Source organism: Leopardus geoffroyi, chromosome D4 (genome assembly GCF_018350155.1).
Source record: "Leopardus geoffroyi isolate Oge1 chromosome D4, O.geoffroyi_Oge1_pat1.0, whole genome shotgun sequence".
Lineage (NCBI taxonomy): Eukaryota > Metazoa > Chordata > Mammalia > Carnivora > Felidae > Leopardus > Leopardus geoffroyi.
This window is the reverse complement of record NC_059342.1, coordinates 75,705,238-75,777,326: the sequence shown is the minus strand read 5'-3', so window position 1 is coordinate 75,777,326 and position 72,089 is coordinate 75,705,238.

Genomic DNA, 72,089 nt, shown 5'->3' with positions numbered 1-72,089 from the left:
ATTGCTTATCGTCAGTGCCCGGTTATATCTTACTTTGTTTATAATAGGATGATCTCTGGGTTTTTTTGCTATAACATTCACATTTAGTGCAACTACTGACATGGCTGAGTTTGAGTCTACCATGTTAGAATCTAATTTTTTAGTATTACCTTTTACCCCCCAGTATTGGCTACATCATATCACTCTATTTCCTTTACTCCTTGCTCTAGGGTTTACAATGAGTTTCTTCACCTTATCACAGTCTGCCACCCAATACTATTATGTTTATTCACGGTCTCTAATGTCCTTTTTCCCTCATTACCTGGCTGGTCCTCGTTTTCCTTAAAAACTCAGTTCAGTCACCATTTCTATCTGTCTCCTAGAATAATGTCGGCATTTCTCCTCATCTGATCCCCCGAAGCTTCTGTTGTACTCATCATCCTAGCTCCGTTATTTATGGGACATAACCTTGGGTAAACACTCGATCTCTACGTTCCTGATTCCTCTCACATCTTTAAAACAAGGACACATCCACCTGTTGGGGTCATTACAAGTATTAGATATTCCACTCTGTATATGTTGGCTATCATTATTCCACATTATTATAGCCTTTTTGGCATGTATTGGAATTCTACTTACTACTCTGTTTCCTACTTGACTGAGATGGCAGGTCCATGACTGACTGACTTTTCTTGTGTCCTTAATGCCAGATAGGTGGTGGGGATTTAGTACATCTTCACTGAATACTGCAAAGGGAAGGGTCTCCCTAGGGATCAGATCCAGCTTTGTAACTGACCTTCTATGGGATCTTAGATCACTTCCCTTTCTAGGAATGATAATATGGGAAGTGGTTAAGGCCCTCTCTAATCATAGGATTTTTTTTTAATGTTTATTTATTTTGAGACAGCATGAACAGGGGAGGAGCAGAGAGAGAGGGAGGGAGAATGAGAATCCCAAGCAGGCTCCACGCTGTTAGCACAGGACTCAAACTCACAAACTATGAGATCATGACCTGAGCCAAAATCAAGAGTCAGACACTCAACCGACTGAGCCACCCAGGCACCTCAATCGTATACTCATAAATCTCATAAATCTATCAAACTGTAAGGAGAAATGCTTTGGTGATCTTCATCTTTTCCTTCAAAGAATTTATTCCAGCCTAGGTCTGGTATCGACCAAGTATAGATGCTCAGAAGTCCCCTGGCAAATGCAGGCACCCCAACCACCGACAAGAGTGAATGTTACTTAAGTCGGTAACTTTGATGGCCTCAGTTCTGATTATTAAGCAGTGTGGCAGGTGGATATACACCATCCTTCTATTGCAGCAAGACCTGAGAGGCATGTTTATGATTTAGTGTGTCAAATCACAGAGAAGCTGTCACCTGTGTTGTCACATGTGAAGGTGACTATAAGTTGAGCTGACAGAATGAGTAAGGCCCCCTTTCTCACCCATTCTGTGTTCCATCTCCAGCAACCTGATTTTAAGTAAGACTTTTCTTAAAAAAAAATCAATAAAATAAAATAAAGTAAGACCTTTCTCAGACTAAGGCTGCTAAGACCTCGACAATTGCTGGCAGCAGTGTTTTCCAGAGGCAGAGGAAAAAAACGCAGCTGTCCCTTATGGAAATCCCAAGAACTTATACAGGAAATTTTGAGTCAAGCAGACCCAAATTCTGTGGGACTGAGCTCTGCCACTCAGTGGCAAATTTATGAGCATCTCTATGCCCTGGTTTCCACATCTGTAAAGTGGAGATAATATCTACATTGTATGATTACTGGAAGAATTAAATAGATATATACAAAAGCTCTTGGTCAATTATAAGTTGCCAATAAACATAAATTACAGTTAACTGAGAGAGTCAAACTTACATTTCCACATTTAGCATCTTTATAAACTGCATAATTCTAGTTTTTATTCATGGGCTGTGAAGTACATCAAAATAATGCAAATTTTGTTTACACGGTTTAGATTTTACAGGGCTTTGGGAATAATTTTGTGAATGGAAATTTTCACTGTCTTAGAGTGAAGAGAAGCAGTGGAAATTGGGCTTATTCTAATTTTGCTCTACAGTGTTTTCCAGAACTTGGGGAAGGGGTGGAGTCGTGTTGCTTACACACACACACACTTACACACACACACACACACACACACACACACACACAGTTCCATCCTTCATATGGATGTCCTGTTTTCCTAAACACGAAGGGCAGAAAAATCAAAGAAAGCAGTACACCTTGGTTGTAAAGCAGAGACACTCATACCAATCCCATATGGTCGCTGTGAGGAATAAATGAGCTAGATTTATGTGACTAGGGCTTCGCAGACAGTCACATCATACACAGAAGTGTGTGTCTAAGAGGCAGCCGTGGGGAGTGAGGAATCATCGAGGACTCTGAGGTCAGAGGCCCTGAGCTTGAGTTCGGCCTCTGTTTCTTTGCCCTGGCTTTCCGGCAAGATGAAGGACCTATCTCTCACAAGCTCACGGCCTCCACCTCCTGACATCCGCACCTGCCTCACGGGGCTGTCACAAGGAGGAAGCAAGATGCTGCACAGAACCCGTACCTGGCAGCATGTTCCACAAGTGTAAGGTAGAGAGTGGGTTCTATTGTAATTACAGAAAAGCAGAGGGGCCCCTGAGTTAGCCGGGCAATTATTCCTCCTGTCCACTGAAGTCTTGAGGAGCCCACGGCAGGGCTCAGCCACCAGAGACACAGAGGTGAAGCTCATTTCCCATGCAGTGGCAACAGCATTCACACCGTGTCTCCAAGAGTGCTGCAAACCTCAGCTTAATCATCTCATAAGTGCAGTCAGCCACGAAGAAGAAACAAGCGTCTGCTGCAGAGAAGAGTCCCTTTCCAAGAGGAATCCACCACCTTGGTCTAGTCTGGGTTAGGCACGGACACCATTCTCTCCCTGAGTCTCTGCTGTGTCAATTTGCACCAACGAAAGGGATTAATGAAACAAAATTTGTGCTCTGAGTCATCGGCCATCTCAGACACAAAGGAGACAAACTAAAGGAAGGATGTGACTAGCCTGGCCACTGGGAACGCGTTTTCCTTTAATATTCACATCGGTGACATTCATTGGCAATGAGTGCAGACACCCATTTTAACTGAATATTAGGAACAGAATGAGAACATTCAGAAACGTGACAATACAAACGATGTGCTAAGAACTCTGTTATATGTGTTATTTTCTGCCCCATTCATGGAAAATGACTTTAAGCCTCTGGCCTTTTGTTTCCATTTTCTGTGTTTACCAATACTTGATACCTTGGTTTTGCAGAATGAGCTCTTCAAAGACACAGGCAGTATCTCCTTCAATTCCTTATTGCCCTGCCTAACACAGGAATGGGTACTAAGAAATTACTTAGTGCATGGGGCGGAGGGGGAGCAGGGTGTTGCATGGGGGACCAGGCAGTTCTGGCCACCACGCTGGACATTGGATGCTGGAGTAGAAGGAGAAGGTCCTGGAAACTATGTCATGTGAGGAATCAATGAAAGAATGAAATAGGCTCTAAACTAGGAGAATGGGGGGGATGGGGAGGGGGAGGATGATGAGGCAGCATGAGACCTGATCAGCAAAACCCCTTGTGGCTTCAGAGACCAAACCTAGAGCACAGTCTCAGAAGGGAAAGATTCTGAAGACAGCCCTGGAAATGGATGATGGCATTCAGCACCTCTCGCCAACACTTCAAGGATTTTTACCAGCAGGGATTTTTAAATTTTGAGTCAGAAAGTCTGATCGACTCTTGATCATCACTCCAAGAAGTTCAGGGTCCTGAGTGAGGTCATTCAGCTTATCCGAGCATAAAAATACAAAACAGCAGCAAAACTTCATCTGGGTAGATGATTGTTGTTTTTTCCTCTGTGCCTACTGAGAATCACTGATTTTTCTTCTGAGGGGAGAGCATTTTTCTAGAACAGTGTGATGGCATCTCTTTTTCCCTAAAGTCCAACCTCAGAGCTTTCCAAAGAATACACATTCCAGACTCAGTCATCAGGGACCCCTCAGTGGACAGCCAATGTTTTGGTACAAAGGAACCCAAACAGAAGCAGTGGGGGAGAAGGTTCATTTGCTACCAAGCTTCACGAGAGGAGGGTGTTAGACGATCGAGAACGATAGCATGTTCAGCTCTGAGGGAATTTTAGACATGAGCAACCTGGGGCCCAAAGCAAAGTGACTTTCCTCATGTGACTTGAGAGTGACCGACCCAGGCAGCAGAAAGTGATGTCACCATGCCCATCCAGGGCCTGGACTCTGCCAGTATACATCAGCAGCCACTTGGCTTCCCCAAGAGTTGGAAGCAAAGCTGGGCCCTGAGTTCTGGGGAGGAGCCAAGGAGGAGAGAAAAGGTAAGGGACAGACACTCCAGATGCCCCTGCTCAATTCCCCAGAGCTTCCTCAAGTCAATGAGTGAGTTAACAGCAAGCTTCTGAGACAAGGGCAGTGCCCTCAGTGTCCCTTTGTTGTCTGTCATCTCCACAGTACCGATCACAAGGCTGGGCTCCCAGAAGGTGCACAGCCCAGCCCTTGCACCTGGCAAGGTCTCACCTTGCACCCAATAACCATTTGCTAACTGAGTAAATGTGAGATAAAAAGGAAAGTAACTTTGCCCCATTAACTTCCAGAAATCAGTCTGAGGATGGAAAAACCATAAAGGGGAAGGAATAGGAACCAGGTATCAATAATACTCTCTGAACTGACTGTAGGATCTTGTACATGGCAGACCAAACAGGCACGACCCCTGTCCTCATGGCATGTATATTCTCATGTTTCCTACTCGCTTTAATAGAGGAAATTATTCTTTACAACAACACCTTCCCTGTATTTCACCTTTCGCTGCACCCAAGACCAAATTCTACAATCTGGGGACCTAACAACGGGTAAGGCATTCCCCTGCCTGATTAGTACTTAGGAGATTTATGTTCAACACTGTAATTCCCGAGGCAGGTTATGCCTGGTCTCTAAGCCTCGGTGTCACCATCTGTAAAATGAACAGATTGGGAGAGATGTCCTCTGGAATTCCCAGGTGTGGAATCCCAGCGCCTCACCTGGGAGCTGGAAGGAGGCTGGCGGTACTTCACTTAAATCTGCAGCGCCACCTTGTGGTTATCAACAAGGAGCGCACCAAGAGCGACAAGGCAAGAAGGCTGAGTGATGGTCTGTTAAACACGGCAGCCAAGTCAGAAGATGACCCAGGGAAGGAAAGGGGAAACTCTTCCCTCCCAGGATCTGATGAACAGAATACGGAAGTTTTCTTTCAAGTCTGAGTCTGCAGCCCTTGGAAACATCATCCTGCTCAGAAACACCAAGACTGTCCTCTCACAACATAATGGGGGCTACAAGCAGAGGCTCAGAAAACATGTCCGCCCCCATCACTCCGCCCTTACATGCCTTTCCTTCAGTCTACTGGACAATGACGGATGGAAGGAGGCTGGGGCAAGACGCAGGAACCAGAGACAAAACAGAGACAAGCCAGTTTTCTAGGCCAAACTCCTCTCGCTCAGGCTATGGGAAAAGTATGTCGTTGCTTGCAGGGTCTGGGAGGTCCGAACATTTTCAAGCTTCTGATTCCAGTTATTTCCTTTTATAACTTATATAGCCTTTTATAACCATTTTTTTTCTTTTGGATATGTTATTAAAAGGAATCGGTCCTATCCCCGAGAGGCCATATACCAGGTCCCTGACCCCAGTTACACAGCAGTCAGCCTTAAAGCTGTGATACCCTCATTCCAAACACCAGGCTGCGGGTTAGAATTCACCACCCATGGAGCCCACCACAGGGAGACCTCTTAAGTATAATTTGCAGTCTGATGGCGAAGAGAGGAAGCTTGCAGGAAAGGTGAGGGCCAGTCTGAAAATACGTGGTTCCCGAAAGCATCAAGAACTCTGAACGGTCATTACTTCGGACGCGAAGCGATGCAGCATGACAGAACAACATGACAAAAGTTATCAGCTGTCACAAGCGTCACTCTGTACTAAGCACGGGGCTAAACGTTTAACATGCACTATTGCACTTAATCCCTATAACGACATCATGAAGTAATTGGTTTTATTATTCTAATTGCTATAGTAGAAAAAAACAAACACAAAAAAAACCAAGCCTCTGTAAAGAGAAAATAACTCACCCACAGTCTCCCAGCGAGGAAGCGGTGTCACCAGGGTCTGAAGACAAGGAATCTGTTCTGACTCGGTCACCTGGAAGGCTTGGACCAGTACTCAACACCTCCAACTTCTGGTTTCCCTAGCTCCAGAAAAGATGATACAGCAATTTCAGATTAAGGGCAGAACTCTGGGTCAGATCATGCTGTCAACTTCTTCCTAAAATCTTGTATTATGTTCTGCAATACGTTTGTGGGGACTGAAGCAGAGGCTCATAAACCAGCACCCTAAAAGGGAGTTCAGGTCACTAGTTTGTTTTGTTTGGTCTGAAATCTGTTAAATATTTGAATTTAAAAGACTGACCCTCTGTTTCATCCTGGCTCCTGTCTCTCCGTATTGTCTTTTGCCAGCTTGGTTGCCTGCCTGAACGTGGTGGACATGTGGGTCTGAGACTCTTGGTTCAAGTGAAATCTAAGCACAATCAGACATGCTGGTCATCAGAGTGCAGGCCACTGTAGAGGCTAACCTCCCTGCCAAGCTGCCTCTAGTAGCATTTATTATTGTTATTATTATTATTATTAATTATTATTAAAGCATGAGTATCCCAAGCTCTATTTTCTGCTCTGAGTAGCTTATGAGCAACTTGGACTAAGGTTATAATATTGCTGAAAATATGCTGACCTGGATTTCAGAAGACCTGAATTCTACTCTTAGTTGTGTGATTCTGGGCAAACTTAGAAACCTCCTGAGCTTCAACTTTCCCATCCGCGAGAGGTTTAGTGCAAACCGTGTAACGTACTGTGTCCCTGAACCACAGACTCTTTCATTCTGATTGGTTAAAGCTGTAGTTTTCTATCCGAGCTGCACAGCCAGGCTGCAGTTCATGTACCTAGGTCCCACACACGGGCATTTAATTGACTTACGCATCCATATAGATTTTTTAAAAACTCCCCAGGAGATTCTAAGATCTGCAGCTAAGATCAAGAATCACTGCAGTATAGGGTGAGTTTTGAAATTTTATGCATCTCATAAAGGATACAGAGAAGTTAAAAATAAAACTGTTCAAACTTAAAAAATTAAACTATATATTCAAAATTAAACCTAGGACTGTCTCAGATACCAGGGTCTTTCCCATTATATTCAACGTGGCATGGTACTTAAAAGAACACAGTCCCTCTTTCCTTAGAATACTTAAAATGCTATCTATCCATCTATCATTTTTAAGTAGGCTTCATACCCAGCACAAAGCTCAACACAGGGCTTGAACTCACCACCCTGAGATCATGACCTGAGCTGAGATCAAGAGTCAGATGCTTGGGGCGCCTGGGTGGCGCAGTCGGTTAAGCGTCCGACTTCAGCCAGGTCACGATCTCGCTGTCCGTGAGTTCGAGCCCCGCGTCGGGCTCTGGGCTGATGGCTCAGAGCCTGGAGCCTGTTTCCGATTCTGTGTCTCCCTCTCTCTCTGCCCCTCCCCCGTTCATGCTCTGTCTCTCTCTGTCCCAAAAATAAATAAACGTTGAAAAAAAAAATTAAAAAAAAAAAAAGAGTCAGATGCTCAACTGACTGAGCCACTCAGGTGCCCCTAAAAAGCTTTTTAAAGTGCTCAACAAAATTAAAAATGTGTAGCTTGCAAAGCAAGGTGTGGGTGTGCTCTGGCTTTTCCTGGGTTCTCCAGTTCCCAGCAAAAGTATAGGTAATATCCTCCAGGTGAGTCTTCTAATCCCTCAGATTAGGTCTTGTGACCTTATTTCCAACCTGTTAGTCCTCAGAGTGAAGAGAGAAGCTAGAAAAAGGTGGGAAGAGTGAAGGAAAAGCTTGCTGCTGTTGATTCTTATATACCACACACTGAAAAAACACGCAGCCCTTTTTAGATTTTCTAATCAGTTAAAAAGCCCAGATTAGCACCATCCAAGGAAAGAGAAATGTCTCCAAAGCTCAGTTTGTGCCGACACCTGCAGCTTTCAGCAACTCTATTTCCCGCTTCGGGCTCCAAATCTATCCGTCACGTCACGCCAGCCCATTCGCAAATGCAATCTGGCTTCACAAGGTCTCTTGTATTCATCACATTTATTAAGTTACAGAAAATGAGTGATAGTCGTTAGAGAATATAAAAATTATTCTCATTCAGGTGTCCAAATGAGTCTCTTTGGCTGGAACATGAAAAAGGAACCCTGGCTGACTTCTCTGTGTGCCCAACGGCTGTGCCAGGAGGTAGAAAGCGCTGGGCAGCCCTTTCTGGAAGATTAGCTCAGCACTTAACGCTAATTAAGCTTCTCTCCTTCAGGCTTACTTGCTGAGTGTCAACTATGCATCTGGCCCTGGGCTAGGGCGATGTGACTTTGGATCTGGTACTTAATCCCTGTGAGCCTCTTTTTCCTCATCTTTGAGATGGGTGGAATAACGTTACCACCAGAACGTTGTAAATGACACGATACTAAAGTTTTGTCAAATGTAAAACATTACAAAGTGCTTTTTATTCCTCTTTTTCCTCTAGAATTTTATTTAAGATGGGGTCATTTTTATGAAATGGACCATTTCCTATCCATTGTAATGTGAGGTTCCTAACTCACTTGTGAGGGGGCCTCAAATTTCCCCCATGCCATTGTGATTTGTGGGGGTTTTTTTTGTGTGTGTGGTCCTAATAAGGACAATTCAAAGTCTGCTTCTTGACTCAGTCCCTCAGAGTCCCTGCCCCTCTCTCCATCTCTTTATGTTAAATTTCAGCAACATCCATGAACCTTAGGGAAGTGGTTTGTGTTCCCATGGAATCCTACACCTTAGTCTTGGGTGACTCCTTGGAGTAACCTGGTCTAATTTTCCACCCACTCAAGAAGGAACTTGGACTATTCGGTGGGGAAAAGAAGCTCCAGAGAGTCTACTGCAACTATCTGCACACAGTTCCAATTTTGACATGGAAGAGAGGTCACATCCATTGCTTGTGATTAATGGATGGAAGACGAAGTAGCAGATTGCAATAATTACCATTACGACGCACTGGCATGGGGCTGTCTGGGAATTCAGTCTTCCACCTCTGCACATAATCAAGAAATAGCTATATTAAAGAACATTGGCTGGGGCGCCTGGGTGGCGCAGTCAGTTAAGCGTCCGACTTCAGCCAGGTCACGATCTCGCGGTCCGTGAGTTCGAGCCCCGCGTCAGGCTCTGGGCTGATGGCTCAGAGCCTGGAGCCTGTTTCCGATTCTGTGTCTCCCTCTCTCTCTGCCCCTCCCCTGTTCATGCTCTGTCTCTCTCTGTCCCAAAAATAAATAAACGTTGGAAAAAAATTTAAAAAAAAAAAAAAAAAAAAAGAACATTGGGTGTGCTCCACGCTGGGCTCCACCGTAACTCATAGCATACAAAATACAGGTGTGCCGGGTATCTCCCCTTTGTCCTTCCAAGATATATGTTCTACCCTTCTCCATCCTTCTCTGTGTCCAGAGTGTCTTATCCCTCTGGGTTTGTTTGCCTTCTAGCCCAGGTTAGCTTCATCTAGTGGCGAACATTCTCAGAAGGTGAGAGAGAAGGAGAAAGATTAAGTCAGCATACTCGTTCCACCGGCTCCCTCCCCTATAGGTTTGTCACGGGCTGGCTGTGCTAGGATGATGGCTACAGCTCCTTCCAGGAAGCCTCTCCTACTCTGTCTGGGTATATGTGTTCTGATGGCCCCCAAAGCAGTCCTTCCTTCCTCCTCTTCAGATGTGATGCAGGTGCCCTGCTGCACTTGACCTAGAGAGCTGCACTAGACCTTGCGGTTTCCCTATACCCTATCCTCACCTTTGTCGATAGTTCCTTTATCATCATCTCTTCACATTACTTACCCTTCTTTCTACTGGGACTCTGAATGATAAAGTGGGCTAAAAATAAATTTGAGAACACAGAATTTAAGGCATAAGTGGGGTGCCCGGGTGGCTTAGTCATTTAAGTGGCCAACTCTTGATTTTGGCTCAGGTCATGAGCCCAGTGTCATGGGATCAAGCCCCTCATCAGGCTCTACACTTAGTGTGGAGCCTGCTTAAGATTCTCTCCCTCTGCCGCTCTCCAACTCACTCTCTCTCCCTAATAAAAAATAAATAATTTTAAAAAAAGACATAAGAAGACCTCAGAAGGTTTCCCGTGTCATCTTAGTGTTTTCCCTAAACCCTGTATATTATAGGTAAGACCAGGTGAAGTGACACAGGAAATGAGTAGCAGGGATTAAGAATTCATAGTTCCTGACTCAAGAGCAGACACCTCAAACCTCTTCCCTGTTGCCTCTCTGAATACTACGGAAGAGCTACTCAACCTATAATTCTTTTCCAAACAGACAAACACTACGTAGGCCAGGTCATCGAAGTTAACATCCTCGGCGATCCATCATGCTGACAGCAGATACCCTTGATGTGATGTGATGAGAATGGCACTTCATCTTGGAGGTCTTCCTTCCCCAAACTTCAAGCCCCAATTTAACCATGAGAAAAACATCATACAAACCCACACTGAGGGAATTTTATAGAATGCCTGACTTGTACTCCTCAAAACTGTCAAGGTCATCAAAAACAAGGAAAGTCTGAGAAATTGTCACAGGACAGAGTCATCTAAAGAAACTTGCCAACTACATGTGATGAAGTATCCTAGTTGGAATTGACACAGGAAAAGGATGTTAAGTAAAACTGGTGAAATACAAATAAAGGGTGGCATTTAATTAGCAGTAACATACCAATATTAGCTCCTCAGTCCTGACATGTATCATAATGATGAAAAATGTTAATAACAGTAGAATATGGGTAAGGTATATACAGGAGCTATCTGTACAATCTTTGAAATTTTTATGTAAGTCTAAAATTATTCTAAAAGAAAAACATTTTAGGGTCGCCTGGGTGGCTCAGTCAGTTAGGGGTCTGACTTCGGCTCAGGTCATGATCTCATGGTTCGTGGGTTCGAGACCCGTGTCAGGTTCTGTGCTGACAGCTCAGAGCCTGGAGCCTGCTTCGGACTCTGTTTCTCTCTCTTTCCCTCCCCCCACTGATATTCTCTCTCTCTCTCTCTCTCTCAGAAATGAACATTAAAAAAATTAAAAAATAGGGGCGCCTGGGTGGCTCAGTCGGTTGGGTATCCAACTTCAGCTCAGGTCATGATCTCGCGGTCTGTGAGTTTGAGCCCCGCGTCGGGCTCTGTGCTGACAGCTCAGAGCCTGGAGCCTGTTTCAGATTCTGTGTCTCCCTCTCTCTCTCTGACCCTCCCCCATTCATGCTCTGTCTCTCTCTGTCTCAAAAATAAACGTTAAAAAAAATTTTTTTTAATTAAAAAATAAATAAAAACATTGTATATAAAAAAACGAGTTGCCACTGTCCTCAGAAATCAGATCCGAGTGTGAGGTGCATGAACACTTCCCTTCCCTGGCCAATCAGTAAAAGACTATGCAGAAGAAAAGCAATTTTAAGGTTTAAGCAGGAAAAAAATGCTTTAAAGCACAAATTCTGGAAAGGTAGTTTTAGAAACTTTTGTGAAACACTAAGACCATAAAAAGACTTCCTAAAGCATTGAGCTTCACAAACCATGGATCGAAAATAATGTTACATGTAATCAATTTCACTGTCAGTATTGTTATATCTATTTTTTTTAATTGAAGATAAAGAGTTGGAAAAGGAAGGATGGCAAAAAATAAAATTCACTTAAATCCAGGTAACAAAAATGGCTGTACCTCTGAGGACCAAATATATGTATCCATATTTAGGACTGTCAGAATGTTTGTGTATTTTTTTAAAACCAAATCTATCGACTATAACCTTCTGCTGTTTGAAAAACAATTTTAATGTATATATTTAAAAGAAGACCTCAGATATCTGACAGAAAGTCACATTTTGTGAATCAAATCCAAGGATTAAGTCTTCCTTAAATTGCACCCGGGACTTAAAAAATAAAGGGAGAGAGAGTTGGCCAAGTGCATTTGGGATTTTATAGACTATACAATGAAACAAATCCCAAATTCTTCACGATGTAGGCACTGCTCTGAAACCCATCTAAGTTCCCTGCTTGCCTCTGAACACAGGAAGGTCTGAGAAGCCCACAGGTCACCTGCTCATTTGAGCAAGGAAGGAGGTTTCTATCAATCCAAAAGCATGGCAGAACGGGAGGAGAAAAGGGGAAGAAAAGAGATAGAGGAGGGAGGGATGCACTGGAAAGAAGAGGAGGAGAGCAGAGATGTCGCACTTGACAACACATCACACAGGTATTTTAGGAGTACCTGATATGCCTCCAGGGTTTTAATTGTGGCTACAGCATGTTAGGCAGGGTAGCCATACAATCTGTCACTAAAGCAGGGCACTTTTGAGAGTGAAAAAGAGTGCTACTAACAATTAGGCTTGGATAAAGATACAAGCCAAGACCTTCTGGTGCAAAGGAAGACCTACAACCCTCTAATTATGAGACGACATGCCAGTATCTCTCGAAATGTGAAATAAGGGAGTAACATTAAGTTTAAAAACACCATCGTGTTATACCCATCACAGCAATATCGTAGTGGCTATCAGAAAGCCTTTTTTTTTTTTTTTTCATTACATGATGAAATGCTTTTGACAGCTCATCTGTGCTCCTGATGCAAATTCTGATGGTGGTGCCATAATGTGGATGCCTCGTATATGGTGCCAGCATCTGGGAAGGGCACTTTGCCTCAACGGGTCTCCATTTTCTATGCTATAAAATGGGACTATGCAATGGCTTCCTCTTACGGTGGTTCTGAGGACTAAAAACAGTGTTTGTGAAGCTTTTAGGGTGGTAGTGGGAGGCATGTAATAATTGAGAGCTCCTAAGTCATGTGGCAACATTGTCATCCAATCAGTCTGTCCTTTCCATTCATCCATTCATCCATCCATCAATTCACTGAATATTTATTGAACACATATTTTGTTTCAGGGACTATGGGAGGTACTGGTGACAAAACGGTGAGTGGCATTGCCAGGGTCTCCCCATTGGACCTCACTATGTGGGGTTTGATACAGAAATCAGTTACTCGCTTCACAGGGCTATGAAGGAAGATAGAGCTAGAAGCACTTGTGTCAGAGGAGCCTGATTTAGGCTATGAGAGCACTTGTCCAGGGGGAAGATTAGGCAGAGATCTGAAAGGTGAGAACTTCCCTAGATGAGGAGGGTGCAGGGCGAGAATGATTTCTTGTCTACAGAACCACCTGGACAAAAGCATGATGTCCCTGTTTCCCACCCTTCAGGAGCCTGGTCTTCCTGATATCAAATCCTCTCCCTCTCTGATCCAGCTACCTGGTAATCAACCCATTCCACCCTAGTGAATAGAGGGCTGAGTCCAGAAACTATGAAATTCTAGAAATTAGGAATCTGGTATTTCATAAAGGGCATATAATAAGTGGCCTTTAATGTTCTGTTTAATCTTGACAGACCTAAAATGCAAAAGGCAGGAAAACGACACAATGGCCATGACATCTGGGGGTTATCTATCTAGCAGCAAAGTCTGGGATGAAGGTAAAGGAGAGACCGCAGGTGGAGAGAATAGTTTGGAAGTGGCTTGAGATGGTGGGTACGAAGAGTCAAGAATTTCAATTAGTTTTATGACGTGGGAAAGAAGGGAACTGCAATTAGAGGTATCTAAAATAAAGGGGCACCTGGGTGGCTCAGTTAAGCATCTGACTTCAGCTCAGGTCATGATCTCACAGTTCATGGGTTTAAGCCCCATGTCAGGCTCTGTACTGACAGCTCAGGACCTGGAGACTGATTCAGATCCTGTGTCTACCTCTCTCTCTGCCCCTCCCTGCTTGCACTCTGTCTCTCAAAAATAAACATAAAAAAATAAAGAAAACAAAAGAAATATCTAAAAGGACAACTCAATAGGTCTTTGGAATCAGTTATGGAGATGAATCCAAACCTCTGGATTTGGGATCCTGAGAGTACAGCAGGAAATGATGGGGAGGAGAATTTAAAAGAGCAGGTTTGGGGAATGCCTGGCTGGCTCAGTTGGTAGAGCATGGGACTCTTGATCTCAGGGTTGTGAGTTCAAGCCCCACACTGGGTGAAGAGATAACTTAAAAATAAATCTTAAAAAAGGGGGAAGGTTTGGGAAGGAAGACAAACATGAGCTCTAGATGAGTGCTATGTGCTGGTGGGATAATTGTGTGGAGAGGCGCAGGAAGGTGGGCCTTTAAACCACATCCTGCTATGGACATTTCCAGCCCAAATCGGGATTCCTCAAGTGACCAATGCATTCTTGACAGGCTTCCATTAAGAGTCAGCCCTCAGGTCGCCTGGGTGGCTCAGTTGGTTGAGCCTCCAACACTTGATTTCGGCTCAAGGTCATGATCTCAGTTCAAGGTCATGATCTCATGGTTCGTGAGTTCGAGCTGATATCATGCTCTGTGCTGATGGCATGGAGTCTGCTTGGGATTCTCTCTCTCCCTCTCTCTGCCCTCCCATGTGCACTGGCTTCCTCGCTCTCTCGCTCTCTCTACCTCTCAACAAATGAATAAACTTAAAAGAAAGAGTCAGCCCTCAAGTTTGGGAAATGTGCTTACTGTTCTGTAGTAAAACATCAAAGTAGTTTGGTGCTCTGATTCTAGCAAATCTCAGCTAAACCCAATCCATGCAATATGTCATCTAATCACCTCAAGCAGTAACTTTTTTTTTAACCTATATTTTGTATTGAGAGACAGAGCATGAACATGGAGGGGCAGAGAGAGGGGGAGACACAGAATCCAAAGCAGGCTTCAGGCTCTGACCTGTCAGCACAGAGCCCGACGTGGGTTGAGCAGTAACTCTTTATCCTCACTGTAAAATGCAAGTATTACTTATCTCATAGGTTTTCTTTTTTTTCCTTTGAGCCTTTAATGAGATAACACAATGTAAAATGCGCCCCCCCAACACACACACACGTAAAATGCCTGGCACGTAGAAGTTACCTAACTACAGCAGCAATTATTATTTATTATTTTATACATGATAGGTTTTTGTTTGTTGTCACGGTTTTCAAAATATTCATGCCATATACTGCATCATTTAATCTTCACTACCATAATGGTTTTAGGCCATTTCACAGGTGGGAAATATGAGACTTAGGCAATCAATGACTTCTACAGTTTCTAAATGACATGGCTGAGGCCAGTAATTTCAAGTCTTTTTTTTTTTTCTACTCTGCCATTCTGCCTCTTACAGATCTGGGGCATGGGAGCTGAGAATTCTCAAAAATGCCATCATATTATTTTATGTCCTTGGGAGCTATATACAGTATTTTGTATTTTTATATCAAATTTAATGAATATCAAATAATTTACATTGTTTACAAATAATGTAAACCCAAACTTAGTCCACTTTCCCCTTATGGTTTGCATTTTTGTGACCTCAAGAGCTTTAGTGAGATATAATTCACATACCATAAAATTCACCTATTTTTAAGTGTACAAATCAATGACTATTAGTAAGTTTATGGAATTGCACAACCATTATTATGCAATACAGATTTAGAATATTTCTACCACTCCATGAAGATCCCTTATGTCTGTCTCTGTAGGTTTACCTTTTATGGACATTTTGTGTAAATGGAACAATTATGTGATCCTTTGTGTCCAGCTTTTTTTTTTAACATAGCACATTGTTAAGGTGATCCATTTAGTAGTATGCACCAATTGTCCATTCCTTTTTATTGCTGAATAATATTCCATTATATGGATATATCACATTGCATTTATCCATTCACCAGTTGATATGCATTTTCATTGTTTCTATGTTTGGGCTGTTATTAATAATGCTATTATGCATAAGAAACATCAAGTGTTGGCAAAGATGCGGAGAAAGGGGACCCCTCTTGCACTGTTTGGTGGGAGGGCAAACTGGTACAGCCACTGCAGAAAACAGTATGGAGGTTCCTCAAAAAGTTAAGATAGAACTACTCTATGATCCAGTAATTGCACTCCTGGGTATTTACCCAAAGAATAGAAAAATACTAATTTGAAAAAAATACATGCATCTCTATATTTACTGCAGCACTATTTACAATAGCTAAATTATGGAAGCAGTCCAAGTATCCACCAATAGATGAATGGATAAAGAAGATGTGGTACATATATACAATGAAATATTACTCAGCCATAAAGAATGAAATCTTGCCATTTGAAACAACATGGATGGATCTAGAGAGTATAATGCTTGGTGAAATAAGAGAAAGACAAATACCATGCGATCTCACTCATATGTGGAATCTAAGAAACAAAGCAAATGAACAAAGGAAAAGACAAACCAAAACACAGACTCTTAACTATAGAGAACAGATGGTTACCAGAGGGTGGCAGGATGGGAGACATAAGGGGATTGAGAGCACCTCACCTTGATGGACACTGAGTAACTCATGGGAATTATTGAATCACTATATTTTACACCTGAAACTAATATAGTACTGTATGTTAAGCTACACTGGAATTAAAATAAAATATGATTACAAAAAATAATGCTATTATAAATTTTCACATGCAAGCTTGTGTGGCAAATGGTTTTATTTCTTTTGGGTATGTACCTCAGAGGAGAGCTTGCCTTATTGTTTTCTGAAGTGACTGCACTATTTTATATCTCCAGAAATACAGGAAGATTCCCATTCCTCCACATCCCTGCCGACACTTAATACCGTCTGTCTTTGATTACAGATGTCACAGTGGATGTGCAGTGGTATCTCCTTGTGGTTTCCATTTGCATCTCCCCAGTCATTAAGGGCATTGAGCATCTTCTCTTATGCTTATTGGCCACTTGTTTATCTTATTTGATAAAATGTGTATCCTAATGTTTTGCACACTTAGTTGATTGCCCTATTATTGAGTTATATAAGTTATTTATATATTTTAAGGTCCTTTATCAGATATAAGATTGCTAATGTTCTGTCCAAGTGCATAACTTGCATTTTCAATTCCATAATCGTTTTCTCTTGCCGTAAAAATATTTTAATTTTGATAAAGTCTAATTGTTTATTTTCTTTTGTGAACCATGCTTTTGGGTTTTAGTGTTGTTTGTGTTGTTGTTGTTTTTAAGATTTTATTTTTAAGTAATCTCTACACCCAACGTGGGCCTTAAACCCACAACCCTGAGTTCAAGAGTCTCATGCTTTACCAACTGAGCCAGCCAGGCACCACTGGACCATATTTTTGATGTCCTATCTAAGAAATCTACTCAATTCAAGGTCACGAAGATTTCCCCCTAGGTTTTCTAGATCTATTTCAAGTTATTTTTTTGTGTGTGTTATGGGACATAAAGGTAGGAATTCATCATTTCTATTGTGTTAGTCCTTTCAAGATTAAGCTTACAATTGCTTCTTTGTTTTCATTTTTCTTATGCTTTGTTCTTTTCCTCTACATTTGCTTTTCTTCTAATTTTTTAAGTCAATGTACATCACATTTCAGTTTTATTAACATATAGTTGACAAATAAAATTGTTCGTATTTAAAGTGTACAACTTGGGAGTGGGGGTGCCTGGGTGGTTCAGCCAGTTGAACCTCTGACTCTTGATTTTGGCTCAGGTCATGATCTCACAGTTGGTGAGATTGAGCCCCGTGTCGGTCTCTGTGTTGACAATGCAGAGCCTGCTTGGAATTCTCTGTCTGTCTGCCCCTCCCCTGCTCGTTCTCGTTCTCTCTCTCTCTCTCTCTCTCTCTCAAAATAAACATTAAACTGTTGACATATACATATACACTGTGAAACAGTCCCCACAGTCAAACCATTGAACACATCCATCACTACGCCTAGTTACCATTTTCTTCTTCCACCATGTGAGAACAGTTAAGAACCACCCTCTTAGCAAATATCAAGGATACAATACAGTATTGCTCATCAGTTATCACAGATAACTTACCAATCTTATAACTGGAAGTTTATAGTGTTTGACTAAAATCTCCCCACCTCCCCCAACTTCCCAGCCCCTGGCAACCACCACTCTATTCTCCGCTTCTATGAGTTTGCCCGTTTTAGATCCCACGTATGAGTGAGATCGTGCAGTATTCTTACCCGGCGTGTTGCACTTTGCACAATGTCCTCCAGCTTCTCCTATCTTGTCTGAAATTGCGCTAGTTCCTTCTCTCATTTATTTCTAACCTCTTCTTAATTAAGACTATAAATTTACCCCAATCACTGCCTTAGCCATATCACACGAAATGTACTAATTCATGCTGTCACTGCAGTTCAGATCTCAATGTTCTGGTTTCCATTATGCATTCTTAACGGACAATGTAGTTAGTATTAGTCTCTCAAATGCACGAGAGGGACTGTGGTTTATCTTTTTGTTACCGATTTCTATTTTGTTCGCAGCGTGGTCACGTGATATTATCTTTTGATGTCAGGCTTTTAGAATTTTCTTTGAAATTTTATGTGGCCTAGTTTATGAAATATTCTTTAAGGACATTTCATATGCTCATTTACTCTTTTACCTCTTTCCTGACCAATTTCTTTTTCTTCTTTTCAAATTTTCACTTAAATTCTAGTTAGTTAACATACAGTGCAATAGTGATTTCAGGAGAACCCAATGATTTATCACTTACATAAAACACCCAGTGCTCATCACAAGTGCCATCCTTCATACCCATCACCCATCAACCCCAACCCCTGCCCAAATCCCTCCATCCTGATGAGTTTCTAAGTAAATTAAAATCTCCCGCTATAATTATGAATATACTATTCTCTCCTTATGATTACATTAATTACTATGTAATATAGTTTAAGGTTATGGTATTAAGGGCATACACATTCAGGAGTCTTATCCTAGGAGATTATGATTTTATGGTTAATTAAAGCACTTTTTAATCCCTAAATAAATTTTTTGCCTTGAAGCTCTTTCTGTGTAAAACCAATTTTCTTATTCAAGCTGCCTTTGGCTCTGTGTGTCTTGTGTAACTCATTCTACCTTTTCATTATTGACATTTCTCTACTTTTTTTGTTTTACTTCAATCTCTTGTCTGTGACAGTTAACTGTTATTTTTAAATCCAATCAGAGGATTTCTGTCTTTAATCAGGTGAAATGAATTTATCATATTAATGGTGATTATTGGCTTTTGAAGTTTATCATTCTGTGTTCTCTATTTAAAACACTGTTTTTATTTCCTCTTTTCCTGCCTTCATTTGTATTCACAAAATTTTGTTTATTTCCTCTACTAATCTTGAAGGTATACATTTATGTATGTATGTATATATATATACACATACACACACAGCATTTCCTTTTTTAGTGTTCACTTTTAAAATGTTGAGATGCAGGGGTGCCTGCCTAGCTCAGTTGGAGGAATGTGTAGAGATTAAATTTTTTTAAACACTTGAAAAAAATAAAATAGCATTTGAAATGCATGTAGAACAACAAAATCTAAGGTAAACTCCCACCAAACAATTCAAAGAGCCTAGAATATTTTATCTTGTTCATATGGCCACCCCAATCCTTCATGCTACTGTTTAGGAATACTTTCCAAAGTAGTTATGTTTTTGTGTCCATTAAGAGTTACTAGCATGTGTACTAATTACTTTATTCACCATTATTCTTTGTGCATCTCCTGACAAAATTTTCTACTCTCTCAAACACATGTTTAGCAATACTTTTTGTGATGCTACAGTCTTCTTTCCTGAAAATTTATTTAATTCACTATCAGTCTTGAGTAACATTGAGGTCTTACAGAATCATCAGCTTAAAATTGCTATCCTTTGGTATGTCAAATATATTATTCCATTCTAGCCTCTGTGGTTGATGAGAAGTCTACTGAACATCTAATTTGTTTTTGATTTTTTTCCTTTGTTTGCTTTTAAGATTCTTTTCACTATGTTGTGTCTAAGTACATGCTTATTTTAATTTTTCCTTTCTAGGACTCGCTATATTTCTTTAAACTGATGTCTCCCATCTCTCTCCAGTTCTGAAAAATCACAGTTATTATCTCTTTAATCTTCACTTCCTTGTCATGTATTACCTATCTTCTTCCTCTGGGACTTCTTTTCTCTCTTTTCTTTTCTTTCTTCCAACAAGTATTTTTAGAGTAACTTCTTTTTTTATTATTATTTTTTTAACATTTCTTATTTATTTTCAAGAGACAGGGAGAGAGTGCAAGTGCGGGGGTGGGGGTGGGGGGTTGGATGAGGAGACAGAGCGAGAGGGAAACACAGAATCTGAAGCAGGCTCCAGGCTCGGAGCTGTCAGCACAGAGCCCGACGCCGGGCAGGAACTCATGAACCGTGAGATCATGACCTGAGCTGAAGTCAGACATTTAACCGACTGAGCCACCCAGGCGCCCCTAGAGTGCCTTCTATGCACCATATATTGTTGTGGTTAATAGTAAATCCCCAACATAAGATATTGAAACTTTAATTTTCTGCTCCATGACTCAACCTCTTTTTTTAAAAAAAAAATTACATCTGTTTTTATCTCTGTGCTGTAATCTGGGCAATGCCACTTTTTTTTTTTTTTTTTACCTTCCAATTCTTTACTTCTCAGCAATAACTAATCTACTATTTAGCCTGATATTTTTTAAAATTAAGATTATATGCATTTTTCTCCTTTATAGTATGTCTTTTTTCTAATTCTAATTATTCTCTTTTTTTGGTAATTTGTTGTTCATTTGTTTACTTCTATGTTGCTTTAATCATTTAAAACATCTTTATTTGATATCCTCTTTCTTATATTCTGTAATTGGGTGTATTAATTTTCTGTTTTGTTGTTTCTGTTGATCTCCCATGTGGCAGATCATTTCCTCAAGTAATTTGTATTTTTGGATTACGTATTTATTTTCTTTGGTGGTCCTCCCCCCACATTCTATCCCTTCTGTCAATGAGAGCACATGTCCCTTTGATTTTGGAAGTGTCTCCACAGCGGTTTGTTACATTTCTTCCTGCCAAAACAGTGGGGTTTGCAATGGTCTTCGTGTGCTTTTTGCATTATTTTCCTCACTTGTGATCCTGGTCCTTGTGAGTAAGAAATTCTGACCCAACACTCGCATGGCACATGCTAGGTTTTTAATTTCTCACAGTAGATTTTTGTTTGTTTTTCTCCAAGAGCAAAGGCAGAATACAAGGTTTATTGCTACTTTTTTGCACTTCCAGATTTTTTTTTTCCTTCTTGCCTGGATTCTACAGTCTTGCAGGGTCCTGGCTTTATTTGTAGCACTGAAAATTCCTGGTTTTCTACAACCATAAATGGATACTCCCTGTCTCTACAGAGAGTTCAATTTCTATCTTGTCTGTTACCTTGTTAAGCCTCAATTGCATTAACTCGAAAGTATATGCCTCTTTCTCTGTCTCCCTCCCCTCCCTATCTCTCCCTGCCCCTCATGGAATTCTCACTCTCTTTCTCTTTCTGCCCCTTGCACAACTTGTGCCCTCTTTCTCTTAAAAAAAAAAAGAAAAAAAAAAAAAAAAGCATATGCATTTGGCTGAGCTCTCTTAATTCTTATCCTTCAGAATTTGTTTCAATCTTTCCTATGTGTTACTATATTATTGTTGTTATAATTAAGGTATCATTCAGAGTAAGTGTGGGTCTCTGAAGGCTCAGCCCGTGGTGTCCCTAGAGATGTGAAGTCAGGCCAGAAAGAAAAAAAGACTGACTTTCAGTCTTTAGTGTGGTCTTTGGGTATCCTGGCTCTTCCCTGGCTTTGGCCTTGTAACTCCAGCACAGAGTGGATGGATGTCCACATGCCTTACTTCATACTTCTCTCCCATAGTTTACCTTCACTCCTACTTTCCAGCTATTCAGCCTGGATCACCGCATTCCTTCCAAGGATTTTTCTCAAATAAACACTTCTTATAAACGTTTCTTAAACCAATTTATAAAGTTGCAGTGCATAAAATTACATCTTTAAAGCAGTGATCACATTGAAGCAAGGTGCTGTGTAACAATGTAATAATACTCAGTAGTATACATAGTACAATAACAAATCCCCCAGCTCAGTTCTGGGATAGCGCTTGAATAACCCAGGAGAATAAACCTCCAGAAGGCATAGACTATTTGGTGTATAGTTTTATAACAAGAGAACTGCATTGCCTAATGTAGTAGCCAACTGTTTGGACATTTGAAATGTAGCTACTGATGGGGTTCAGGGCAGGTCGTCACCAAATATTTCATTTTGGCATATTATTTTGTATTAACATTACTTAAACAGCTAGACAAGGACTCTGACAGTTCTTTGTTCCCCTGAAAGCAGGAAATAAATTCCCCATGTGAAGGGTTCCCTCTGTGTACCTGGAGGGTAGAAGACATGCTTATTGCCAGATATAGGCAATTCGGGTCTGTATAAACAAACTTCATTATTTTTTTCCATTAATTTGATAGCCCCAAGCCCAAACACCTTTGACAAATCTTCACAAGTAATTGTTTCTTTGTTTAAAAGGTATAAAAGCTGCCTGCTTTGGTCACTTCCTTGAGTCTCACTTTCCTATGAACTCCCATACATTTGAGATTATATTTGTTTTTTCTATTAATCTGTCTTATGTCAATGTAATTATTAGTCCAGGGGCACCTAGGTGGCTCAGTTGGCTAAGCGTCCAGCTCTTGATATAGGCTCAGGTCATGATCTCATGGTTTGTGGGATCAAGCCCTGCATCAAGGCCTGTTTGGGATTCTAGCTCTCTCCCTCTCTCTGCCCCTCCCCTCCTCTCAAAGTAAATAAACAAACTTAAATTACAGAAATTATTAGTCCAGCCACAGAAGCTAGGACTACTAGACTAAGGAATTGCAGTTAAAATTTTAAATTAATTTTGATTGCAATGGATTGAAAGTGAAAATGGACACTCAATTCAGTCATTGAAAATCTTTCAAGTACACTTGGAAGAATTTTAATATGTGAGTCTCATTTTTCCATATTGAATTTGATGGAATCTAGAGATCAGCTATTTCTGATGACAACTTAGTGTTCAAATTAAGATGTGCTGTATGGATGACCTGATCAATGACCTCAGGTTGTTCAGGACTAAGGGGTTTGCCAGTATGAGGGACTTTCAGAGCTAAAACCTGGATAGCCCCAGGAAAACCAGATGGGTTAGTTTAAGGACAAATACACACTAGACTTCAAAGAATTTTAAAAAGAATCCAAAATATTTAATTTATATTGTTTATGTGAAAACACATTGAGATAATACTGTTTTAGATATGTTGGGTAAATAATATATATTTTTAAAATTATTTCACCTGTTTCTTTTTACTTCTAATGTGGCTACCAGAAAAGTTAAAATGACATACGTAGGGGGACCTGGGTGGCTCAGTTGGTTACGGGTCCAACTGTTGATTTCGGCACAGGTCATGATCTCACAGTTCATGAGTTTGAGCTCCTTGTCGGGCTCTGCGCTGACAGCGTGGAGCCTGCTTGGGATTTTCTCTCTCCCTCTCTCTCTCTCTCTGCTCCTCCCCGACTCATGCTTTCTCTCTCAAAATAAATAAATAAACTTAAAAAAAATTTTAGTGATATATGTAGTATACATTATATTTCCATTGGCCAGAGTTGACATAGAAGAGATATCACCTAGAGTGATTATCTATTTATCTACCTACTTATAGTTTAGCTATTTATCTGTTTATTATAAACATAAAATAAACGGTTAACATGTTTCTGATACAGAATATATGCCAAAAATGATGTGAAGTCCTGAGCATGCATTATTCCATCTCATCTTGGCCTCAACCTTGTTAATAAAGATACTATTAGTTCCCTTTTATAGATAAGAGCATTGAGGCCCAGAGATGTTAAGCAATGCATTGAAAAGTGTACCATTCTTGGTAGGTAGAGTTAGGATATTACTCTGGTTTCATCTGCTTCCAGAACAGAAATTACCTATCATCTGAGATGCTGAAGATGTACCAGATGCTCTCAAGATTCTGGGTCCAGGGAGTCTGAATCTCGTTTAACAGAAGTTAGCTCAATATTGGCTGAATAAATTGCATCTCCTGTGGGGATATTGCCAATGGTTTGAGGTTCACACTGTGTTAATTTCTTATTGATGCTATTACAACAAACTACCACAAACTTGGTGCCTTAACACATCACACATTTATTCTTCTATAGCTCTTGAGGTCATAAGTCTGACAGAGTTTCACTGGGCCAAAACCAGGGTGTCAGTATGGATGAACTCCCTTGGGAGGCTCTTGGGAGGGAATCCATTTCCTTGGTCATTCCATCTGCTACAGCAGTGTTTCTTCCAGGCTTTGCTTCTTGGTTCCTTCCTCCAGCTTCAAAGCGAGCAGCTTAGCATCTTCAAATATGGCTATTCATCATCACATCACTTTCTCCCCTGGTGTCTTTGTGGTCAAATCTCCCTCTGCCTCCCACTTATAAAGTTCATCCTGGTTACATTTAGAACTCGCCCAGAGTAATATAGGATAATCTCTTCATCTTCACCTCATTACATCTATAAAATCCCTGTTACTGGATAACACTCACGAACTCCTAGGATTAGGACAGGAAGATTTTGGGGTAGCCATTATTCAATGTACCACACACGTCTACAAACACTTCCTATTTGTGCATGCCCGTGATTTCCATGGTAGTCATAAAAGTGAGCATAGAAGAGTCTTTTTAACAAGGCTGGATTGTAAGCAGCTGTACAGAGTACATTTATTAACATGTCTAAAATATTGCTTTTAAATATTTATTTTCAGAGAGAGAGAGAGAGAGAGAGAACGCAAGTATGAGTGGGGGAGGGGCAGAGACGGAGGGAGGGAGGGAGGGAGGGAGGGGGAGAGAGAGAGAGAGAGAGAGAGAGAATCCCAAGCAGGCTTCACACCCGGCACAGAGCCCAACGCAGGGCTTGGATCCTGAGATCATGACCTGAGCTGAAATCAAGAGTTGGATGCTTAACCGACTGAGCCACCCAGGCACCCCAACATGTCTAAAATATTGTTAAATGCCTATGTAAAGTAAAATTTCACAGGAGAACTAGAGATGTAGACAGCATTAATTCTAAATCTTAGTATTTTCTTGGTCAACTCTCTTAAAACACATATTCAAAGATGTTTGTATTTTGGCTTTCTTCACCATAAAATATTTGTAAAAGTATGCTACTTCAGACAGCACATATGACATAAACTAATAAAAATAAGAATAGATGAGACTCACATGATTTTATGTGACCATTTTATCTAGTGTGGTGGACATAGTCACTGTGCTTTTGTTCCTGAGGAAGCTGACTTTAGCACCTATGAATATGCATAATTTGTAAATTCTTTAATAGAAGAGCTTCTGTACTTGTATTATAAGACACTGAGAAGATACAGCCTGGTTATATAATATGTGAGATCTTGTCAGGCAAATAAAACATTATTTATGCTTCTAGTCTACTGAGAAATGCATAATTTATCTTAAAACATCTTGCTTGTATAGGGGACTTGTACATGTTTCAGAGTGCAATGATGCTATATCCAAATGACCCTCACAAATACCTTTGAGGTAGGTAGACTAAGGTATTTTCCCAGTATGGGAGGAAAAAAAAAAAAAAAAGATTACTGAGAGAGCTCAGGTTCACTGAAGGTTTCTGAGCTATCCATTCAGAGAGATACCAGAACACAGATAGAGACCTTGCAGCCCCTGGTTCTGTATACTCTCCTTTAAAAGCTATCCACCTACTTGGGGTGCCTGGGTGCAGTCGGTGAAGTGTCCAACTTTGGCTCAGGTCATGATCTCACGGTTCATGACTTCAAGCCCCCCACTGGGCTCTCTGCTAGCAGCCCAGAGTCTGCTTTGGATCTCGGGTGCCCCTCTCTCTGCTCCTCCCCCAACTATGAAAAATAAACAAACATTAAAAAAAACCTAAACTATCTTCCTACTTAAGCCATACTGATTATGACTTTATTTATTACATATTTTATCAAGCATACTTTAAACATTCAGTTTCTTATCTGAAAGGAATTGAGAAGTGCTAGTATTAGACAGATGGAGAAATAAAAGAACACACAAATAATTTGATGTGTTCAACAGAGACATTCGCTTGGTCTTTTAGTCCATATCTTAATGTATTCAGGAGTTTCGACTCACTTCAGTCTCCACTCAAATACTTTCTTAGGAAGTCTTACTGTGTTCAATATTTTCCCATCAAACTTAGAGTATATACACTATGTGGCTTGTGTGTGCTTATATAAATTTTATATATATATATATATATATATATATATATATATATATATATATGCACTATATACATATACACATATATACACATACACACAAATAAACTGCATGATGTGTGTGTATATATGTATATATACACACACATGTACTTTATTTGTTGTCTGTGCCTCTATGCAAAACCACAAGCTTCATGAAGGCAGTAATTTTTGTCTTTGTTCAACAATTTATGGGGTACCTGGGTGGCTAGTCGGTTAAGTGTCTGACTTCAGCTCTGGTCATGATCTTGAAGTTGGTGAGTTCAAGCCCCACGTAGGACTCTGTGCTGACAGCTCAGAGCCTGGAGCCCGCTTTGGGTTCTGTGTCTCCCTCTCTCTGCCCCTGCCCCACTCTCGCACGTGTGCTCACTCGCTCTCGCTCTCTCTCAAAAATAAACATTAAAAAATTAAAAAAAATAATTTATGCCACTACCTAGACTCGTACTCAATACATAATAGGCGCTCAGTGAAAATTTGTTGGAAAAATGAATTAACAAATTCAAATTCTTATCCAAATAAATGACCGTGCCTTTGGCAAGAAATAGTTATGAAAGTAACCTCTTACATTTTAGAGCATTTTACCCTTACATGGCACCTTTCATGTAATTTATTCCAATTGTACAAATGAGAGAACTTAGGCTCATAGAAATGGCTCCTCCATGGTTACTCAATAGTTTGGATATTATATAGGACATATGTACTTATGATATTCATATCCTACCTATGGTATATATTTAGATATAACATATATCTAAATATATAAATATAAATGGTCCCTCCTTCTCCATCCCTAAATGCATCAATGAATAAAAAATTCAGTTGTAGAAGAGTCTTTTACCCCTCCCACATATAGAGCAGGACTCATGCTTTCACTGAAATCTAAGAGACAAAACTTATTAGTAGCCCAAGGGGCTGGTTTTGACAGGTAGTACAGCATGCGTATTTCTATTAGTATTTACCATGGAGTAAATTGCACTCACAAACTTTCCCTGGACCTCCCTCATCTCAGCATTTTTATTCTATCCTTAACAGTTCAGATTCTTTTTGAGATAATTATTTAAAATAGAAGAGAGATAATTCAGCGGGGCCTCATCTCCATCCCACTTGTACAGCTGAAATGAAACCCAATATTAGAAACAAATTCATATGCTCAGGAAGAACAGAAAATGCTCCATTTGCCAACAGTGTCCACATTGATTAATCTGAGCTCATGTTGTGGTTGGGTCTAGAGAAAAGCATGTGGCCGTATTTGCATAATTTTTTGCAAATCCATTCTACTCCTCAGTGGGTGCATATTTCCATCACAGGCTTCATTCAGCTTAGATTAATATTCTCTGGAGTCACTGCAGAATTGGACAATGGTGTTCCTCAAGGGGCAACAGTAAGACCAGCAGCTCCTTCACTGCACTGCATTCCAAGTAAAGGCCATTATTATGGCATCTTGTGGTTGAGGAAGAGAACTGACATTTATTGAATGACCAAGGATTTAATACTCACTTAAATCCTCCAATAGATGAACAAAAATGCAAAGCAGGTATGTCTCTTATTGTACTACTGAGACCATTGTGGCTCAAAGAGGTTAAATAACTTGTCAGTGTCCAACAACTATTATGTGTTGAACCAAAAATTGAATTCACGTCAAACTTCCAGATATTTATACTACAACTCAATGCCAATCTTTCTCTTCTCTAAACCCATGCTTGCTTTTAAGGAAGGGAAAAGGGTCTGGAGGAATTGTCATATGTGGTCTCTAAGAGCATGTTTGCACAATAAATATTTAATAAAAATAGTCCTGAAAAGTTTTTCTAAATGTTCAAATTGGGGGGGGGGGGGGAGGTGTATACACTTATTAGGGACTCAGTGCCTTCATGCATTTCCTATAACGTTAGTGGCAAATTATCTCTCCATGTTGGGAGAACTTGGGTTATTTGGGACTAGAGTACAAATAAACAAAGCCAACTGAATTAAAAAAAATACCAAAATACAATGGTATATCTATCCACGACATACCATGCGAAGCAGAAATTAATCAGGTGGAACTCAGCTGTTGATGCTCACGTTAATATTCCATAAGACTATTCGATAAGACTATTATTCCTTTTCAGATAATTATTTGCTCAGATCATACTAAAGTCTATAAAGAATGAGGGAGAAACTTGTAAAGTTCTCATTCTCAAATCATCAAACCTGAAAAACATCTTGACCCAGTGAGTAGAAGCCAGTGAATGAGACCATATCAGAATCAAAGATAAGGAGAGGAAGGTGTCTGAGGCCATGTTCCTTTTATTATTAACATTAATTCTTCTGATGGATCACGGAGTTACTGAACAAGCCATGAGCAGGAGTAATGAAACCCAGACTACAGAAAGGCCGCTATCAGCTAACTACTCCCTGGATCACCAATGCCACTGGCATTATCTATAAACCACATTAACACCCTTGCTCCCACATTCACACCAATAAGCATGTAAACACAACAAAAAAGGCAGATAATTGAAGTTAGTGAAAATAGCTATAAAGAAAATATTTTAAGGTGATGTGGTAGTGATTTGGGGGCAAGGTAAAGGTTACTTTAGGTTGGTCTTCAGAAAATCCTCTCTCAACAGGTGATACTTGAATGATTACTAGGAGCGAGAATTCTTCTCATAAAGGGGTTGGCATGTGCAGTCTCTGAGTTGGGTAGAAGTGCAATGTATGTGAGAAACATAAATAAGGCCATTGCAACAAAGGGGGAGAAGGAGAGTAGGTCACAGTGATGAGTTAGGATTTATTCCAATTCCAATTCCATTGGGCTCTTATTGGTGGGGTTTCAATAAAGAAGACATGCAGCATGATTTATACTTAAAAAAAACCTGCTTAATGGAAAATGCAGGACAGTGCCCATGACCAGCGGGAGAAACAAAAAACCCTTATTTAGGGGATTTGGGCTACCATGGTGGGAAAGGGTGGTTGAGACAGCAGATTGACTACTGACTGAAGAGTGAAGAGTTCACAGTGCTTCACTCCAGGTAGAACATATCAAATGAGCCTTAGGATTGATCTATTACCTTTCCTTACATGCCATTAAACATTTGTGCTTTGACACATCTGTGCCTTGAGCCCAGGGATCAATCCACATGAAGTTATAACAAGTACACACTAGTGTGGCTTGTGGTTTCCAAGACTATGCATGTGGAAAAGAAGAGAGTGATCAATTGACAGAATGAGTTATAAAGATAAAATGTCAGCCACTTTCCTTAGTCTTGGAAGAGCTTTGGAAGGAATTATATCCAGGGGTGGGGGAGTGGGGGGCTTAGAGAGCCACAGAAAGATCACAAGCAACCAGGACAGAAACACTGGGATGAAGGAATAAAACAGGGGAAAAAATGAGTAGCCAGGAGGATGAGAGGAGGGACAGAAAAACCACCAAAATGTGTGTGACAGTGGACATAATAGAGACCCACAGCGACAGATTTAGGAATTCCTTTTAAATCCTAGAACAACATACCAATAACAACAACTACCATTTTCCATGTATTTTTTTTATATGAGAGAACTTGTGATAAGTGTTTTATGTGCCAGATGGGGAATATGAGACTTTGAGAGGTAATACAACTTACCCAAAGCCCCACAGCCATTAATTTGTAAATTCAAGATTCTAATCCAGATCTAATTCCAAACCATTTCTCTGTCAACTAATTGGCCTATTTTTGAACTGTACAGAAGTGGTATCCTACAGTATAAAATCTTTTATGCCTGGAACATGTTCTCAACATTATGAAATTCACTCATGGTTTTGCACATTCATTTTCATTGCTATGTAATATTCTATTGTAGGACTATAATACATTTTAGAGTTGACGAACACTTGGGATATCCCAAGTTTTTCTTATTACAACTCAGGCTGCTACGAACTCTGCTGTGAGCATCTTTTAGTGCACTCATTCAATTATTTCTGCTGGTATATACTTAGAGGTAGAATTGCTGCATCGTAGGGTACACGTATAATCAACCGTAGGGGATACTGCCAAAGAATGTTCCAAAGTGGTTGTACAAAATCCCTTCATTTTTACAGATGGAAAAAATGAGGTCCTTGGAGAGGAAGTAGTTACTAAAAAAGAATAAGTTGAGCCTGGACTAGAACCCAGGCTGCCAACTTTCCAAAGCTAAGTGCTCTTTCCCGAACAATGGCTCCTTCCCCTTCCCTATTCTGAACTACTCAAATAAGAACTTGCTCATTCATTTCTATCATTGGTCCTCTACCTAAATTATTTTCCTTCCTCTTCTTTAAAACTCCATGATAAAATTCTCTAAGCAGAATTAATTTAAAAACCAACAGAACAAAACAGTATAACCATTTGTGGAGAGGCTGGCTGATGGGAAAACCAGACTGTTACTCCCATAGGTCTCCTGTGTACCTTTGAGTCAGCTGGGATTCCTTAGGGAGTTTTGTTATAAAGATGAGTCACTGGCTTTTGACCACACATGAGAATAAGTACCACTGTATTAAAGAAAGAGTAGCAGCATTTTCCACAAATCCTATTTCCTTCCACGTTCTTTTTTTGGGACACCATTTCTGTATTCACCTCAATGTGAGAGAAGCAGCCAATTCCACTAACCGCCATAACAAGCCAAAACTTTTCTTTAAGCACATTATGATGTAATAAACATATATATTTCAAAGGCTTACAAAAAGGAATAGATCATAGTAGACAATTTCTTTTCCCAGTGTTTTCTTAATTATGGAGAAAACAGATGTGCAAAACCCAAAGTGTGTGTGTGTTTGTGTGCACTCATACACACTCATTTTAGAGACTTTTCTAGGGGTCATTCACTATTACAAATCCATATAAAGCATGCTGGGTTTATGGGCCAGTAGGTAGAGAGAAATTTTGTAGGATTCCCACCCCACTTGATGTCTGATGTTTTAATTTTCCTTCTACTGAAAGGAACTCCATGTATCATCTTGCTTTCATCACACTCACCAAGCAAAAACTTTGTCCAGTCGTTCCCTCTCTCTCTCTGAATTGCTGATGTTCCATTTGGTCAGTAATGTCCCTTCTATGTCTGAGATATTCTAGAAGAGTAATTACTATTTGATAAAACTGATCTAACACTCACCACATTCACTCAGTTCTTTGTCTTTCCTTCAGTAAATAATTGTTGAGTACCTACTACACGCCAAAGCCCTGGAGGCATCGTTATTACATTGCATGTGTGTCTGACTTTGCTTTGAAAGAGAACACTGTCTAAGGGAAGTGCATCTCTCTTTGTGATGGCACAGTGAGTAGCTTTGGAAATGTTTCCCACATGTGTCAGCTTCTGGGAGGATTGTATTAAGACAATATTTTAGGTAACTTCCCAACTCAGGGAGAATAAGGGCCACAACTGATCAGCCTTATCTGCTAAGACTGAGTGGATGAAAGTATGTATTAGCATCATTGTCTAACTGAATTCTTGCAAAGAAGGATTCAAAAGATCAGAGTGGATGGAGTCAAGAAAGCCACAAGTGGTTTTAGCAACCAAGCATCAGACTGGATGTGTACAAGAATCCAGAAAAATTCTCAGCATGTGAGGATATTGGGTGAGTCTTGGAGGGATCTGGGGCATAGTTACCATCTTTTTCATTCCAATCCTATCCTATAACTCCCAAGGGGGGGTGGTGGGGGGACACTATCCTCTAACTCCCAAGGGAAAAAAAAAAGAAAAAAAGACTTCAAATGACTTACTGAGCAGCATATTACAAAGTAGAAATGTGTCAGAAAGAAATGTTAAAGAAATGAGTCTTAAAGAAAAAAGGTGTCCCGAGGTCTGTCTGTGAAACCTTGGGAAAGTCATGCCTCTCCTTCCTGGAATCAGTTACTTTTTCTAAAAGAGGAATTAAGAACTTGATGAGGTTGAAAGATGCATGGAGAAACTTGTCTGCTTCTTTAACAGCCTCCTCAAACATCAGAACAAGGGCTTTGCCTAACACACCGAAGAGTAAGCAGGGTTCCCTCTGCCCAAGAGACGATCCGTAGGAGTGATGATCCGTAGAGGTCCTTGTGAGCCTCTTTTGGGTGGGGTAGCCAGCCCTGCTCGGCAGATGGACCCAGATTGCAGTCAGGGGTTGGTGAGTCATCCACAGCACACGTTACTCATTCAGGTGCATTTGCATTGGACTCCGCAGCTGGGAACAGGCCCCAGACTCAGAGTTTGTTTATTTCCACGGACGATGGATGTCCTAGAGCTTGTTGTGAAATAAGAAATTTATAAATTGTTATGTTCTACTTCTGACAGGCTTCTCTCTTCTGTTGATGATCAGCAGCCTCTCAGACAGTCTCTTGTTCCATTCTAGAGAAAGGAAATTTGTTGGATTGAACACTGACTAGGTTGTCCTGCCCTGGATTGGAGGTTTTCGCATCGATTATTTCATTTTACCTTTGTAACACCCCCATGAGAGATGTTTAATTACCCTCATCTTAGAGATGTGAGAGTAGAAGCCAAGAAAGTATAAGAAGATTAGCAAAGTTTCACAGTAAGGAAGTGTAGGGCTAAGATTGAAACCCGGAATTGTCATCTCTGAAGCCATTTTCTTTCACCTGCACCACACAGCTTCCATCCCAGAAAAGAGCATGCATTCGTACATCATTTCTTTTCAGTTCTCACAATTACCTTCTGAAATTGAAGGCAATATGAAGATACATCTGGAGAAACTGCGATGAAAATTAACATTTACATTTTCTTGTCATTCTGTTCCTTTTTTGTGGAGAGAGACTATTTATGTTTGTAACTTAGGGCCAAAACTAGAGTAAGGCTTAAAAAATATCTGTGGAACTGGACTAAGCTAATCTTGTGTCCAGCAAGATTATTTTAGAGATTCTGTTGGTGTCCATTATTGGGCTAAATTTGAATTATGGTAATGTATAGAACCAAGGATATGCTTAAATGATAATTCAAAGAGAGAAGAAATGATCAAAGAAATACAAATGAATCCTATTATCACTGTAACATAAAAGTTTTTTAAAAAATCAGCAATGTCACATTTCCAGTTATTTACAGGATATCATTAATGAAATCTTGAGCTACAATGTGAGAATTAAGTTTAATGGAAGACTTGCCAGATTCCAGAAGCCATGACCCTTAGACATCTGAATTGTTATCAGCTCTAAGAAATGACAAACTTTCTAAATAACTATTATCTGCAATTACTCCAATAGATCTATTTGCCTAACACTGAAGATATCTGTAATTTTTTTTTGGCATTTCTCTGAATGGGAAAAAGAGAAAGAAAAGAAAAAAAAAAGAAAAGAAAAGAAAAGAAAAGAGAACAGTTTGAAGATAGTCAGTTGGAGAACAAGGTTATACGCATTTGGAAATGTGGAGCGTAACTTTGGGGCAGAAAACTGCTACTGACGAGGGCCCTGAAGAGAAACAGATGTCTCCACGTCTCTGGCTCACATGAACACACAAAAAGCAAGCTCTGAGGCAAAGCATCAGCAACATTTGCATTCTGAAAACATGCCAGTGTAATATAGGTCTTAATATAGTGTTTATCCTTCATATTCTTTTTTCAAAAATTTTTGTTTGTTTCTTTTTTGACTACCCTGGGTCTTCCTGCCATTAGAATTTTAGAAGCAGATCGTTCATTTCCACAAATGTCCTTCCTAAGGTTTTCATTGTGATTGCACTGAATCTGTAGATCAATTTTGGAAAAATGAACATCCTAACAACAATGAGCTAAAAACCCGAGAGGCGCCCTCGGCATATGTTTAGAGTGTTCTCTCTGTGTAGCTAACTCTCCTCTGTTACCCTGTACCAGGGATTCTAGCCACGTTGGCCTTCTGAGAGTCTCGGCTCCTGCTCTTCAGCTGAGGGAGTTGTTTTGGCTCAGACTGTGCTCCATTTTCCTGCTGCCAGGCCTGGAAACTCCCTCAAGGTGGTGAGGTCTGACAACTGCAGGGTCCATCTTGGTTCCTGCCCCTGAAGGGCCGCTGTCTACCATTACGTGGACTCTTCAAAACCCCTGGTGCGTACATTTGGTTTGCTTTTTGGTTTCAGTGGGGTAAGGTCAATATGATCCCTATTACTCCCTCTTGATGAGAAACAAATTCAGTTATTATCTTGTAATGAACTTTAATAAAATAGGATAAATATATATATATATATATATATATATATATATATATATATAATCTCCTCTGTGTGTGTGTATTTGTACATATAATCTCCAATGATAGTTTTACTGTTTGTCATGTTAGCCATTTCTTCTTTAGAGGCAAATTTTCCTCTGGTATTATTTTCTGTCTGCTTCAAGGATTTAAAAAAAATTTTTTCTTTTCCAATGTTTATTTTTGAGAAACAGAGACAGAGCACAAGCAGGGGAGGGGCAGAAAGAGAGAGAGACACAGAATCCCAAGCAGGGTCCAGGCTCCCAACTGTCAGCACACAGCCCAGTGTGGGGCTCGAACCCACAAACTGTGAGATCATGACCTGCGCTGAAGTCGGATGCCTAACCAGCTGAGCTACGCAGATGTCCCAGGGACTTTTTAAAATCATTCCTTCTAGAGATAGTTGGCTAGATAGGAGTTCTTCCAGCTTTCTTTTTGTCTAAAAAAATTCTTTATTTTGCTTTCTTTTTTAAAGTTTATTATGAGAGTGTGCACATGCGTGCACCAGCAGGGGTTGGGCAAAGAGAGACAGAGAGAGGTCCCAAGCAGGCTCCTGTCCTGTACTGTCCGCACAGAGCCTGATGTGGGGCTTAAACTCATCAACAGGAAGATCATGACTTGAGCTGAAATCAAGAGTGAGATGCTTAACCTACTGAGCCACCCAGGTGCCCCCATTTTGCTTTAATTCTTAAAAAAAAAATTTTTTTTTTTTTTTTTTTTGCTGGTTATAAAATGCAAGATTAAATTTTGGCCTTTTTTTTTTTTAACACAATACTTTTTTTTTTTTTTCAACGTTTATTTATTTTTGGGACAGAGAGAGACAGAACATGAATGGGGGAGGGGCAGAGAGAGAGGGAGACACAGAATCGTAAACAGGCTCCAGGCTCTGAGCCATCAGCCCAGAGCCCGACGCGGGGCTCGAACTCACGGACCGCGAGATCCTGACCGGCTGAAGTCAGACGCTTAACCGACTGCGCCACCCAGGCGCCCCTTAACGCAATACTTTAATAATGTTGCCTTGTTGGGCTCAGAGTTTCATTTTTCCTGATGATTCATCAGCGTCATTCTTACCTTTGACCTTATGCACATGCGTTTTTTTTTTTCTGTCAGCTCTTAACATTTTTTTTTTAACGTGAGTCTAAGAAATTTGATCATGATAGGCCTAGTATACTTTTCTTCATGTGTCTGCTGCTTGAGAGCCAGTTGTGCTTTCCAGATATGTGGGTTTATAGTTTTCATCAAATATAGTTTTTAGTCATTATTTCTTCAAATGCTTTCTTCTGTTATCTTTCATTTCCTTTGGAGACTCCAATTATACACATATTCGGTTATTCTAAGTTGTCCCATAGCTCACTAATTATTTGATTATGATGGCGTCTGTCATGTTTATGCATGAAAAGTTACTCCATTTGTAATTAGTAAATATCATGGGGAGATAGTTTGAAGATATTCAAATATCCTGTTTCTCATCATCCCTATAGTATTGACTGATGCATGCAATATTACCCTACGCCAAATGGTAATTTTCTATCTGCATCATTCCTTTTACGTTTATTAAGTATAATTCTATAATGTATACAGAATAATGACCTCCCCCAAAGAGGTTTCATACTAAACCCCAGAGCCTGTGAGTATATAATGTTTCATGGTAAGGAAGAAATAGAATTGCAGATGGAATTATGGTTACTAATCAGCTGACCTTAAAACAAGAAGACTGTCCTGAGTGATCTACGTGGCCCAACGTAATCATGAAGGTGCTTTAAATTGGGATGAAGGATAGAAAAGAGTGAACGTCAGAGTGATGTGGCATGAGACATCTCTGGCTTTAATGATGGCGTTGTGGCAAGCCATGAGCCTAGGAATACAGGAAGTCTGAAGAAGCTGGAAAAGGGAAGAAATGGATTCTCCCATAGAGCCTCTAGAAAGGGGTCACTCCTGCCAACAACCTTCTTCTGACCTCGAGTTTTGTAATTGTTTTTTAATTTTAAAATAAATCTGCGTCCTTCCAATCCACTAAATTTGTGGCAAATTGTTACAGTAATAATAGAACTAATATAGTCTACTCTAAGGAAGAGTGACTTTGTCACTCCATTTATTTACTCACTCATTCACTTGTTCATTTATTCTATCAGTGTAGACTTATGGATATTTATTTTATTTTGTGGTTTTTAACTCAATGCTATAATTTTCTAATTTGTTGTTTGACTCATCCTAGATCATTTCTAGATTGGGAATTTGTTCCAGTGGATTCCTTTGTCCTTCCAACCAGTCTCCATCATTGATGGAGTGCTTTTTCCCCATCCAGTTCTTGCATTCTTAACCCAATGTTGGAAGGACGCCCATGAATCAGATTTTATACTTTGCTTGCTTCTCAGGTATGCTGGTAAAATTGATAATGCCTAAAATCAGCATAGTCCACAAAAAAAGATATTAAAAGTCATATACATTCTTACGTCTTTGAAAGCCTGATTTAAAATGTTCACAGCCTTTAATCCCTCATGTTTGGAACTGACCTAAAAGACAATCATACGAGTTCCTTAAATGTCTTACTTCACCATTGGAGTTGACATTTTGCACCATAGTTTTGCCTCCTAATACCTTCATATCAACGTTTATTTATGCCTTTACCCTGAAAGGAAATCAGAATACATGTGTACAACACTGACAAAAACTCACCACAGCCAAAGATTGACCTTTAAAAAGTTCTAAGTCAATAATTAGTACCCATACAATCCAAAGTATTTTTGCTTCATTAAAATATACCTTTAAAAGATATGGTTAAATATGTATCTGCAGCTTGTTAACAACTTGACATGGATCTGAGATATTAGAGGCCACTAAAAACTCAAACTCATACAATTTACCTCTCTGATTAAAATGCATGTAAAGGAGAATATGACATCTGATTTACAAATGACTTCTCAGAAATAAAAGTGTTCTGCAGAATGATCCTTACTTGCAAATGAAAGAAAAATATATACTGATATTTCAGGGTAAGGACTACAGAAAATCATAACTTTCACATGTTGCCTTCATTTGTTTTTATTCACTTAAGTAATAATTTCTAGGTTATTAGATTATAATTCTTTGAATATTCCTTTGACAAAATAAATAGCCCTCCAGGTTTTCCAAAATCCAAGCTCAAACAGCTCAAAAATCTAACACAGTCGCGATTTAGGTATTTAAATAGGAGATGGCATCACTGGCATATAGAGAAAACTTCCAAAACAAAGCTGTTACTTTCTTGACAAAAAATGAAAGAGAAAGCAGGTCCCTGCCTAAGAGGAGAGAGAGACAAAGCAAGCAGGACAGTCTAAGCATTCCCTGAGTAAAGGGGTAGCTCCAGAAGGCAAATCCAAATTGGAGGGTTGCAACCTCAGTGTTTTTCACTCACCTTTGGCTGAAGAAAGAGGTGGGAAGGACTCATGAGGAGGCAGCATGTGAAGTGGGTCTCACAGGACAGGAAGGGTTTTCTGTAACTCAGAAGGGCAGAATGGAAGGCAGAGCAGAGGCGGGAGCTTGGTGATTCCACACAGAAAGTCAATCCGGAGCAAAAGCACAGAAATGGGAACTTTGCACAGTGAATTCAGTCTGACAGGAGTAATATAAAAAGGGAGATGAATGATGGGAAACCAGAGTCATAGGTTGGAGTGCGAACATGACAAGCCTTGGAGGACATCCTCAGGTGGGGGACATGGTTGCCTCCTTTCCAGCATCTATCACAGGCCTCGCAAAGCATTCATGTTGTTTGGCTGGAAAGATCCCTTTCACTTATACTCCAGGGGTTTTCTAAACTAACAAACAATATACTTTCCCCTAGGGCTCAACTCAGAGGTAGCACCAAATCTAAGACAATCAGCTCATGACATCTCTACAGATTCAGTGATTGCTTCAGAGGTGGGTCCACAGCTTCAAATTGGAATCATTGGAAGAAGTCCTTAACTTATGTATCTCTGTATCTATCTAGATGGTGTAATGTGAAGGTATGATACCTCTGACTGCTCGTTAAATGGTTTGCCAGCCTGAAAGCCAGCTAGAGAGGAAGACTGACCTTTGGAAAGAAACCAAGAAAGTAATAGAGAAACAAAACTGAAGTCCCTATCAAAGTGGAGCCAAAGCTCAAATTATCTCTGGATTTTTCAGGTAGGTAAAGCAATATATTCTTGTTACCTTTAATGTAATAGGAGTTTCTTATTGTTCCTTAAAATGAAAGGTGTCCTGACAGTAATGAATCACTAAATTCTATTCTTATAATAATTATTACACCATATGTTAACTAACTTGAATTTAAATAAAATAAAAATACTGTGTTCAAAGGTTTAAAAAAAAAGACAGAAAGGTGTCCTGATAGACTCATTATTTAGAAAACATCTAAGATGCATTAGGGCATCTTTGAAGGTTTTCAAACATGGATATAATGTAATTAGTGGTCTTATAGGAAGAACATTCTGGTATCTCAGTGGAAGCTGGATTGGAACCAGAACAGGCAAATTTGGAAAGGGTGGGGGGGGTGTGCCTGGATGGCTCACTTGGTTAAGCATTCAACTCTTGATTTTGGCTCAGGTCGTGATATCATGGTTCATGAGATCAAGTCCCACATCAGGCTCTGCAGTGACAGCATGGAGCCTGCTAAGAATTCCCTCTCTCCTTATCTGCTTCTCCCCAACATGCTCTCTCTCCCTCTTTTGAAAAAAACATTTAATATTTTCTTTTAAGTACAAAATAAAAAAGAGAAAGAAAGAGTATTGGCAATGATATGACACTAGTTCAGATGGGAGATAAATCCTAAAGTTAGGTATGGTGATGTATATATGGAAATATGGAGAAACTGAGAAACATTACCAGAGTTGAAGGGTCTCTTCATGTTGACCACTAGGTGAGAAATATTATTTTACTCATAATTTATACTCTATTCATTTATCGTCATAAGCGGTGGAACATGTTAACACAAATTCCAAGCAAGCTATGCATAGACTTTGTTATTAACATGGTTCTAGCATGAAAGAACACCTGAGTGGCTCAGTTGGTTGAGCATCCGACTCTTGATTTCAACTCAGGTCATGATCCCAGGTTGTGATATTGAGCCCTCCACACTCAGCACAGAGCCTGCGTAGGATTCCCTCCCTCCCTCTCTCTCTCTCCCTAAAAAAAAATGTAAAAATGAAAAAAAATCAAAAATAATAATAATTAAAAAACTAAAAAACAAAACAAAACATGGCCATGTCATGGAAGTAATAATACTCGGGGCTCCATTATTTTAGATTATTCTTTGTCCAGTTCGGCCCAACCATGTTAGAGTATCAACCACAGGAGTGAAAGGTTAAGGGAAAGAAGAACAAAGATGGAGAGGGAAGGAGAGGATGTGGGTAGAGAGGGGACCCAGGGTTGGGTAGCTTCCAGAAAAATGTTGATCCCAAATCACCTGACTCAAGGGGATGACAACAACAAAACAGAGTAGAAAAGATAATAAGGACAGGGTGAGTATGAGATAAAAATATTTAATAATAATTATGATGATAATCATGGTACTAATAAAGCAAATAACATGACTTAATGTTTATCAAGAAGTTACCGGGTGTCAGCCCGTGTGTAAACAGTTGACATGTTCTACCTCATTCAACCTCTGCATCCACCCTACGGACTGGATGATGACAGTCAGCCATAGAAAGCTTAAGTAACTTTCCCAAGGCCCAAGTGCTCTCAAGAAATGGAGCTGATGCTGAACACAAGTACGTCATGCTGTTGTAAGTAAGAACCAGGTTTTTAGAAAATGCCAGCTCTGTCCTTACCTCTCTAGTTGGACCTCTTCACCAAATGACACTGCAACACCAACCTGGAACGTTGTTCCTTCCTGGTGCTAGCTCTCTCTAGCTACCTCTTTCCTCGCCCTGAACATTACTTCTGGCATCATTTCCATGAGATCAGAACCATATGGCACCTCTTATGGCATTCCCTCTGCCACCTCCATGATGGTATTAACTGCTGAACTGTCTGCTTTCTATGTCCGACTGAAGACCCTGTGAGTGCAGACGTTCCTGCTTTGCTTACTTAGTCCACCATGAAAATTCAGTAACTGTGTTGAATGAACGAATGAATGAAGTCAGCAGGCAGTGAGTTGAGAACAGAATGCTATATGTAATAAAGAAATATGTGTGTATGTTTATGTGGGGGGGGGAAGGGGGACTTGTTTTCAGAAATAAGATCTGAACAATGACAAGAATGTACTCGGGCCTTTCTTTCCAGTGTCTTGGAGCCTGGCAGGGAGAAGTGGAATTCTGTATTGGGCAGCAAAGTACATTTATTGATCCTTGTGATTCCCACACATCTCCTTTCTAAAGGATAGATCTGGACGGGAGATCCCAATTTCAAGTGGTCTCCAAGGACACTTGCTAATGAGTGCAAGAACTTTGTGGGTGAAAGGGAGAGAAGAAATGACCAATGAGAGAACAGGCCACATACTCCAATCTACTTCCACAGGCACTCAAGTAATTAAAATAAAAACAATTACTCATATACAGAGAGCAGGTCAGCACATTTTTTTCACAGAACAAAGGAAATGCACAACTCCTAAGAGGCAGTGATATAAATATTTCAGCTCATAGTACGTCCAGGACCAAAAGGTAAAATAAACTAGATTTAAACAAACAATTTGACGCAGAACTGCACAAGGCATTGTGAAATTCTGCAAAATTGCAGATCCGATTTCCCTGGAATATACTTCGGCCTAGCAAAACCCTGACAATTATTCATGTTGGAGGACTAGGCAGAAATGCAGACAATGGGAAAACAAACACTCAATCATCAGGTTTCAGAATGCCACAGTGTCCAGAAAATGCCTATGTTCATCTCTTTCCCCCGAAGCCTGAGGCTGGCCTCCTGATCCCTATGTCTTCTGGTATGTATTTTGCCATGAACAATAAATGTGGGTGTTCACAAAAGAGAAGACTCTGATTGCGCTAAGCCCTTTGGTAAGAGCGTCTCTGCATTTTGGACCTCATACTGGGTTTGCCTTCTGCTTTTCTTTGTTGACAAGTTACTATAAACCAGGTCCACAACAACTCAGGTTTTCTGTTGTTGTTAATTAAAAAAAAATTGATTTTCAATGAGACCCTGAATTGTGAAGTTGTATTCTTCTGTATCTACTGGGCAAACATTCAGGTGATCATTCTGAAATCGTATATTTGACTCACACTATCGCTTGCCATTCTTCTGTGATCTCCCATGGTCTTCAGGACAAAGTCCAAATTTCTGAGCCTGGCACCAGAAGTTCTCCTGCTTGATCTCCGCTTATGTCTTCCAACTCATTTCCCAGAATTATGTGGAGATTTTGAGCTGGCTGGATTGCTGCACACCTGCAGCATTGTTAAGACTGATTTCCTACCTGTCATACCAGCTGCAATACCTCTCTATTCCATCAGTCTTGTCCATTTGGAAATTTCTAGCTAACCATTCATTCATTCATTCATTTTAAATGTTTGAGAGAGGAGCACAAGTGCATGCGTGTGGGTGAGGGACAGAAAGAGAGGGAGAGAGAATCCCAAGCAGACTCCTTACTGTCAGTGCAAAGCCTGACACTGGGCTCGATCCCACAAACCAAGAGATAATGAACTGAGCTGAAATAAAGAGTTGGATCCTTAACCAACCAACCACCCAGGCACCCCTCTATCTAGTCCTTTAGTCTGAGCTCAAGAATTACCTTCTTTGTGAAATCTTTTCTCATTCTCATAGGCAGACCTTGGAATTCTTCCTCTGTATATGCCCAGCTTCAGGTTGTTCAGACCCCCACTTGATCACTTAGAATGCTCTATCATTACTTTCTACCTTCAAATTGATTTCTTCTGTAAGGCTATGCTTCTTAGGGCAAAAGCTGTATATTATTCTTCAGCTTTCAGGACTCAGCATACTGCCTAATGCAAAATCAGTGCTTAGCAAATAATTGTTAAGCTATAAATCTAATTTCATTTTCCTGAAGACGATAATTTTTGTTCACTTTTCATTTATGCATTGAATAAGGGTCTACTGAGTTTCTATCACATGCCAGCCTTTAGTCTAGGTACTGAGGATAAAATAATGGGTAAAAATAAACCAGGTCCCTGTCCTTATGAAGTACACTGGCTGGAGGAAAAGTCAGGAATTATTCCAATAATCCCAGTGATGAACATACAGCCAAAAGAAATGCTGTTACTGCAGCACTATGATTGGTGGATCACTACAGGCTCCATGAAAAAAGTGATATGAGAAACCATTAGACATCAATGTTTGGAGGTGGAGAGATAGAGATTATTTCAGAGAAATGAGGTAGAGAATTCTGATGTTTCATGATGGCAGGAAACATGGTTCATTTGAATAAACATGGTATCTGGAGAACTGTCACAGACCAGGAGTCTGGAGTTCTCTCTTGTCCAGCAAGAGAGTGGATGTAGAATTGAATATGAGACAGGCTAATGTGTGGGAGGAGACAAGAGCCCTTAACACGGGCTTTGTCTCCATATTTATTGAGCTCTCAAGGTCTTACCGACGGGGTAAATGTGAAGAAAACAAGACCTTACACACATGATGAATGCAGAGAAAGCAATCAAACAGTAATCATTAACTTGTGTGTGTAAGAAGCAAAGGGTCTGGGGGCAAGTGGCGTTTGTGATCAAAGTACAATAGTATATTGGTGTCAGATGGAAAGTAATTTCCTACAGGTGATATAACAAGTTACTAGTGATTCCATTACAATATCTTGCTAGCTAACCTAGGGCACTTTCGACCCATGATGGCAGCTTTCTGCCCCGTTTTTGTCTAAGCCATTTATGTAAGTAGATCCTATTTCTCCACAGAGAAGGAAGTTCTAAGGGACATTTGGAAATCTAGAGAAATGTTTGGTGGACATAACTGGAGGGTGAGTACTGGCTACTAGGCAGAGACCAGGGACTGCTAAATATCCTAGGATGCTCAGGACGGCCCCCAAAGAACTAGCCAGCCCAAGATGCCAATAGTGACAATGCTGAGACACTCCAATGTAGAGGAATCTGGTTTCCAACAAGACTGGGGGGTGGGGGGGGGGGCGGGGCAGACATCATAAAAGTGTTTGCAGCCCATGTAACACCATGTAAACATAGTTTGTAAGAATGATAGGAAACAAAAGATTGAGGGTAGAGAGATGGCATCATCTGGTTGTCTCTTTATTAAAATCACCCAGGGGCACCAGGGTGGCTCAGTCAGTTAAGTATCCGACTTCAGCTCAGGTTATGATCTCATGGTTCGTGGGTTCGAGCCCCACATTGGGCTCTGTGCTGAACGCTTGCTTGGAGCCTGGAGCCTGCTCAGATTCTGTGTCTCCTCTCTCTGACCTTTCCCCACTCATGCTCTGTCTCTCAAAAATAAATGGGTAAAACATTTTTTTTTTAAATCACCCAGACCACACTATGGAGACATCCTAGATGGCTATCTGATCTTGGATCAGAGAGGAGCGAGAATGGATGAGAAAACAGTTCCCAGATTTTTGAATATCCAGGTAAGATAAAATGCTCTGGACTATGTTTCTCTCCCACTACCTGCACTTACTATCCATTCCAGTATCTTCCACTATTCCTGTAACTATTTCTTCTATTTATTTCTATTTCTTCTTTTTCATTCACAAGAGCCATGCCTGTTTTACAAGGTCACAATACCTAAATAGACACTACAGAATACCTTATAGCTGGAAAAAGATCTTTAATACCATGTAGTCTAAATTCTAGTTCAATGCTCAAATACCCTGAATGCTGACAACCATGGGAGCTTACTATTTCCCAAAGTAGCTCTATCCTCTTGGAAAAATACAATATACATCACATTCTTGCCAGTCAGTGGTCTACAGGAAGCAGAGGGAACGGCCTCATGGCATTCAGGGTGTTTCACGAGACGTCACCTACCTCTCCATCTTTCAACAGTTGTGTCTGTGCTTCAGCTTCAAGCACAAGCAAGGGCTTGTAGCTCCCTTAACATGTTTCCACTGCTCTGTAGTGTGCACATGCTTTTCCTCTGCCAAGAATGCCCTCACTGTGCTCACCATGTCTGTGCGGTAAACCACAAAATGTCCTTTGCAAGGATACTCAGGCATGGCCTACCTTGAATAGCTTCGCCAAAAATCTCCTGTGAATTAACCCCTAATACTGTTCATTGCACACACTTATCAAAGTAGAATGTGATCCCTTAAAAGTAGATTTTTTTTCTTATTTATCTCTGGCTCTCAGTGCGATTCATGTAGGCTCAATTACCTGATAACAATTTCCAGTGCTGGCATGGATGAAGAGAGACTCCCTTCTCCTTTGTTCCTTCCACCAAGGAAAGTTCTCTTCATTCCACCTCTTGATTGTACTGGTTTCTCTGCTGCTGACCATAAGGAATGACCTCCTGCTGCTAGTGTGGCAGGCTGCCTCTGCTTGCCCCATGAAAGTCATGCTCTGGATGGTCACTCTTTTCTGGCGGCTATGTCATCCAGCTCTCAGGCCTTAGCTCCCCAATGGTTTCTTACCTGCTCCCTGCTCACACCTGGACCAGAGGACCCCCTGAGGCCTCTTTATCACCCCGCATCACCCTTAGCTTGCTAGGGAGGAAAAACCAGAGAAGAATATAGCAGAGTCATCAGGACAAAGTACATAGGCTCTCTATGCATATCTGTAGACATATGCTAAAATCTCATTTACACTGTTTGGGAACACATAGAATCCTATGGTTTTTTTTCTATACCCCTACATGATGTTAAGCACCCAGAACATCAAGTGTCATGTGATAATTACAGTCCCCATTCTGGCATTCCTTGAGCAACAAAGTAAACTGAATTTTGAAAATACGCTTTCTTGGTTTCCCTTTTGCTATGTCTTCAATTTTGCTACTTGCAGAATGGAAAATAGGGATGTGTGTATTCCCAGATTGTTCTTCAGTCAGGTCTGTTCAAAGTTTATTTGGTGAGAGTCTCCAAGGACATACACTCAAGCCCATTCAGATCTAGTCAGTCAGAAACTTCATGGGTGGGACTCAAGCATTTGTACTTGGAGAGACATCTCCAAGCCATGCTGGTCGTCAGCCCTGACAGAAAGCCACTAAACAAGAATATCTCCAAAGTGATTCCTACTTAAGTGCCAGCCATGCATTGACTACATTCATATGGAGGGCCACTGCTATAAAATTCCACACCGAGCCTCATCCATCCAGGACGCAAAAGTGTGACTGCTTAGGCAACTATTCTGGTGAATGTTCAGATTTTAACAGACAGCTTGGATTACCTGTTAAAAATTCTGTAATTGATTATCATTTATGTGTTCTTGAAAACTAAATATAGTACTGTTTCCTAGAAGTTTTTAGATAAAACAAAGTATTTCCAGGGAATGGGAACATGCTAAAAAATAAAATAAAATCTTATAGCTAAGAAAATAGGCAAAGTGAAGCTGAAAATTATTGCACTCAAACTCAGTTTAAATTCTGAATCCTGTGGTTATGTGCTTAGTGTTTTATGGAAAAATCAGTGTTTTATGTTTTATCTCTGGGCTTCAACTTCCAATCTGTGAACTGCATGGATTAACATAGTCTATAGGTTCTTAACTAATGAATGAGGTTCATGTATCCAGGACCGCAGTGAATTTTTTTTTATGTGATTTTAGGAGTAGTGGTGCGTGTACTGGTCTCATGTCAATACTTAGCCACAGGTAAAACTAATTAAAATTAGGGTCTCAATTGGAGACAGTGACTAATAATAAATTGAACAGCAATAAAGGAGTTATAAGATTCCTTATTCTATTATATAGTTACAGTGACCTGACTGCTACTCTGGATTTGATACATGTTGTAGCTATGCAGTGCATAATGATAAGATTTCAAATTTATATGAGCTTAGTCATTTGGGTGTATTTATTAATCATACAATTCAACCCAAAAGTCCTCTTTAGTGCCTAAAGTATTCTGTATTTTTGTTCCTAGTAATTTGTGTCACATCAACTACACTTCTGTCAAGTTTCTATAGCCTTTGATTACCTCATGATCATAGACCAGTGTCAACACAATAACAGAGTGAAAAATAAATCAAAAACCTTCCTTTTGATGATGATCCCACATTAAGATGAGAACATTCCCAATTCTTGAAACAGCCTTAAAGATAGAGGGGGGTTCACCCCCATGTTTATAGCAGCACTATCAACAATAGCCAAAGTATGGAAAGAGCCCAAATGTCCATCGATGGATGAATGGGTAAAGAAGATGTGTCTCCATGTATATATACAATGGAGTATTACTCGGCAATCAAAAAGAATGAAATCTTGCCATTTGCAACTATGTGGATGGAACTGGAGGGTATCATGCTAAGTGAAATTAGTCAGAGAAAGACAGAAATCATATGACTTCACTCATATGAGGACTTTAAGAGACAAAACAGATGAACATAAGGGAAGGGAAACAAAAATAATATAAAAACAGGGATGGGGACAAAACAGAAGAGACTCATAAATATGGAGAACAAACTGAGGGTTACTGGATGGGTGGTGGGAGGGGGGATGGGCTAAATGGGTAAGGGGCACTAAGGAATCTACTCCTGAAATCATTGTTGCACTATATGCTAATTTGGATATAAAATAAAATAACAAAAGAAAAGAAAAGAAAAGAAAAGAAAAGAAAAGAAAAAAGATAAGATAGAGGGGGTTATGAGTTACTATCTCTTACTAGAATGAGAGCACCTGGGGGTATGAAAAGACGTTTGCTCAAAGCCACATAGAATAGCAACATTGAAACAGTTTCCACCCCACAGCACTACTAAGCCCAAGCGATGGATGCCATTCTCTGCATCTTTCCCCACCACAGCTAGTAATGTCTTTCAGAGAGGAAAAATGTAACATGTTTTGAGGAGTCATTGTGTGGAAGACAGGAGAAGCAACTAATTAATGCAAACACCTGCCTCTGGTCTGCTCTTCGTAGTCAGACGTTTGGAAAGTCTAGTTCTCTCTTCCTATATGAATGTCTTCATATAAGATATTTAACTTCTTTGAAGTTCAGTTTTCCCTACTTATAAATGGAAGATTAGCTGTAGCTCCCTCATACGGCATCAGAAAGCTCATTTAGGGCAAAAATCAAGTCTTTCTACAGATTTATCTGTGGAACTGAGTATGACACCTTACAGATGCGTAAACATTCTTTTCTATTTCCTTTCCACATCCTCACCGACCAGTCGCCTTTAGGAGTCAATACCATTCTCCAAAATGCCACAGGGTATCAACAGAGAGAACATACACTCACACAATTTTAAAAGCCCACCCCCTAATTACTTTTCCCTCCTGATTCTCTCAATTGTGTTATTCTCCCAGAAAATCGCTTATCCCCACAACCATTTCAACCCCTCTGTGTCATATCCTCTCAGTACTTCCAGCTGTGTTTCCTCATTTCCTCTCTGGTTTTCATGTTCTCCACTGGACCTGAAGGAGTCTCCAATTCACTGGTCATAGATTTTATCAGGTCGTAAGTCCCAGTCTGTGAAGGCTTTCCCACCTAATCTGGTTTCTGAGAACCTGCAGTTACCTGGGATGAGCCCAAGCAGCTCCCATTAGACTCAGTCAGAAAGTGAGTGCGGGATAGAGGGAAAACATTTGGATTTCTTGGCTGTTTCGGGCCTGACCCCAGTGACAATCCAAAGCATTTTCTAACCACATCATTGGAAACGCTGTGAGTCAATTTCTCCCTAGGTATCAATAGATGTATGCTTAGAGTTGATCAATATTAAAGCCATCATACCATATTTATATTTTTAATAGAGGGAAGCATAATGGATGAGGAACAGTGAGCAAAAGGTCTTCTGTACCTTTCCAAGAAGCTGAAAAAGTTCCTCTCTCCAAAATACCAGAACACATGCTTTTTTTTCTTAGTTGAACCTGACCCATTTTTAAAATTTTTATTCATTTTTCTCTCATTAAAAAAATTATTGTTCTACCAACAGTGAAGTGACAGAAAGAGAAATCAAGAAATCGATCCCATTTACAGTTGCACCAAAAACCATAAAATACCTAGGAATAAATCTATACACTGAAAGAGGTGAAAAATCTATACACTGAAAACTATAGAAACCTTATGAAAGAAACTGAAGACACAAAAAGATGGAAAAAGATTTCATGCTCCTTGATAGGAAGAACAAATATTGTTAAAATGTCTATACTACCCAAAGCAACCTACATATTCAAAGCAATCCTATCAAAATAACACCAGCATTCTTCACAGAGCTAGAACAAATAATCCTAAAATTTTTATGGAGCCAGAAAACACCCTGAATAGCCAAAGCGATCTTGAAAAAGAAAACCAAAGCAGGAGGCATCACAATCCCAGACTTCAAGCTATACTACAAAGCTGTAATCATCAAGACAGTATGGTACTGGCACAAGAACAGACAAATCAATGGAACAGAATAGAGAACCCAGAAATGGACCCACAAATGTATGGCCAACTAATCTTTGAGAAAGCAGGAAAGAATATCCAATGGAATAAAGACAGTCTCTTCAGCAAGTGGTGCTGGGAAAACTAGACAGTGACATGCAGAAGAATGAACCTGGACCACTTTCTTACACCATACACAAAAATAAATTCAAAATGGATGAAAGACCTCAATGTAAGACAGGAATCCATCAAAATCCTCGAGGAGAAAGCAGGCAAAAACCTCTTTGATCTTGCCCGCAGCAACTTCTTACATCAAAATAAAAAGCTTCTGCACAGCAAAGGAAACAATCAGCAAAACTAAAAGGCAACTGACGGAATGGGAGAAGATATTTGCAAAGGATATATCAGATAAAGGGTTAGTATCCAAAATCTATAAAGAACTTATCAAACTCAACACCCCCCAAAAAAAATAATCCAGTGAAGAAATGGGCAAAAGACATGAATAGACACTTCTCCAAAGAAGACATCCAGATGGCCAACAGACACGTGAAAAAATACTCAACATCACTCATCATCAGGGAAATACAAATCAAACCCACAATGAGATACCACCTCACACCTGTCAGAATGGCTAACATTAACAACTCAGGCAACAACAGATGTTGGCGAGGATGTGGAGAAAGAGGACCTCTTGCACTGCTGGTGTGAATGGAAACTGGTGCAGCCACTCTGGAAAACAGTATGGAGGTTCCTCAAAAAATTAAAACTAGAACTACCTTACGACCCAGCAATTGCACTACTAGGCATTTATCTACGGGATACAGGTGTGCTTTTTCGAAGGGACACATGCACCCCCATGTTTATAGCAGCACTATCAATAGCCAAAGTATGGAAAGAGCCCAAATGTCAATCGATGGATGAATGGATAAAGATGGGGTATATATATACAATGGAGTATTACTCAGCAATCAAAAAGAATGAAATCTTGCCATTTGCAACTATATGGATGGAACTGGAGGGTATTATGCTAAGTGAAATTAGAGAAAGACAAAAATCATATGACTTCACTCATATGAAGACTTTAAGAGGAGACAAAACAGGTGAACATAAGGGAAGAGAAACAAAAATAATATAAAAACAGGGAGGGGACAAAACAGAAGAGACTTAAATATAGAGAACAAACAGAGGGTTACTGGAGGGGTCATGAGAGAGGGCTAAACGGGTAAGAGGCACTAAGGAATCTACTCCTGAAATCATTGTTGCACTATATGCTAACTAATTTGGATGTAAATTTTAAAAAATTAAAAATAAAGTTTAAATATAATCATTGTTCATTTGTTTGCTTATTAAAAAAATTGGGGGAAGAGGAGACATCTATTTAAAGAGACAGTATTCCAGGCTATAGGCTTTTACAAATAAATAAAATACAGCTTCTGTCTCTAAGGAAGACAGTGGATAAAGACAGATACACACTCAAATAACTATCAACACAATGAAATAAGCGTGATGAGGTGTGTGCATCATAGGAAGATGGCATTAAGTTGTGAGTGGCTTTTTCCTACACAAGACTGTAAGGAAGGGGGTCTTACTGGGTTACTTGATCTGCTTTTTGAAAATGCAATAATCATACAATGGAGGAAACTGTGCCGGAGAAGTCATCATAAAATTGGGCACGTTACAGGAATTTAGACTTGAACTTCTCAGTAAGGGGAGCTATTGAAAAAAAAAAAAGAAAAGAAAAAAACTAAACAGGAAAAAAGCCATTTAGAATGTTCACTCTGACAGCCAGTGCGGGACAGATTGGTGGGAAAAATATAGGAAGTGACCAAAATAGTAAAGGGTGGTAGCAATAGGTCAGGCATGAAGGGTGTCTGAACCAGGGGAATGACAATAGGAATGAAGAGAAGAAAGGGGATGTACTTTAAAAGCACTTAGGGGGTGAAACTGATAGGATATGCTGACCAAGACGCAGAAGAATGAAGAAAGGAAAAAGAGTGTATGCTCTTGTACTTATGACTGAAATGTGCTTCTTAGGTATAAACCTGGCTCAAAATGTCCTATTAAGTTGTTTTGATTCTCTGACAACATCCTTCCCCCCCCCCCAAAAAAACAAAACAAAACAAAAAACAAGGGAGTCTCTTCCCTGAGCTAGAAGTCTGTATCTTGTTTGTTTTGGTCATAAGTGATCTCCCCCAAATAAAATGGAAACAAAATCCCTGTGGCCAGTTTACTTCCACGTGTAAATCATTTATTTACCTCGCTTTCGCTGAGAATGAAGCCCAAACGCCTTACCATGGATCACAGGTAGCATGATTTGGTCTGTTTACCTTCTTAGCCTCATTTTCCCACTCTTTCCCAATTCCTAGTCCTCTGTATGCTACGACCCAATCCTGACCTCAGGGAACTTCTGTTTCATGTATCATTGAAAATGCAGTTTTCTTTGCCAGGAAATGAACAGGACATGCACAAGGTATGCACAAGAGCTCTCACACTGCCTAGTGAGCCTTCCTCCTACTTCCTCATTGTTCCTGCCCTTCTTATGCAGAGTTTATGCCACTTTCTTCTCCCCCAGGCCTTTTGCACCTACGTAATTACAATACCTGCCACTCTTATTTCTGTTAAAATATATTCCTTAAACCAAACTCTATGCTGGTGACTAGGATTACATCCAGAGATAGCACCATCTAAGTTGCTACCATCTTAGAAATTACTAGAAGTAAAGATAAATATTCAACCATCACCATTTGTGTGGGTTTTTAAGAAAAATACTTTGTACTTTGGGAGTATGGTCTTTTGAGTTTAACCAAGCTAGGGGTCATTTGTACTGGATTATAACATGATATCATTATAATCATGGAAAAGGGAGCTTGGGTAAACATTCTTCGTATGACAGAGCAATTGAAGGCTCACGGAATGTTAGAATTCAGGGACTACATAGCCACCCCCAAAGTCATGGTTGAGATTCACTCATTTGAGGCATAGGCAGGAGCCCTGATAGCCTGTGATATTATGATTTATAATAAGAAATATATATATAGTAGTCTCCACTTATCCATGGGAAATATGTTCCAACCCCCCCCAACACCTGCGTGAATGCCTGAAACCACAGATAGTATAAACCCTATTTATACTATGTTGCTGCCTATACAGACACACCTATGATAAAGCTTAGTTCATACATTAGGCACTGTAAGAGATTAACGACAATAACTAATAATATATTAACTGTAACACTATAGTATAATAAAAGCTATGTGAATGTGGTCTGTCTCAAAATATCTTATTGTGCTGTACTCACCCTTCTTGTGATGATGTGAGATGATAAAACGCCTGCACGACCAGGCGAGACCAGGGAGGTGAATGCAGCAGGTGGTGAAGTGTGGGGATACCTGCAACCTTCTGATGCTATTGACCTTCTGACGCTGGCTATATCAGTAGGAGGGGCATCTGCCTCCAGACCTCGGTTGGTGCAGGAAACTGAAACCCCAGAAAATCAAACCAAGGATGAGGGGGGAATACTGTATTTGGTTTTCCACCCCATTCCTGGCACAGAGCTCTTAAAACCCTTGCAATTTTCTGTGATAAGAGCCTTAAATGTGTCTTTTTTATGTTAATTAAGTGACTTTTGGAAGCCCCTTAGGTAACTTAAGGGTGGGGCTTGGTTGCCAGGGGAACTAACCACAGGATCTGAGGTTGGAACTTTCCCTGACCTCTGGGGAGGGGAGAGGGGCTGGAGATTGAATCAATCACCAACAGCCAGGGGCACCTGGGTGGCTCAGTTTGTTAAGCATCTGACTTCACCTCAGGTCACAATCTCGAGGCTAGTGGGTTCCAGCCCCGCTGTTGGACTCTGTGCTGATAGCTTGGGGGCCTTGGAGCCTGCTTCAGATTCTGTGCCTCCCTCTTTCTCTGCCCTTCCCCCACTAGCACTCTGCCTCTCTCTCCTTCAAAAGTAAGTAAACATTAAAAAAAATAAAAACAAAAAATCACCAACAGCCAATGATATAATCGATCATGCCTATGTAATGAAGGGTTCAGAGAGTTTCCAGGTTGGCGAACACATCTACACAAGGGAGGGTAACACACCCCAACTCCACGTGGACAGAAGCTCCTGCAACCAGAACCCTCCCAGATCTCACCCTATGTATCTGCATCTTGCTTCATCTATATCCTTTATCAGAGTCTTTAATAAACTTGAAAACATAAGCGTTCCCTTGGATTCTATGAGCCACTCTAGCAAATTATTCAAACCCAAGGAGGGGTTGCTGGAACCTCTAGGTCAGAGGTACAGGTGAGAAATAACCAGGGCTCACAACCGGCAGCTGAAGCGTGTGAAAGCGTGGGGGAGTCAGTCTTGTGGGATTGAGCTCTTAACCTGTGGCGTTTGATTCTGTCCCCAGGTGGGCAGGGTCAGAAATGAGTTAAATTGTAAGACAGGAGCTGGTGCCACAGAGAATCGCTTGGTGGGAAAGCCTCCACGCATTTGGTGACTGCAAATGTCAGAAGTGAAGTGTTGTATATGCTTAGTAATGGTGACCCCCGGGGAGGAAACATACAGTAGTGAAGAGGTGGGTTTTTCTCTGCATAGGAAGAAAAATTCTGATGTTTTCCCTTTACAGAGCCTGAAAGCTAGGTCAAACTTTCTAGGCCGATTGATGTCTGACTCGGAGGAAACAGAATTTTGCTCTAAGCCTGGCCTGATTGGCAACTAGAAGCTCCTGTAAATTTTATTTCTAGGTATGCCCTTGGGATCTGAGTCCTAAGAGCAGTGCGTTCACAGGTGGAGGTCTGGGAAAGAGAAAGCCGAAGGAAGTAACTGAAAACTTTGAGGAGTCGTGGGTGTATTGCCAGTGTCCGCCTGTGGGTCTAGCAGGGTAGAAGCTTGCGTGAAGATTGTGTGCATGTGCGTGTGTGTATTTTATTCATTTTTTTAAAGATCATTTATTTTGAAAGAGAGAGTGAAAAGAGGGCATGCATGGGAGAGGCAGAGGCAGAGAGAGACGGAGAGAGAGAATCCCAAGCAGGCTCCACGCTGTCAGCACAGAGCCCGATGCAGGGCTCAAACTCAGGAACTATGAGATCATGACCTGAGCCAAAATCAAGAGTCAGACGCTTGGGGCGCCTGGGTGGCGCAGTCGGTTAAGCGTCCGACTTCAGCCAGGTCACGATCTCGCGGTCCGTGAGTTCGAGCCCCGCGTCGGGCTCTGGGCTGATGGCTCTGAGCCTGGAGCCTGTTTCTGATTCTGTGTCTCCCTCTCTCTCTGCCCCTCCCCCGTTCATGCTCTGTCTCTCTCTCTGTCCTAAAAAGAAATAAACGTTGAAAAAAAAAAAAAATTAAAAAAAAAAAAAAAGTCAGACGCTTAACTGACCGGGCCTAGGACACCTAGGTGTCCCTGCGTATATTTTAAATGAATGAGCAAGCTCATTAATGGATGAGAGTGAACAAATATATGAATCCGAGAATCCAGGAGTAAGAAAAGTGAAACACAGTATGAGTAAATATGTAAATGATGAAGTAGTTGAGAGTCATGAATGAGCTAATGACTGATGTAGTAAAATAAGAGGAAGTTGATATGATTACCTGGGTGCATAGGGATGATGAAGGGGAAGTGAATAGGAAATTAAATGAATATGGGATGGAACAAATGAGTCTGTATAAGAATCTTATTCAAATCAATTTTTCCAGAGGAGAAAAAAAAAAGCAAATCCTGGAATTTGTAGGAATGGGTGTGAGGGTTAGACTTTTCTGTCTCCATTAAAGTCATAAATCCTGGGGGTGCCTGGGTGGCGCAGTCGGTTAAGCGTCCGACTTCAGCCAGGTCACGATCTCGCGGTCCGTGAGTTCGAGCCCCGCGTCGGGCTCTGTGCTGACGGCTCGGAGCCCGGAGCCTGTTTCCGATTCTGTGTCTCCCTCTCTCTCTGCCCCTCCCCTGTTCATGCTCTGTCTCTCTCTGTCCCAAAAATAAATCAACGTTGAAAAAAAAAAATTTTTAAGTCATAAATCCTGACGTGTTCTCCCCTCTGGAGAAGAGTTTAGTTCAGTGAATGTCTGAGGTTTGACTGTCATATAGAGCCTGATATTGGGATTTGGGGGTTTCAACAAGGTGGTCTTGAATTACTGGAAAGGCCTCTTTTCTTGACCAGCACTACCGAAATGAGAAAAGTGGCGGGAACCTTGAGCTGGGGTTTCACCAGGATAGATCAGGTGGGCCACCTCCCAGGAGGTATTAGATTTAGAGACATTATCTTGCTAATGTACCAAGGTGGGTTTTTGTTTTTATTTTTGTTTTTTTAAGCTTAGGAACCTGTTTTTTGCAGTGTGAAGAGTAGTATTTTATTAAAATGAATGCCTTTTTTCCCCCCTCAAATTCTCCAGAGATTGAGATATACGCCAAGGGCCTTGGTATTAATTTGTACTGAGAAACAGAATGGCCATGATATTCTCATGCAGGATAGTGCCTTTCTAACTGGGGTCTTCAGGCTGTCCACCTCGTTATCTCTTGGGATATGTGATAAAAATGCCCCTACCGAGTCAATGTATTTGGAAATATAATCTGGAGTCCTACATTTGAGAACTACTGATGTAGAATCTCTAAGACTACCTAAATTTTAACTGGAAGAGCAACATTGTTTATATATTCTCCACAACTGGTACTCAGCTTAGAGAGCAAGGAGGCCTCACTGTAACTGCTGTCCTGGATCTTTTCGATGGGAGGTCTTCAGGTCAATGTGCTAGACCTTCCTGGAACAGCTCTTGAAAGGATAAATTCCTCTCCCTAGGTTTCCCTTGATAACCCAGCTCTCTTTTTGCCTTGTCCATCTTTGCTCTGGCCTGAGAATTTTACTCTTCTGTTTTGGTAGATTTTGTTGTTTGCTGTTCGCTTTGTTTTGGGAATTTAAACATATGTGCTCTAATTTAACCTCCTCTTTTTAGTGCTTTAGTGGTTATGCTAAAAATTACAGACATAATGAACAAAGTCCTCAGTTAACAGATATTTTTATTCCCATGGTGAACAATACAAGGACTTTATTCTTCTCACTCCTTCCCAGCACATGTGTTATTGTCTTCCAGTATGTGAGTTGCAGCTTGAATGGTTTTTAGTTTTTAACCTTAAATTAAATGCTATTATTGTTTTCGGATGGTGTTTGTTTGGATATGCCCAAATGTTTGCTGTTTCTTTGCATCCTAGATCTCATTACTGGGATTTTTTTTTTCCATAAGTACATCCTCTATAAATTTATTTTATGATAATTTATTCATAATATATTATACATATGCATATATATAAACATGCCTATTTCAGCCTTATTTTTAAAGGTTTTTTTTTTTAATGTTTATTTATATTTGAGAAATAGAGACAGAGAGGGAGTGGGGAGGGGTAGAGAGAGAGGGAAACAGAATTTGAAGCAGGCCCCAGGCTCTGAGCTGTCAGCACAGAGCCTGACACAGGGCTCAAATTCATGAACCGCGAGATTATGACCTGAGCTGAAGTCAGACGCTTAACCGACTGAGCCACCCAGGTGCCCCAGCCTTATTCTTTTTATTTTTATTATTTTTAAATTTTTATTTATTTTTGAGAGAGATCAGCACAAAGCCCAACGTGGGGCTCGAACCCATGAACTTCAAGATCATGTGACCTGAGCTGAAGTCAGACACTTAACCGGCTGAGCCACCCAGGCACCCCTATTTCAGCCTTATTCTTAAAAGATAGTTTCGCTGGCAATACCAGTGAATTCAACCAATTGTTTATCAACACTGAAAATATTTTCCCATCTTCTTCAATTACACTGGCCCTACTTGATTTCCTTTTCCTCTGTCATTACAATTTAAGTACCAGGATCCATACATTTATTTTTATTTGATTTAGAAAAAAATTTTCTTTGGGTTGAAGAAAAAAATTTTCTTTGGCTGTCTCTGTAAACTGGAATTATTAATATGTGTTTGATAGAGTTATAAGAGTTAAATTAGATGAGCTACCATAGGTACAATGGGGGCCTTTGGTAGTTCCTCAAAAAATCATATTTACTAATAATAGAGATCCTTGCATATTTCACTGCAATCAATCCATGGTGTCTCTGCGAGGGTAAGCTTACACAATGTGTTCAGTAAATACTCAATGATTTAATATTCAAGTAATCCCAAGCTAGTAGAGAAATATAAGTGATTTCAACTCTGAAGTGGCTGGACATTCCAGATGCACTGATATAGAGCAAGAGGACAGGCAAGAATGTCCATGTGATACTCCTAGCACTGTAGAACCTGGCCTTCTTGAGTAAGGACATCTGTCAGCTGTTGGCTAACTTTTGGCATGGAAAATTACCCAGGAGTCCTCTTAGAAACACTACACGAATACATTAGGTTGTGTTACAAATATTAGATAAAACAAACAAGCTGGTATTTTTCAGAGGCCTTTTTTGGTGTGCTTTCATAAATCACAACATGCCTTTACTGTTTTTAAATTTAACAAGTGTAACTCCCCTTGGCTTGGGACGATAGTGATGCAATGGTAGTGATTAATACCATAATTATAGCTTAAATTTCTACAATTTCTTATCCCCTAAAGGTTTCCAAAATCTTGGCTTGTTATCATCTACAGATACTCTGAGTACAACATACTTAAAAGAACTATAATAGTAGAAACCAGCTGCTAATAACTGTGCTTTAATAGGGGCCAGAAACGGAAGAGTCAATCTGACCCAAATGGAACTGGAGGTCAGAATTTTGGAGACAAGATATAATTACCTGTGGACTTCTGGTCCAATGTTCACATTTCAGGAAGGATAGTTCTCTGTGCTTATAAAACACAGAACCATGCATAGTTAAGAGTTGGAAAAGCCCATGCCATTCTAATTCCTTCCCACAAATGTGGAAATAAGACTTAGTGAAGAAAATAGGCTTTTTGAAGCTTTACAATAAGTTAGTGGGACATCTTGGAGCGCCTGGGTGGCTCCATCAATTAAGCGTCCGGCTTCAGTTCAGGTCATGATCTCGCAGCTCGTGAGTTGGAGCCCGCGACGGGTTCTGTGCTGACAGCTCACAGCCTGGAGCCTGCTTTGGATTCTGTGTTGCCCTCTCTCTCCGCCCCTCCCCTGCTTGTGCTCTGTCTCTCAAAAAATGAAAAAATGTCGAAAAAATTTTTTGAAGAGTGGAACATCTGGGAGGTAGAGTCTTAGATAGTCCTACTGTCTTCCTCTTTAGGGTTCTTGGTTACTCTGGACTCCACAGAGGGCACCCTTCTTACTGACCCATGCTCCATGAAGGTTGGTGAAGAGGGTTAGAAAAGTCATTTATTCAGCTCACGGTAACTGGTGTTTGTAATATGCATCAGAAACAGTACACATAGCGGGGATCAGAGATGACCTGAATACAGGTCTGTCCTGAAGGCTTGGAGTAATAATGGCTGAAATGCACTGAGTGTTTATTATATGCTGAGCAGCATTCTAAGTGCTTTATACAGACACAGAAGTGTATGTATTTATGCCCACTTAATGTTTACAACTACCCTGAAAAGGTGATGTACATTCTGAGGCTTCAATGTACATTTTCACAATTAAATAATACACCATTTCAACCTTTTCATTTTGAGACAATTTTAGACTCACTTTCACTTGTAAGAAATAATGCAGAGAGACTTCACGTGCTAGTTACTTAATCTCCCTCGATGATAGCATCTCACAATATCACAATCACATTGATACAATCTACCTATATTGTTCAGATGTCCAAAATTTTACATGTACTCATTTGTGGTGTGTGTGTGTGTGTGTGTGTGTGTGTGTGTGTGTGTGTTTACTTCTCATATGTAGGTTCGTGTACCCACCACCACAGTCAAGAAACAGCAGTTTTATCCTCACAAGGGTCCCTTATATTGTCTTTCAGTCAAGTAGATAAACATATCCACCTCCCTCCCTCCACCACTATCTCCAACCCTACTCCCTGGAAACCAGTAATCAGTTCGCCATCTCTTTTAATTTTGGCATTTGAGAATATTATATAAATTGAATCATACAGTGTGCAGCCTTTGGAGATTGCTATGTTGTTGTTTTTTTCCATGTTGAGATGCCTCCAAGTTGTATCAACAGTTAATTTTTTCTATTGCTGAGTAATATTCCATGGTATGGATGTACCATACTTTGTTTAACCATTCCCCATTAAAGGACATCTGGATTGTTTTTAGTTTGGGACTATTACAAATAAAGCTGTTAGGGATATTCGTGCACAGTTTTTTGTGTGTTTTTTTGTGTGTTGTTTTTTTTTTTTTTTTTTAAGTGAACATAAGTTTTCATTCTCAGGGATAAATGCCCAAAGCTGCAATTGCTGGGTCATATGGTAATTGCATGTTTAGTTTAATAAGAAACTGCCAAACTGTTTTCCAGAGTGGCTGTGTCATTTCAGATTTTCACTAGCAACATATGAACGATCATTTTCTCCACATCCTCACCAACATTTGATATTTATTATCCCACTTTTGATAATGTTACTGAGACAGAGGACAGTCAAGTAACTCTAATTATTCATTCAATAAATATTTGTTGAGACAAATACCATTCTATGGGCTAAGGATACAGCAGCAAATAAAACAAAAATCTCTGGGTTTGTGGAACAGATATCCCAGTGAGAAAGAGGATTTTTACAAGAAATGCAAATAGATAAAAACCACAGTATGTTACATAGTGACAAGCTCCAAGGGCCATAATTGAGTAGGGAAAGGGGAGTGGGATGTTTTCAGGTAGAATTTAACTTTCAGAAAGGGTTGGCTGTGAAGGTAACTTTTTAAAAAAAATTTTTTTAACATTTATTTATTTTTGAAACAGAGAGAGACAGAGCATTAACGGGGGAGGGTCAGAGAGAGAGGGAGACACAGAATCCGAAATAGGCTCCAGGCTCTGAGCTGTCAGCACAGAGCCCGACACGGGGCTCGAACTCAAAGACCGCGAGATCATGACCTGAGCCGAAGTTGGATGCTTAACCAACTCAGCCAGCCAGGTACCCCTGAAGGTAACTTTTTTAGTAAAAACCAGAGGAGGTAAGAAGACTGGCCGTCTGGACGTCTGAAGAGAGCATGTTTGAGGCAGGGGACCCACAAATACATAGCCCTGATGCTAGAGCTCACCTTGGTGAGTGTGAGAGACCTTGAGGAGTCTCCGGAGGCTGGAGGGAGGTGACAGGCGGACAGATCACAGAGGGCCATGTGGATTTGGGGGATGACTTTGGGTGTGACCCTGGTTGAGACTGACGACCACCAGCATGGTGGTGACTTCACGTGACTGTATCATTATAGGATCACGGTGCAGTCTTTAGCCAAGCCTCCATAAGTAAGCAGAAGAACTTGGAAGACCTCAGGCTTTAGTAGATAAGAGAAAACAGCAATAAACAATACCACTTGGTAAGTGACACTGTGGAAAATTTATGAACAAGCTGAAGGGGAGAGGAGGGAGGGAGGGACCGTCTCCACCTGGAGGAGAGGATGCTTCCCTTGGCCTCCCGTCTGCCTGCTCATCAGCTTTCAGGTGGGGACCCAGAGCAGTCAGAGACCATTGCTCCTCTCTCTCCTCCATCCTTTCCCCGCATCCTGTTCCTCTGCCTTTTTCTCTCCTCTCCTTTCCTCTCTTCAGCTCTTTTCTTTAAGGAAACAGGGTTAAGGGCAATCTGTAACTCTATAAAGGAGCTTCTCCCCCACTTCCCTCCTTCTGATAACGTTACTACATTGACATTAACGTAATGATAACATGTTTGAGCCACTGGCTTCTCTTACGGCCAGAGCTAGAGGCTGAGTGTAGCTCTTTAAGCTCCATTTTTTTTTTCCCCATCAGTGGTTAACTTCAAAGACCCTTTGGCAATCTTCTCAGACAGAGAATGCTGGACAGTGACATGAATCATTTAATGCCCACCTCACCTACCTCTCTGGGGTGTGGTGAAGATGAAAGGAGACAGGGTGGGTGAAAATGTAAGTGGATGATCCCATGTGAAATGCTAATTAATCACTACTTTAAAAATAATTTATTTTACAATGATTTCAAACTTACAGAATGCTCATAAGAACAATGTGGAGAAATTCTGTATCCTTGCCATGTGGTGGATGAATTTGTATGAGTTTGCTAGGGATGCTGTAACAAGGTACCACAGACTGGATGATTTAAACAACAGAAATTTATTATCTCACAGTTCTGGAAAGACCGAAATCAAATCTGAAGCTGGAGGTCAAGGTGTAGGCAGGGTTGGTTCCTTGGGAGGGCTGTGAGTGAAGGATCTGCCCTGGGCCTCCCTCTGAATTCTAGATGGAAGACTTCTCCTTGTGCCTCTTCTCATTACTTTCCCTATACATGTGTCTCTGTGTCAGCACCTCTTCTTCCCCCCCTCTTTTTTTTTTTTTTTAAGTAGGCTTCTTGCCCAACATGGGGCTTGAACTCACGACCCCGACTGAGATCAAGACTTGAGCAAGAGTCAGATGCTTAACTGACTGAGCCACCCAGGGCCCTAACATCTCCTTTTCTTATAAGGACACCCATTTTAATGGATTGAATCCACACTGATAACCTCATTTTAACTTGATCACTTCCGTAAAGATGAGTATCTCCAAATAGGGTCTCACTATTGGGTTACGGGGAGTTAAAATTTCAACATATGAATTTGGAGGAGGGGGAACATAATTCATCCCATAGTACATGGATTCCCCATTTTTACTCTCTCTCTTTTCTCTTCTCCCCCACATGTATTGTCCTTAGTCTTTTTCAGAACCATTTGAGAGCCACAGCAGATAAGGTGCCTGCATGACTCCTTAATTCACCAATGTGTATTTCTGACAGGCAGACACTCTCTCATACCAGATCAAACAAACCTCCAAAGCAGAAAATCAATACTGACATAGTACCACCCTCCAATCTACATACCCCATGCACATTTCTCCAATGGTCTCAACAGTATCTAATTCGCTTATCTAGGTGAGGAATCTGTTCAGGAATATATTGCTTTTAGTTTGTAGATCTCCTCACTCTTCTTCAATCTGTAAGATCTACTTGGCCTTTCTCTGTCCTTCATGCTCCTAACAGTTTTTAAGAGCAGAGTCCTTTCATTTTGTAGGACAACCTTCAACCAGATTCTGCCTGATGTTTCCTTAGGACCTGATGCAGTCCATGCCATCTTGGTAGGAATACCACAGAAATCACACTTTCTTATTCTCCGTGACTTACATGGGGAGACACAATGCTGACTGGTCTAACCACTGGTCATGACAACCTCGATCACCTGGTCACAATGCTAACTGCCCGATTTCCCCACACTAAAGTCACCACTTTTACTTTGTAGTTGATGAATATGCGGGAGGTATTCAGAGATTACCCTGACATCTTGTTTTTTGCAGAAATCTACCCCCTGCCTTAGCATCCATTGATAACATCTGCCTAAGTCAACCTCAACTATGATAATTGCCATGTGGTGACTTCTGTTTCCATCATTCCTTCTACATTCATTAGTTGGCATATTGCTACAAGGAAGAAATATTCCTTCACCCCATTTATTTATATGTTTGTTTGCTTTTTAGTTTATACCAGTGTGAACTCATAAAATCCCAATTAATTCAAGGGGTTGTGAGATGTTACTACCACCATTTTATTTTGATCCATCTTTGGATCAAAAGATCCAAAAATGGATCCATTTTAAATGATCCATCTTTGGCCAATGGGAGCACCTTCTAACTGACTCTCATATCTTTTTGACATACTTCGTTTGACATTCCTTATTTTATGACAAAACAACATAGTCCATGCTCATCTCATACTTTCTGTTTCTTGGTCCTGGAATCAGCTATTTCTTCAAGGACTCTATTCCTTTTGGTGGAGGAAGATATTTAGAAGCCAAGATTGTCTGGGTGTTCAGTGTTCTCACTGCTATTGTTCTAGAGAAATTGTTCATTGCTCTAGAAACTCCCAAAGGACAGAGTTAGGGAAAAAATATATGTATGGATGTATATGCATATATATGTATACATGTATGCACATATACATATATGCTTATATATATGTATATAGACATATATACACATTCATGACAATCTGACTGATTTTAAATGTCCACAAATTTGTTGTCACTCCTCCCATCAGTGGGTAAGTTTATGTCCCTTTCTATTAAAGGTAGGTAAACTTGTGTTTCATGTGTCACCGGATGAATGTGGCAGAAATGATGTTATATGATTTTTGAGGTCAGGTCAGAAAAGGCTATGCAGTTTCCACCTTTTTCACCAGAATACTTCCAAAGGAACCCTGAGCTAGCATGTAAGAAGTTCACCTATCCTGGGGATTCCAGATGATTTCAGGTCAACCCAACCAGCTGGTCTTCCCAGCTGAGGCCCCAGGCATCATGGAGCAGAGTCAGTCTGTGTTGCCTGTGCTTGCCTGGGCTCCTGACCCATAGGATATGCAAACAGAAAAAGTGGTTGTTTTATGCAACAATTTCGAGATGGCTTGTCATATAGCAACAAATAACTGGAATAACTTCCAATTCTAATACCTCAGAGTTATTTCCAGATTTGTCTTTTTATTTTTATAAATCATGTTTCCAACATTGAGAAAACTGGCTTTCATTATTCTCAAAATATTTACTCATTTGCTCAATCATTTGACTTATTTGCTTAGGATAAGCAATCTCCTAACCACACCGACTTCGTCTTCTGTTCTCCTTGTGTCCTCCTGGCCCTTGGGCACACCACTGCCCTCATGCACTACCCCACTGCACACACTTGTCAGCACCTCTGGGCAGCCAGGTGCGCAGATCCCTCTTGGTCCTCTCACCCCCAGCCCCACTCTACTGCCTTGGCTGGGGGACATGCTGATGTCTTTGAAGGAAATGGAAGGGAAGAAGGAAAGGAGGGGGAAAGAGGGAACAGGGAAGGGGAATTCTGTTGTTGTTTTCATTTTATTATGGCTGCAAGCAATCTCAAGGTCCAGATTTAGACAACAGTTGACAAATTACTGCTATACCGACATTGGTATAGTACCTGCAGTATTAAAGGTCATTAAACTGTAAACTTCATCACAAATGGGTTTCCCTATACATTTCCCTAGCTGGGTCCTCCGCCCTCTGACCTTAGGTCCTTTCTCATCCATGAGACTGCTTTTCATTTTACTTAATATGCAGCCCCTCTTTGTCTCTAGGGGGTCATCAGTTTGCTCAGTTAGTTTCAAACTGAGGCAAAGAAGGCTGATCAAGAGAGCATACTGCAATGTGCTTGGATACCCTTGGATTACCTGGACCGGGCTCTTGAGGGACTGAGATTGCACAACAGTCGGTCGGTGAGAGCCAGAGGATTTTTTTTTTTATTACGCACAAAATGACCCTGTTTTTACAACCTCAAGAGCAGCTCGTGTAATGCATACGCACTTTGAAAAGGAGAGTGTTGTTTATCAGATGTGTAGTCTTTCTTTTTCATGTAATAGAACTGGATTTGAGTCCAGTTTGTATTTTACTAGCTCTGTAGTCTCAGTCAAATCATTTCCCTCTCTTGATCTCAGGGATTATTTCTGACAAAATAAGGATTCTAATGCTTCCCTTAGAGAATTGGCATCTTAAAAAATGATAGAAGTATTCTTAGGTTTTCTAGGGAGTTTCTTTCCAAGAAACAGTTTTCATTAAACCATGTTTTCTCCTTTGAACCCTGTAAGCTCCATGTTGCATAGACACTCAGTTTGTGTTCATGCATATTTTCCACAGGATGTTGAGTCTAGAAATATAGGTTCTATTCCTGATGCTAGCAAAACTCAGTGTTTGTGTATAAGACTCTTACAAACTGAGGCCCTCAGCTTCCCACATTTATATGAAGACACTGGCTTGTCTTAGATTTCTAAGTCTAAATTCTCACTAGAAGCATCTAGGGAAATGTTTAAAAGTACAGATTTCCTCGGTGTCACCAGAGTATGCACAGTTGGGGCCTGTTTATCTGTTTTGTCCAAAGCTCTGATGTGAGCTTTGATTTAGCCAGCCCAGCTGACCCCACTGGATGATCTGGAGGATGGTCTTAGTGAGAAAACAAGGCATAGTAACCAAGGGCTCCATTTCTGGGGATGCATAGACATAGATGCAAATGTTAACCCCTTGCCCCAAACTTGGCTGGTTGACCTTGGACAAGCCATTTAAACATCTTCCAGGCTTGTCTAGAAAATAGATAATAATACTGTGATTCACATATAACCTCTGGGTAGTTCAGAGTCCCCCCACCCCCACCCCCACCCCCACACAAAAAAATTCATCAAATTGCTTCACACTCTCAAATTGGCCTATGGAAGTCCAAAGTCCCTGAAAGATATTTAGTTTCTCTTATGATCTGATGTTCTACATTATTACCCCTTCCCATCACTGCATCGATTTAGGCACCATTTTCTCCTTCAGTTTACATAGCAGCAGCAACAAAATCACTCATGTCAGCACATAAGTTTGGTACATTTTACTGGAGAATTTTGGGGGCTTCCCTGAAAGGCTATACACAGGCTCCTCTGTCATCAGGAGGCTCCCTGCTTCTCTGTTTTCCTCTTCTTTTCCATTCACCCTCTCCATCCTGGAAAGTCCTGGGCACCCTAAAAGCAGGGCACGGTCACTTTGCTCAGGTTTTAATATCAAACATGCATATCGAAACCCATTCAAGTTTTCAGAAGAACAAAGCTCTTTCTATTTGCCAGGCTTCCCCTCCTTTGACAGCAGTTGTGGTCTAGGGATAGCAAGCAGATATTCTTGGTTTGCTGTCTGTCTTTGTTTTTGTTCTCATTCCACATGTCAAACACTTAGCACAGTTCTGGCATCTGTGGCTTTCCGATCATGTGTGACACAGCTACACAAAGACAGCCTAGCCACTCTCTTCCTCTGAAGACGTTACTCCTTCTATACCCACTCAGGCAACGCACATTTCTTCTGATACGAACCCAGCTAGTACCAACCACTTTCCTCACATCCAATTTAGTATGTAAATACAGACTAGGTAGAGGATAGTATCTGGGTATTAGAGCTTCAAAAGTCTGAAGTCTGATTCTAATTTTTTTTTAATGTTTATTTATTTTTGAGATAGAAAGAGTGGGGAAGGGGCAGAGAGAGAGAGAGAGAGAGAGAGAGGGAGAGAGGGAGGTACAGAATCTGAAGCCGGCTCCAGGCTCTGAGCTGTCAGCAGAGAGCCAGACCCAGGGCTCGAACTTGGAAACAGCGAGATCATGACCTGAGCCGAAGTCGGTCGCTTAATCAACTGAGCCACCCAGGTGCCCCAGTCTAAAGTTTGATTCTAAAACAACAATGACTACAAGCATTAATTGAGTGCCAACCAGGCACCTCCTGTACTATTTCTTTCAACTGCCTGTTTGTTTGTTTTCCACAGAAGGAAACTGAGGTTCTGGGAGATTATTAAGTGGCTGAGTTAGGATTTGAATTTGGGGTATGTCTCTACAAAACCTTGGCTTCTTCTACCACATAATGTTCTTTTAAAAATAAGAGAGATCTTGGGGCGCCTGGGTGGCGCAGTCGGTTAAGCGTCCGACTTCAGCCAGGTCACGATCTCACGGTCTGTGAGTTCGAGCCCCGCGTCGGGCTCTGGGCTGATGGCTCAGAGCCTGGAGCCTGTTTCCGATTCTGTGTCTCCCTCTCTCTCTGCCCCTCCCCCGTTCATGCTCTGTCTCTCTCTGTCCCAAAAATAAATAAACGTTGAAAAAAAAAAATTAAAAAAAAATAAAAATAAAAAAAAAATAAGAGAGATCTAGCCTTTGTTACATTGCAAAGACATTAACTGATCTAAAAGAGGTGTTGATAGACAGAGACCTAATCATGCCATAAAAAATTTAATTGAACTTTATAACTTCATACAGCATGCCCTTCTCAAAACATTAGGCAATTTAAAACAGAAAAAAAAAAACATGATTCAATGTTTCCCTATATATATATTTTTAATGTTTATTTATTTTTGAGACAGAGAGTGTGAGTGGGAGAGGAGGAGGGAGAGAGACAGAGGATCTGAAGCAGGCTCTGCACTGACAGCAGCGAGCCCTATGAATGTGGGACTTGAACTCACAAACTGTGAGATCATGACGTGAGTGAAGGTGGACACTCAGCCAACTGAGCCACCTAGATGCCCCTCCTTATATCTTGATGACTGACTATATAATAGAACTGATGAACTCTGTGTAGATTTATCAGAAAAAATGACAGGACAGGAGCACCTGGGTGGCTCAGTCGGTTGAGCATCTGACTTCAGCTCAGGTCATGGTCTTGCAGTTCGTGAGTTTGAGCCCCGCATCGGGATCTGTGCTGACAAACAGCTCAGAGCCTGGAGCCTGCTTCAGATTCTGTATCTCTCTCTCTCTCCCCCTGCCCTGCTCATGCTCTGCCTCTCTCTGTCCCTCAAAAATACACAAATGTTAAAAAAAAATTTAAGAAAAATGACAAGACAAATAGTACTTTGTGTAACATGTAATTAATTCACATATTTGATGCTTTATGATTTAAGGAGATAAATATATGTGGCAATTTCTATTTTAATAATTCTTAATATAAACACATAAAGATTAGTATTTTATTTAAATTTCCCACCTGTTAATTCAATTTGGAAAAAGAATAGGTAGAGACGGAAATAAAATAGGTATAATACATGGGAAATATCTATCAGAAAGACTCTGGTCACAGATACAACTGATATTTATATATTACTCTACAGTCTATAAAATACACATATATTGTCTCATTCCCTCCTCATAACATGAGGAAAGTCTTATAATCATTGGACTGGTGATATAACTTAGGTTCAGAGAGCTATGCAGAGTTGCACAAAATGACATTCAGGAAAGGACAGAACCAGGAATTAAACTGGGGTCTTCTGTCACTGAATTTCATGTTGTTGCCATTCAATCATCCTAGGAGGGAGCAGATAAATAAGTATAAGAGCTGACTATAGCCTATGTAATTTGTAATAACCCAAACCTCAGATTAATCAACAGTCAAAAAAAAAAAAAAAAAAAAAAAAAAGGAAAGGAAAGAAAAAACTCAACAGGAACTGTAGTTTAATCATTAATTCAATTACTATTTATTTAGTTCCCACGATGTGCCAGGCAAATGGCAGTGGGTTTCCAAGAATGGACAAGACACGAGCTTGCAGACACACAGGGAAGGTAGCCATTAAGTAAACATAATTTTGCCCAGTTTGAGATCCATTGGGAAGAGTAGACAACTGATGTTTACATCCATGTTATGGTAAACGTCCCACTGTTTTTATTGGCACATTCTAAGATGAGAGGCATGTGCAACCCCAGGCTACCCTGTGCAAGAGCCTGTAGCCATAGAATAGACATCAGTGAAATGCAGCATTCTCTCAACCTGTGGTCTTATGGTCATTGTGTCTGACAATGGCACCTCTGTTCAAACACACCAAACCTTGATTTACCCGGAAAGGTTTACCAGACACTTACGTAATATAGACACTTGTCACTTGACTATATTATTTATTTTTCAATCAAAGAAAAAAACCTTATTGCAGAGTATTCAGTTAACAGTCTCTAGAAACTGAGAGAAATCCATTCTCCCGTCTCCCAAAACTTCAACATTTAACATAGATAAGGTCTCCTGTTTTCAAGTCTTCCTCTTAGTCTGCCTCTTGTTTCTTCAATACGTGTTTATGCCTACATGTAGTATATGTAAGCTTTATGTGCGTATAAACACAAGAATATAATCAGCACTTTTGAATTCCGGACCCAATTCAAGGACAAGAACATGATCTTGGAGTCACATCTACTAGTGTTTTCCTCTTCATTCCATCCCACTGCTTCATTGTTTATATGGAGATATTTTAAAAAGTCAAACAATAGTATGAAACTTTTATCAAAATAGCAAAATATCAGTCTTTCACCACTGAGTCCTACTTCCCCGAGGCTCACAGTTTCAACACATTCAAAATATTTATCTGGGTACTTGCTTCCATTTTTCTGAGTTATGCAATATATATTTTTAGTCCTAATTCTGGACATTATCCATGAACTTTTAACTGTGTATGATGAAGTTTTGGCTGCTGTCTTACAATATGCCCCACGGCCCATTCCTTGTACCAACACATAAGCACACACATTTTCCTTTCCTTAACTTCTTAAGATAGTTCTATCACATTTCAAATTAAATCAAGGTTTAGTGTTTATATTATTAGACTATGTAAATATCTTAAGAGCTGAGCCATGAAATACAGCATAATTATTTCCTTTCTTTGTATACATTTTCTTTCCCTTGGGTTTAAAATCGCCTCAACAATCCATTTGTTCAGGGATGTTTTTAAAACTCCAAATATCCCCTAGAACAATACAACTTGTTATTTTGGTTCAAAATGAAAGAAATGTATGTATGTATGTGTGTATGATATGTTTTTTACCCTTGGAGACCACTGTCCTGAAGCCCACTGTTCTTGGGCTCTAGTGCCAACTGACTACTAACTGCTCTCCAAGTTTTGCAAATAGCTCTTGCCTTGAGTTTCCCTTCATCCTCCTCCTGGGGACTCCTTTTGTCTTCTCTGCAGTACACAAGCTGCTATTTTCTGACTGCCATCCTTCTCTTATTTATATTTTCATTCCTTATTTTACTGGAACAAATGAGCCTAGTGTGGAAACTTAATATTTTGAGTTCTTGCATACCTCAACCCATCTTTTGCTTTTGCTTTTGGCTTTTACATTTGAATAAGAATCTAAATATTAAGTGTTATAAATTCTTCACAATTTTAAGACCTTACTCCATTTTCTTCTAGTGTCTGGGATTGTGTTATCAGAACTGTGATGGCATTTTGATATCCAATATTTTTTACATGAACTGTCTTCTTCTGCTCCCTGAAAATTCTTATCACCTTCCCAACATCATTAATGTTCGCAATTTTCACTATGGTAAACTTTGATTTGTACTTGTATAATTATTTCACATATGCATGCACACATGCGCACGTGCCCACCCACACACTGTTTCCTCCCTTCCATTATCTGTGGTCTTTCTTTCTGGAACCTCTACTAGTTATTTCCTGGACTTTCTGATTGATCCTCTAGTATTTCAACAATTTCTTCTCCTATTTTCCATATATGTATCCATTTTCTCTACTTTCTGGGATATTTTCTCACCATTATTTTTCAATTCAATTTGAAAATATTTTTGAGGGGAAATCATGGGGGGTTTTAATGTTTATTTTTATTTTTGAGAGAGACACAGAACACAAGTGAGGAAATGGCAGACAGAGAGGCAGACATAGAATCCAAAGCAGGCTCCAGGCTCTGAGCTGTCAGCACAGAGCCTAATGTGGGGCTTGAGCTCATGAACTACAGGTATATGACCTGAGCCAAATTTGGAAGCTTAACTGAATGAGCCACCTAGGCTAATAACTTTTTTCTAATGACTAACTTAATTTCCAATAACTTTTTTTCTTTGTTCTTAGATCATTCCTTTTCCTAACATTGCATTCTTGAGTGGGGGTGTAACAATTCATTTTGCATTTACATATCCTTCCATTTTACCTCTGAGTATAATGTTACATTTTGGGTTTTGTCTTTAATGTTAGAGCCTGTCCTCAAATGCCTGGGAATCATCGACCATCTATTATATTTAGGAATAAAGAAGAAAAATCTGCCACATGAGTGGGTTTTGTGGATTACTGGGTTGTCCTCTCTGTATGTTGATGTAATAGTACTCAGTTGTTTCACTGGAATCTTCAAAAGCCATTACTTTATTTTTCCCTCTGGGCCACTCAGGATCTCCAGAGAGGAAGCCCCATCTCTTGGCTAGAGAGGGTAGGGAGTATGTGGTTGCCGTTCATAATATTTGCTTAATTTTCTTGTTTTCAAAATGGCTTTTCGCTTCATCCTCTGCTTGACTGGACTTTGTACTTTAAAGTAGCCCTCATTCTACATCCCTTTATAACAAAATACTTGCCTTTGCTGCAGAGTCAGGAAGGGACAGTTGCCTGACAGCACAGGGCATAGAAGAGCACCTGGGGGTCTAACTTCTTGTGCAGATTCTAGATCAGTCAGTACTTTAAGCCCTATGCCTTTCAAGCTATCCAATGTCTATAATTTTTTAGCTTTTCTGGAGTTCTATGATACAAGTAAGCTTTTTTTTTTTTTTTTTTTTTTTTTAATAAGGATCTCTTTTGAAAGGCTCTTGGGTTTCAGGATTTTCCAGTCTGTTAGGTCAGTTACAACTTACTCATCTGCTTTCCACCTTTGAGAAATGTGCTAATGCCCCTTTTTCCAGGTTATCTTGTCTCTGGTTCTCTGCATCCTTATGAATTAACACATTTTAGTTTCATTATCATCATTTTCATGGTGATTCAAAAGGAAACATATAAAAACACATATGCTAGATTACAATTTTAACTGAAATTCTTCTGTCCTACATTCACATAATATGAATCTGTATAATGCAAATTATATGAGTACAGGCTATTTAAATAATGTGATTATAGACTATGATAATATAAGTATATCACCTCCAGAATTGCAAAATGTAATAGAAATCCTGGAACTCAACCCTTTGCTATTATTTCTCATGGGAAATACTCTATACGGGAATTTTTAGGTTTCGTGTGCTTTTTCAAAAACATGGACCTCAAGCATACTGAAGAAGAGGCACGCAATTTTACACAAATTCTTGTGAATTCCCTAACAGGGATATATGAGAACACATGGGAAAGAAACCTTAGGAACTGGAGGAGGGGAGGCCTTCCTGAGGAAATGACTTTTATATGAGACAGGGAGGATGAGTCAGAATTGGTCAGTATAACCGGAGTGAGAGAGTATGTGTATGTGTATATGTGTGTGCCTGTGTGCACATACACACGTGTTTACTGGAGATGTAGTGCAGAAAAGACTGGGAATAAAAGTGCTTCAGCCTACATTGAATAACTTTGGCTAGAGAGGGCCTACATTGGGCCTACACTGAACAACTTTTAGATGTTAAGGATGGATGGAGAGCAAAGTGAAACCATGGGAGGATCTTTAAAAAGAAGACTGAACAAATCAGATTTTAATGTTAGAAATACATTTCTTTCTCTAGAATGCAGAATCATTGTACAGGAGTAAGAGTCAATGTTAGGGATTCAGATGGGAGGATACTGTTGATACCCAAACAGGAAAAGTTTGGATCAGAGCACACTTGTGGTGTGTTAGAGAGAAATCAGTGGATCATGAAAACATTAGGTAGATGAATTCAAATGACTTGATGATGGATGAGGTTTGAGAGTAGACAGAGACAGAAAAGGTGAGGATTGCTATTTGTTCACTCATCCATTCACTCATTTGTCTCAGAAACCCTGAGTAAAATTTACTCTCAAAAGGGAGCATGGGTGGTAAAGCATATTGAGAGTAGGAGACTGTTAACAGTTCTGCTTTTGAGATACCTGAAATTTCAAGTTGAAATTTCATGTAGGAAGTTCGAT